This window comes from Castor canadensis, chromosome 16, assembly GCF_047511655.1.
Source record: "Castor canadensis chromosome 16, mCasCan1.hap1v2, whole genome shotgun sequence".
In the NCBI taxonomy this organism is placed as follows: domain Eukaryota; kingdom Metazoa; phylum Chordata; class Mammalia; order Rodentia; family Castoridae; genus Castor; species Castor canadensis.
In genome coordinates, this window is record NC_133401.1 from 15,930,559 (window position 1) to 15,987,822 (window position 57,264).

Genomic DNA, 57,264 nt, shown 5'->3' on the forward strand with positions numbered 1-57,264 from the left:
CGATCCTCTCAATCTCGGCCTCCTAGGTCACTGGGATTCCAGGTGTGAGCCCCTGCGCCAGGGCTTCCTGTGCTCTTCATCAAACCATTTATTCATACAATGCTTATCTCCGACTTCCTGACTGCTGGGTGGCAAGCCTCCTTCTCCTACACCGCCCTGCCTGGGTCAATTCGGTGTCAGGGTGACAGGGTGACAGTGCCCCCCCCCACGCCGGCGCCTGCGCGGAGGGAGGCCCCGCCCCGCCCTCCTTGTCACCTTCCCTTGCGGCCAAGTCACTGCGCTTCACCCGAATTTCCCCATTCCCGCCGCAGGCTCCGGACAGCATGGTCCTTGGGACATTCCTGGCCAGGTGTCGGGATTGTCACTCCCGTTAGGGACAGCGGCAGAGGCAGATCGGAGCGACGGACCGCGGAGGGACAGCATGGCCGGCGCGCTGCTGCTGCTGCTGCTGCTGCTGCTGCTCGCTCTGACCGGCGGCTCCGGTAAGTGACACCCGCCCTGTCCCCTCCCCAACCCCAAGCCCCCTCCCCAACCCCAAGCCCCCTCCCCAACCCCAAGCCCCCTCCCCAACCCCAAGCCCCCTCCCCAACCCCAAGCCCCCTCCCCAACCCAGCGGGGCCACCGGTCCCCGCGCCACCCCCAGCCCGCCCTGCGCTCGGCTGCGGACGCCTACCCCCCCACACCCTCGGTGACTCAGGGCCTGCAACCCTACTCTCATGCCACACCCTTGGGGACACCATGGCTGAAGGGGCGGGTGGAGACAGCAGCTGGCGACCCATTCATTCCAGTAGGCATCCAGCTACCATGAGACCCAAGTGTTGGGGATCCTGCCTTGAACAGAGTCAGCTTGTGGCGTCTAATGTGTGTGCGTGTGTTCAATGGGGGGGGCGGGTCTGGCAGAACGTAAGGCGATGTCCGGTCACCGCAACTAGGGACATGTGAGCAGGGCTGCGCGGTGGCTCACACCTGTAACCCCAGGGACTCAGGAGGCAGCGATCAGGAGGATCGAGGTACGAAGCCAGCCCAGGCAAATAGTTCATGAGACCCTATCTCGAAAAACCCTCCCCAAAAAAGGGCTGGTGGGTGATTCAAGGTGTAAGCCCTGAATTCAAACCCAGTACTGCAAAAAATAAATAAAAATTTAAAAAGGACAGGGAAGGAGAAAGAAAAGGAAGGGGGTGGGGGAAGCCTGAGTGTGGAACCTGGAGTTTCTTCTTATTTCAGCATTTCCTCAAAAAAAGTGAGTGGAAAACACTGTGGCAGTTTCCTAGAACAGAGAGTGTCCCCGATTGAGGAGCTCACCAAAGGCCACCACGCTGAGCTAAAGTACCTTGAAGAGATTCCCAACAAGGAACTGTTCACAGACTGGGAGGCGGAGGCAGGAAGTCTCAGAGCTCAAGAATGAGCTGACACAGTCACTTAGGCTCCACCACCAGGGTTGGGGAGCCCTGGGAATCCCAGCACTGGTCAGACCCAGCTCTGGACCCTCCCCTGCTGGGTGGGCCAGGCCAGTAACTTCACTCTGTCCTCTCACTTGTCCCAATCTGCCCAATGGAATGGACCCAGGGGTCACAGATCAGGGGAAAGGTTGGAGGAGGCTGCTGGTGGGGCCACACCTCCCACGTTCACTCCCAGGACAGTCCCTACGTTAGGGGACCTTGCATCACTTCAAGAGAAGGAATTAGGTGACAGGAGACCCCCAAAGCCACATGCAAGGCAATGGTAAAGTCAGCATTCAAACCCCAAAGCCAGCCCCCTGGCCAGCACACTCAGCATCCCACAGTCACCAGTATCCAAACTGTGCCCTCCTTCCACCTCCCTCTAGTGGTATCTGTGTCCACTGCCTTCTGGCTTCCACTTCTTCATGGCCACTAGTATTCGCCATTATAGAGGGCTGACCACATGTACTCCCACACACATATTTCATGATTTAATCTTTCCCATCCAGTCTCATTTTCACCCCTTCTGTGTTAGTCAGCAGGCTGTCACCATGCCAAATACCTGAGGTAATCAACTTATAAACAGAAAGGTTGCCAGGCTTGGTGATGCATGTCTGTAATCCCAGCTAAGCAGGAGGAAGAGATGGGAGGCTCACAGTCTGAGGCTGGCTCTGCAAAAATCCTGAGACCCTATATGAAAAATAACTAAAGCAAAAAGGGCTGGGTGGGTAGCTCAAGTGGTAGAGTGCCTACCTAGCAAGTTCAAGGACCTGAGTTCAAACCCCAGTACCACAAAAAAGGGGGAGGGGAGAGAAAGGTTTATTTTTGGAGGATGGAGTCCATGTCAATTGTCCCCATTGTTTTGGGCCTGTGACTAGGTGACATATCGTGGCATGGAGCTTGTGGTGGAGCAAAATTGCTGACCTCATAGTGACAAAGCAAAAGAGAGAAAAAAGAAGAGTCTGGGGTCGCACAAGCCCCCTTGAGGGCACTTCCTGTGTCCTAACAACCTCCTACTAGGCCCCCTTTTTTTTTAAAGACAGGATCTTGCTATGTAGCTGGAGCTGACCTGGAACTCTCAATCCTCCTGACTCAGCCTCCCTAGTGCTGGGATTATAGATGGGCCTATCATGCCCAGCTAAGCCCCACCTCTTAAGGGGCCAAGCCTTTACCATGCAAATGAGCGCAGCCATTTTGCAGGGGAGAAAACTGAGGCTCTAAGTGCAACAACCTGTACAGCGGCCCCAGCTAGTGAGGGGCAGGGCTGAACCTTTCTCCCTCCCACCTTCTTATTCTTATTCACAAGAAGGTATTGCACAAGCTGACACACACACACATTGAGGGCCTACTGTGTGCTGGGCTGAAGACAGATTTTCATGTAGGTCCTGGAGAACTGACCCCAGGTTCAAATCCCACCTTGCTTGCTTACCCCGCTGTGACCTGGAACAAACCACCGCGTAGCTCAGTCTCCCGATGTTGTGACGGCACTGGGATTTGAACTCCGGACCTTGCACTTGCAGGTGCTCAACCACTTGATTTACTCCCCCAGCCCTTTTTGCTTTATTTATTTTTCTAATAGGATCCTGGATAGCGATCCTCCTACTTATGCCTCCCACATAGCTGGGACGACAGGCACTTGCCAGCACTCCCAGTTTCTTTCCGTTGAGATGGGGTCTCGCAAATTTTTTTGCTAGGGCTCTCCTGGAACCATGATCCTCCCCATCTCAGCCTCTCACTTAGCTGGAATGACAAGCGCACCCCACTTGTATGCAACTGTTGGTTGAGATAGGGTCTTACGAACTATTTGCCTGGGATTGGCTTCGAACCGTGATCCTCTCTATCTCAGCCTCCCGAGCACCTAGGATTACAGGCATGAGCCACCACACCCGGCTTCAGTTTCCCCACTTGTAAACGGTGCTCCCGGTTTCCCCCCAGGGACCCGGCCCATGGATGTGAAGGTGCTGTCCCAGGTGATCGGCTTCGTGGGCGAGTCTGTGACGCTGCCGTGCCACCTGCAACTTGTGGAGTCCACCTTGGAAGTGACCCAGATCACGTGGATGCGGGAGGAGCCTGAGGACACAGTGGCCGTCTTCCACCCCAAGCAGGGCGCCACCTACCCGGACCCCAAGAGGACGCGGTTCGCGGCGTACAGGCAGGGCATGGATCCGCAGGATATGGATGTGTGGGATGCGTCGCTGATCCTGGCGGAGGTGCGCGCAGAGGACGAAGCCAACTACACGTGCACCTTCGCCACCTACCCCATGGGCAGCAGGAGCGCGCGCACCCAGCTGCGAGTGCTGGGTGAGCAGGCCGGGGTGGGGGAGAAGCCACTGCGGGGGGGTGGGGGACTACCAAAGATGGGGAGACCTGGGGGAAAGACAGGGCTGCCCTGCAGATTCCTGGGAACTAAAGGAAACAGCAGGCAGGGGACCTTAGTGAGCTTGGGGACCGAGGACACACTATAGGGGAGCAGGTGTTGGTGTTGGGTGGGACCTCAGAGGCTGGACTGAGGGCAGTGTTTTCATCTGGGTCCGTTTTCCTTTTCCTGAGGTTTTGGGATCTTGGGGTCCATCTGGGGGAAGCACCAAGAAGCCAGGCTCTCCCTGGGGTGACCCGGTAGCTTCTTACAGCTGCCACTTACTGCGTGTTTTGGTGACAAGCAAAGTTGCAAAAGGCCAAGGGGAGAGAGCCTAGTCCCCGCCTCCAGGGTTGTCATGGGAACGGGAGTTCATTTACCAGGCACCAGTAGAAAAAAATGACAACCCCCAAAAAAGAAAAAACAAAAAATACAAAAAAAAAGACAAACCTTTTTCTTAGAACTTGAGCCCAGTCTCTCTGTGCCTCAGTCTACCCTTCTGGGTCCCCAGCCCAGCAAGGGAGCAATCTGCCTTCCCCTAGGATGGCACGCCCCATGACAGAGCAGGGCCAGGTGGTCTTGGTCACTCCTGGGTCCCTAGCACTGCACAGGGGAATTTTTTTGAGCACTTTTTATGGGTCAGAGAACATTCTAAGAGCTTTACCTGGCTGTGATCCCTTCCTTATCCCCAGTTGACACACAAGGAAACTGAGGCCCGGACTTGCCCAAGGTCACCCAGCTGCTGAGGGGCAGACAAGGGATTTGAGCCTGACCCTTTAAATGTTCCCTCCCCCGTGCTGACAGATTTTGGGGGTGACACAAGCAGAAGGTGACCTGTCCTTCTTGTCCCCCTCGCAGCCCGGCCCCAGAGCACAGCCAAAGCCCTGGCAGTCCCGCTCAGCCCGCTCCCCTCCGAGCCTGTGCCCGTGGCCCGCTGTGTGTCCACTGGGGGACTCCCGCCCGCTGAAATTTCCTGGTTGTCACACGAGAACATCCCCACCAATGAGACCAAGGACCCAGGGGGCACGTACACGGTCACCAGCTTCTTCACCTTGGTGCCCTCGAGCCAAGACGACGGCAAGAATGTCACCTGCAAAGTGCAGCATGAGAGCTTGAAGGAGCCGGTGCTGCTGCCAGTGACCTTGGCCTTGCACTGTGAGTACATCCACGCACACATGAGGGCCAGGCTGCCTCCACCCGCTGTCTACACCCGCTCCCAAGGCCACTGTCCACATCACCTCCAGCATCTGCATGGCTCCCTCTGTCCCCTGCTACCATCTACACACCCCAGCCCATTGTCTATACTGCCTATGCCAAACTCCCTCAGGAGCATTGGACTGTCTCTACTGCATGCTGGCTCTGTTGACTTGCCCCTGTTTTTTCACTGGCTCCCCTGGGCAGTGTCTACACTGCCCTCCCGAGGTAGTCTGCACTCCCTGCAGCCCAGTGCTGTGCACACTGGTGCATCTACAGGTTGTCTACACCCACACACACACGCCGCCACACCGCCTTGACTGTGTTCTGTCTACACTGCCTGCTCTGAGTCTCCCACACAGTGTCACCTCCTCTAGCTCCCTGGAGAAATCGTCCACATTGACAGCCCTGGGGACAGAAGCAGAATGCTAGTGCCCACGTCATTTTAAATTGTCTGGTGCCCCATTTCTAAAAAAAACAAATCAATTTGTTTCTTTTTTTTTTTGTGGTACTGAGGCGTGAACTCAGGGCCTACACCTTAAACCACTCCAGCAGCCCTTTTTTTGAAGGTTTGTCAAGATAGAGTCTTGAGAACTATTTGCCCAGGGCTGGCTTCAAACTGGGATCCTCCTGATCGCTGCCTCCTGAGTAGCTGGGATTACAGGAGTGACCAACGGCACCCAGTAAGACAAAATCAATTTTGATAATAAATTTAACATGGTCCGACAGATCTGAAATATTATCATTTCAGCATGTGACAGGTTTTAAGAACTGACTCATGAGATCTTTTCTATTCTTCTGGCCATCTTTGAAATCAGGAGTGCATCTGAGACCAGCTGCTGCCAAGTGCTGCAGTCACATATGTGTCACTGGTGCCACCATATTGGACAGCTTGGATCTCAGTGTATTGATGGCTGGTGTCCACACACACAAACACACACACACAGTCAATTTCATCAGCACCTGGATCCCACTCTATGCTGATGGTACCCCTGATATTTTTGTCACAGAGTCCCCTGGAAACTGACTATTGTGATACCATCTACTCTGCTGACTCACCACCCTGTCTACACTGAGCCATCAATGACAACAACACAACCCTTCCTGTGCAGTCTCCACAGCATCCCCACAATCGTTGTCTATACTGCCTGTTCACCCAGGCAGTTGGTACACTGATTGCCCTCAACCCTGTCACTGGGTCTCAGGGAGGAAGAAATCTGTACTGACTCCCAAACAACACTGTCTTGTTGGTCTTTTTCCTAAGTACACAGAAAAATCTTCCCTGTGGATCACATTTGGGGTGGATAAGCAGTGTAGATTGAAGGAATGTTGGCTGGGACACTTGCCTGCAGGACTTGTCAGAGCCTTGAATGTGCTCTTGTATGTTAGGCCTGTCCAAGGAGCCTTTGCTCATTGAACACTCAAGGCAGAAGTGGAACTGCCAGAGAAAGGCAGGTCCTGGAAACCCTTCTGTGCCCACCCTGACGGGGGACACCCAGGCTTCTGCTCTCTGAGAGAAGCCATTGTCCTGGACTCACAGGCCTCTCTGTGTCGGGCTGCTACCCAGTCTGCTGAAGGAGGGGCCTCTGACTGTCCCCAGTCTCTGAGCCCCATGGTCCTTTCCCTCAGATCCACCTGAGGTCTCCATCACCGGCTATGATGACAACTGGTACCTCGGCCGCAGGAATGTCGCCCTGACCTGCCACGCCCACAGCAACCCCAAGTCCGAAAGCTACAACTGGAGCACGTGAGTCACAAGACTCCAAAAGTGGGTCTGAGGGAGGAGGCTGGGACCTGGACCCCTAGGTCTAAAGGAGGACTGGGGCCTGAACTGCTGGGTCTGAGGGAAGAGGGTTGGGGCCTGGATTCCTGGCTCTGAAGAAGGAAGGAATGCAGGAAGGCAAAAGGACAGAAAGGCGACACCTGCAGTGACACAACTTTCCAAGATGATTCAGTCGAGGCAGAGGGTGCACCCTCTCCTCAGTGCCCCAGCTTTGCCAAGGCCCAACCCCCTGCTGGGATCAGGCACCACACCCAGCACTGTGGCCCTCAAGGATCATGTGTTTGGGACCAGGGCTCAGTGTGCCACTCCTAGGAGGTCAAAACCAAAACAAAGACCAAACACTCTCTACAGTGCATCTGGCTCCAGAGTGGGCCTTCCTAGTCTGTGGCCGTGTCCCCTCCGCATCCCTGGGGCAGCCTGCAGTCAGATTTCCCCAAATTCAGGCAGAGGTTGAGGTTATAAGATAAGATTTCTTTTTTTTTTAATAGTGCTGGGGCTGGAACCCAGGGCCTCAGCACTTGCTGGCAAGCGCTCTACTGCTGAACCACACCCTAGCCCAAAGGTAGCCACTTCATTTCCTATTGGGCCTTTTCTCTTATTATAAAAATAACTTATGACTAACCATTAATACAGTTAGGAAAAAAGAAGAAAATACTGCCTACCATCAAGAGTAGCCAGTCACCTCCAAAAGTATCTACTGTTACCTTTTATTATACATCCTTTCCGGTTTTTTTTTTTTTTTTTTTTCTGATTCACAACAACTGAATTGTGTTTTGGGTGCAATTTTGAAACTTCCTCTGTCTCGTGAATTCCTTGTCGTGTCAGCGTGCAAAGTTCCACACCCTGTACCCGCCAACATTTTATTACAGTTTCCCAACATACAGAAAAATCTTAAGAATTTTCCAGTGAACACTCAAAAGTCCACCTTGGGGATTTTCCCACTAATGACTTATTGGATTTTAAAAATCCCATTTGTGTCCACCCATCTATGCCTGTAATCCATCAGTCAGTCCATCTTGGATTTTGTGTACTTCAAACGTAAAACCCCATGTTATCTTTTCTTTTGGTTTTGGTTTTTTGAGACAGGGTCTGGCTATGTAGCACAGGCTGGCCTTGAACTCACGATCCTCCTGCCTCACCGCCCTTTGTTAATATGACTTTACATGTGTCATCAGTCCCCAGTGTAGGAAATGGAAGTCACTTTCCATTTTTAACTAAGCAAATGTCATGATGATGACTCTACTAAATCCCCCTCCTCTGGATAGCCCCTGTCATTTACTGATTGTCAATGGAAATAATTGCTGTCAACAATTTGGCATTTTAGGACTAGGGCTGCCGCTCAGGGTGGAGCACTTGCCTAGCACGTGTCAGGCCCTAGACTCCATCCTTGGCACCACACACACACACACAAAGCCAGGTGTGGTATCTCATACCTGTAATCCCAGCCACTGGGGAGATGGAGATGGGAAGATGACAGTGCAAGTCTGGGAAAAGTGGGAGACCTTATCTGAAAAATAAACCAAAAAGAAGGCTGGGAGTGGTGGGTGCTGGTGGCTCACACCTGTAATCCCAGCTACTTAGGAGACAGAGATCAGGAGGATCACAATTCAAAACCAGCCTGGGCAAATAGTTCACGAGACCTTATCTTGAAAAACCCTTCACAAAAATAGGACTGGTGGAGTGGCTTAATGTGAAGGCCCTGAGTTCAAACCCCAGAACCACAAAAAAAAAAAAGACACTTACTGCTCTGTCTCAAAGTGCCAAGATTTAGGTTACAAGTCAGGTAGAGATTTACATCCTGGCTCTACAGAAAGCCAAAACCTGCCAGCTGCCACCTCCTCCACCTCTGTTACTTGAACTGGAGAGCTGGGCTGCGACCCTGACACAACTTGGTAAATGAGACAGGCCAAAGTCCCTTCCCTGTGAGCTGCCGTTCCAGTGGGGAAGAGGAAAATAAACAAAATGAACTTGTAAAGTATCTAGTGTGTCCAATACTGATTAAAAAAAAAAAAAAAAAGCCTTGAGAAAGAACAGAGAAGGGGTCTGGTGTAGAAACGGGTGGCCAAGGACAGTGTTGTCAACCAAGGTAACATCTGATCAGAGGCCTGGACGAGGCCAGCCAGGGTGTGCTCTGCTGGGAACAGCATTCCAGGCAAAGGGAACAGCATCAACCCTGTACATGCTCACTGCCTAGAGGTATAACTGCAGAGTTTCAGGGTCAAACAAGAGGCCACTGTGATCACAGACGGGAACAAAAGGGGATCGGGGCTGGATCACTTGGGACCTGTAAGCAGGGCGACACTGGCTTTGCTCTGAATTAGGCAGCCTCCCCCTCCATCCCTGGGGTGGGCGACCTCTGGTGGCCAGGAGGGGAACAGATGGGGTAAGGGCAGAAATTGGAGTCCCAGTGAAAGCCAGAAGGGGGAGGTGATAGGGAGCACTTAGATAAAGGGGGGAACCAACAGGAGGTGCTCCCAATACAGGGTGAGGGTGTCAGGGAAGAGCCTGGACTGCTGTCAACCTGTATCATAGGGCATCTGTGTTCCTGTCACATTCTGGATCACTCTGGCCTCCAGCAGAGGCCCCGTGCTCACCTGTCTGTCTCTCCAGGCCCACAGGTCCCCTGCCTCACTCTGCTGTGGCCCAGAACAACAAGCTCTTCATCCATACCGTGGACGAGTCTGTCAACACGACCTTCATCTGCAGTGTCACAAATGCCCTAGGAACCAGGCAGGAGGAAATGGCCATCCAAGTCAAAAGTACTGAGGAGAATGGGGAGACCCGCAGAGGGGCGGGGGGGAGGCACAGGGTCCCTTTGTGGTGCTTGATGCAGGGGAGCCCTAAATCCACTTGTGACAGGACCAACAGGGTCCACTTTGAACCATTCAGTGCTATTGGTCAGACACCTGGACACAGACCGGCCCTCCACCCACCCAGGCTGGGGCAGGTATGAGATGCCCCTTCCTTGGGGGCTCAGAAAGAGCCTGCATTATACAGAGCCCTATCCTTTGTAATTGGCAGACATGACTTAAATAACTAGGACTTCGTTGAAAATTCACCTTCAGGTTTGGTTAGATCCAGGCGCTGCACCTCTTTAGCTCTCTTTTCCTCATGCTGGTTTCTTCTCAGGCAGGCTGTGTCCTCGGGGACTCAAGGTGGCCCTCACGCTAGGACACTCACATCCCACCAGAGGCTTAGCAGCTACAGGGGAAAGAGCAGCGCTCTTTGAATAGCTCCAGCCAAAGTCCCAGGGCTGCCTCCCATTGGCCCACGTGTGAACCAATCACAGCAGCCTGGGAGAATGGGATGTTCTGATTGGCCAGGCCTGAGCCAACGCCCCCTCCTAGGACCCACAGGGTGGAGTGGAGTCCGGCTGAAGGGATGGACTGGGGGAGGTGGAAGGAAATTCGGGTGCCGCTTCACGGACAAGGGGTGGCACTTTCCAGACAGGTGAGACCCCTCAAAAGTTTCCTGACCTGCCCGTTTCCATCTCCTCCTCCAGAGACATTGTCAGGCACAGACAGGAGGACTGTCATCACCATCGCCATTGTCCTTGTGATCATCGCGGTTATCGTGGGAGGCCTAGGGTTCTGTTGTGTGAGGCAGAGGAGACATCGGGGTGAGTCCCTTCCTCAGATAATTATTTCATAAATATTTGCGATGGGGGAGATTGTGGAGCTTTTTTAGGGGCATATATTAAATTGTAGGTAATAAGGGATTTTGTCATGGCGTGCCCACCTTTATAATGTACCTTGATCTCATTCACCCCCCACCTCTCTCTCTGGCACTGGGGTTTGAACTCAGGGCCTCACGCTTGCTAGACAAGTGCTCTACCACTTAAGCCACCCACGCACCCTCAGCCCTTTTTGCATTTTTACGTTATTTTTCACCTAGGATCTTTCATTTTTTTGCCCAGGGCCAGCCTCAGACCACCATCCTCCTACCTATGCCTCCCAAGTAGTCCCAAGAAGCTGAGATTTCAGGCATGCACCACCACACCCAGCTTGTTTGTTGAGATGGGACATCAGTCCTCCTTTCTCTGCCTCCAGAGTAGCTGAGAGTACAGGTGTGAGTCATTGCACCTGACTCTATTACTCTCTTACTGTCACTCTTCCCTTCCTTTTTTCCTTTCCCTTTCTGCCACCGCAGTAGTCCTCCCTTCATTTTTGTGAACTTGGTGGTTGTTTTCCTTTGTTTTGTTTCCCCTTGGCTTTCACGAATGAGAGAAAACATGTCTTTTTGGGACTGGCTTATTTCATTTAACATAATGTTCTCCAATTCTAGCCATTTACCTACAAACAGCATAACTGCACTCCTCTTTATGGCTGAGTAATACTCCATTGTGTAAATACACCACCTTTTCTTTATGCATTCACCCATTGATGGACACCGGGGCTGACTCACAGACTGGCAACTGTGAGTGCTGCTGCTATAGACACGGGGTGCAGGTGTCTCTACTGTCAGATGACTTAGATTCTTCGGGGTGCCTATCCAGGAGTGGTATAGCTGGGCCCTACGGGAGTTCATCGTAGAGCCCTTAAAGGCCACATAAGGACTTTGGCTTTTAATTCAGGCCACATGGGAGGCCCTGAAGGATGGCTGGAGAGTGGAATGACACCCAGTACCCTTGAACCTACCCTCTAAAGGGCCTGATGCCTCCACACCTGAAGAGCTTTGTATGGGCTGTTCCCTGCCTGGAACTCCCTCAGCCGTCGTCATCACTTCTTTTCTCCTCCACTCCCCTCCCCTCTCCTTTTTCTTTTTCTTTTTTGGTGCTGGGGTTTGGATTCAGGCCCATTCATGCTCGGCAAGCGCGCTACCACTTGAGCCACATTCTTCAACCATTTTGTTTATATTTTATTTTTTGAGACAGAATCTGGCTATGTAGCCCAGGCTGGCCTTGAACTCCTGGTCCTCCTGCCTCAGCCTCTTGAGTACTGGGATTACAGATGTGTGCCACTATGCCCAGCTCACATTTTCTTCTTCATTTACTTTTACAAAGGAGAGAGAGAGAGACAGAGAGAGAGAGACTATCTCCAGGAATATCCACCAAGGAAGGAAGGGAGGGAGACAGCAAGGGAGGGAAACCAACCAAACAAAAAACCCTGTTGAATAGTTGAGAAAACAGAGGCACAGAGAGGTTAAGTCACTTAGTCCGGGGTCACACAGCTCCTAAGGACAGAGATGAGATTTCAGCCCATGAGAGATAAGTTTATTTATGCTTAATAACCAAATGCATGGCTGGATGACCAACTCCTTAAAGAGCCCCACACCAGCCCTGTTTGACAAACGTGTACCCCCACAGTGCCGATGTCCCCAGGTCAATAGCAGAGGCGAGACGGGGCTTACTCCCGTCTTCCTCCAACAGTTCCCAACATTGTTCCTTCCTGAATAATTCTCCTTCTGCTTCACCAGGTCAGCAACAGTCCAGCCCCTCGGCGAACGGGGTGAGTGTGGAGGGGGAGCTGAGGACGGGGTGGGGGCCACAGACCAATTGCCAGAACTTTCCACCGCAGGCGCCCACAGTGTGACATCTGGAGCCTGGGCCTTTTCTCCCAGTGCCTCGAGCTGCAGAAGTAGCAGGCAGAGGTCCCTGTGGAATTTTCTAGAATGCAGGCCCTTGGGAGTCGGGTCTGGTGGAGCCTGGGGATATGCATTTTGATCTGTGTCCCACACACGCACCTACGATCATCCTTGGGGACACTGCCCTGGCTTCCAGGAGAGGGGATTGGGCAGTGGGCTGCTCTTTGCTCATGGTTGGCAGGGGAAGCTTTTGTCTGATTTTCTTTGAAAGGAACCAAGACTAATGTTTAAACTGCCCTCTTCCAGGCTGTCCACTATTCACTTGTGAACACTGGTGAGGTCAACTCTCCCCAGGACCAGCCAACACGGAGCACCAGGTGACGGCCCAGGCGCCAGGTCACCCACGCATGTCTCCTTGAGTGGACAGAGAGACAGAGCTGGGGAGGCCAGGGCCTCTCTGAGTGGCCCCACCCCACGGAGGAAGCCTCCTCCAGAGGGACAGGCCACCGCCAGATGCACCCTCTGCTGCCCGGAGCAGTGGCTGGTACAAATTTAGGAGCCTCCCAGAACCCCCCCTGCCCCAGCCATTGCAAAGACTCACAGAACCAACAAAAAGATAATCAGACCAGCCAAGGAAAAGGAGCACAGGACAGGTCCAGGGGATCCAGGCGCAGCTGCCAGCTGCCACTCCCCAGGATTCATGGAGACTGCTGTTTTCCCAGCAATAATGTGTACAGCATACAAAACCATCACCGGCAAGCTGGCATGGTGCTTCATGCTTGTAATCCCAGCTACTCAGGAAGCAGGAGGATCAGGAGTTCCAAGCCCGCCTGGGCTACACAGTGAGTTCACAACCAACCAGCAAGCTCCATCCCAGACTGCAAAAGAAGAAAAAAAAAAAAAACTTTACAAAGGCCTATGAGCTTGGAGGTTGCAAAAAAAAACAGAAACAAGAAGGATTTGGGGTTTGCTCTGGGAAAAGACAGGAGAGTATAGAACAAAAAAGGATTGGGAAGAGAGGAACCAGGATGATGGGACAATTGGGTAAATTAGGAGGAGATGAGACCGGGGGGCCCACAGTATAGGGGAGACAAGAGACCATCAGTCCCTTGACCACCTGGCACTTTCACTAAAGCTTATTTATTAATTAATTTATTTTTATTTATTATATCTCCAGTAGCTATGTGGAAGGCATCTTTTGTGGGAACTAAGGAAGGGCTGAGTTTAGTGTGACAGTCACCACCTGTGACAGAAGCGGGGGTGTGAGCATTGACCCTGAAGTGAGAAAGACGTCAGGGTGACAAGTGTGATGCTACACGTCTATAATCCCTGCACTCTGGAGGTGAGGGCAGATGATCATGAGGTTGAGGCCAGCCTGGACTACATAGAGAGACACTGTCTCAAAAAAGCAAAATTGAAAATTGTGCATTTCGGTTGGGCCACAGACTTAGTAGTTTAAAAAACAAAATTAGGTCTGGGGGTATAAGGTATGGGTTTTTGCTGAGGTGAGCCTGGACCCAAAATCCTCCTATTTCTGCCTCCTGAATGGTTGGGATCTCACGTATTTGTTGAGATGGGGTCTCACTGCTTCTCCCTTCACTGGCCTTGAACTTTGACCCTCCTGACGTCCACCTCCCAAGTAGCTGTGATTACAGGAGTCAGCCTCACACCAGTCCTGTATTATACTTTTTATTGTTATTTTAAAGAACAGTCTTTGAACTTTTTTTTTTAAGTCTACTGTAAAACAGTCTGTCACGTCAGTCAGCAGCAGCCTCTGACATCTCACATTTACTGAGGCCAATAAATGTATTTTTGTTGTTTTGTTTTTTGTTTCTTGAGCCAGGGTCTCACTATGCAGCCCAGGCTGTCCTCCACCTCCCGGGTGCTGGAACTACAGGCGTGCACCACCACGCTTGTGGTTCTCCTGCTGCCTGTACTCCATGTGGGGATAGCAGGACGGCTTTAGCCAGACCCCTAAGGATGGACATTTTATTGTGTCCAGCCTTTCACTAGTACTATGCCACACACTGTCACTGGGCTCATGTTGATGCCTGGGGGTGTGACACACTCCTGGAGGTGGCATTGTTGGGTCAGAGACCCCGTGCCCTTGTCACAGTGATAGACACTGACAACTGGCCATCCTGGAAACTGGCCCCAGGGCTTTGGTAAGAGTCTCGCACAAACTTTATATAAGCTTCAGAAAGCCGTAGTATCCATCTCAGAGAAGGAGGTTCTGGTGGCAGTCCAAGGTGGGGGCAGGGATCCATCCTGTCTTATCTTGCTTTAAAGAGCTGGAAAGTTCTAGAAGCCCCTGGGTTGCAGATTGCTTGGGTGAGGATGCCTGTGCTACTGAAGTCAGACTTCTTTTAAAAGGATAAGTTGCCCAGGAATTCCACTTCTGGGTATGTGTACTTATTGAAAACATAGCCGGGCATGGTGGTACATGCCTGTAATCCCAGCAGTTGGGAGGTGGAGGCAGGAGATGACAAGTTCAGGTCAGTCTGAGCTACATGTCGAGACCCTGTCTCAAGAATCCAAAAAAGAAAGAAAAGAAAAAGAATTAAGAACACTCATTCAACCAATTTTGTATGTGTGTGTGTGTGTGTGTGTGTGTGTGTGGTACTGGAGTTTGAACTCACAAATATTTTTATATGAAGTTCACTCACAATAACCAAAAGGAGGGCACAATATGAATGTCCAACCAGCCGATGAGTGAATAAAGGCATATCATCTAATGCGCAGTGGAGTATTATTCAGCCGTAAGAAAGGAACAGAGCACTGATTCATGTTACAGTATGGGTGAACCTCAAAACCATGATGCTGAGTGAAAGAAGCCCGGCACGGAAGCCTCGCAGTGTGGTTCCAGTGTGGTTCCGGTACACAATTTGCAGTGTAGACTAAATGCACAGAGACGAAAACGGGTTAGTGGTTGCCAGGCTCTGGGGGAGGAGAAAACAGAGGAGCAGCTGCTTAAGGTTTTTGAGGCATCCTGGGAGGTGTTGAAATTGTGAGATGTCCCAAGTGCCACAGAATTGTAGTTTTAAAATCTCAAAGTGGTAACATTTTATGTGTGTTTTACAATAACAAGTAATTTTTATAGAAAAAAAATTGTTTCCTGGCTCTTTACTTACTGGAAGAATTTTCAGAGCTAATTAAACTTGGGAGGTGTAGGTAAGTGTATACAAAATGAGATGGGGGCTTCTACCCCATCCCCCTTCCCATCTGCAGGCTGGCAATGAAAACAGCCTGGGGCTGCTTCCTCTGCTTTTCTGCACACATTGGTATCAACCCAGGTGGGTGCCATGATGGCCCCTCATCCGGGACATTGCCCCCATCGCACACCCAGGGATGCAGCCCATCCCTTCCGGGGATGGAAGACCAACAGGAAGCCTGCCCCACGGCATCCTTCCGTCTCATTGGCCAGCACCATCCATGGCTCGGCCAATCCAGGCCGGAAGAATGGGGCCGCCTGGGAGGCTTTGACCAATCAGAACCTGCCCTCTGGGGGCGGGGTTAGATGCCTGGGTGAAGCCTGCCGGTGACAGGTCTAGGTAATTGGGAGGCGTTTGCGGCTTAGTCTCTTCTCTTTGATCACTGTCTAAATGTTTTGTAAAGTAAACCCTGACTTCTTTCAGTGATGCAAAAAGAATCAAAGTCAGAGAGAGGGAGAGAGAGACAGGGAGAGAGAAGAGGTGCAGCAACTGGCTAGCTTTGCTTTTATGGCTGCCTGAAAATAGTTGCTGGATTTTCAGCACGTCCTCCCTGCCAGACAGAAAGGGGACCGCGGCAAGGACCGAGGGGACCCCATCCTGAGAGCCCCTCCAGGAAACCTTCCAGACATTAGGGGAGGTGCGGGTTGCAGGCGAATCTCCTCCCTTGGAGAGGTGGGGTAGGGGCCATGGCCAGTCCAGAGTCAAGGTCAGCAGCAATAAACATGGACGCTTGCTGCTGGCCTCCGGCCAACAGCTCGGGCTACTCACCCGGTAAGGGGGCAAGGTGCGTCCCCACCGTCCAGAGGAGGAAGTGGGGGGTCACCATCCCAGCCCCCTCCCTCAGCCAAGAGGGGACAGAACTGGGCTGACAGCCAGGCTTACTGCCCAAGGCAGGGCTGCCTTGGAGCCCGCAGCTCACCTGGGCCACACTCCTCAAGATGGCACGAAGTCAAGGGTCCCGGGCTGGCAGAGTGGCTGTAGTGGTACAGCGCCTGCCTAGCAAGCGTGAGGCCCTGAGTTCAAACTCCAGTGCCACCAAAAAAAAAAAAGAGTCGAGGGCCCTGATTTGCGCCAGTGTAGGGGGTCGAAAGATGCCTGGTGACATGTCCAACACACACACACACACGTGATCTTCCCTGCTGCTCCAAAATCTCACCGCGGCAGACGATGCCTGGCACTCCCCACCATGGACCTCTACATCAACCCTCTGAACAGAAACCTCTGGAAATGTCCCTCTGTCCAGTGTGATGGCCACCAATCGCATGGGGCCTGTGAGCACTCAAGAGTGGCTGGAGTTTGAACTCAGAGCTTCACGCTTGTTAGGCAGGTGCCGTACCGCTTAAGCCATGGCCCTAGTCCATGGAACCAAATTCTTTTTAATGACTTTTTCCCTCTTTTGCTAGATACCAAAATAACGAATTGATTCCCCCAGAATCCTCCACAGGTGACCAATTAAGGAGCTAATTTTTTTAATGAAGTTTAAAATGTATATTAAAAGCCAAGTGTCAATGGTTTATGCCTGTAATCCCAGCTACTTAGAAGGCTGAGATGGGGAGGATCCAGGTTCAAGGCTAGCCGGGGCAAATAGGTCTCAAGACCCCATCTCCAAAATAACCAGAGCAAAATGGACTGGGGGAGTGGCTCAAGCATTAGAGCTCTTGCTTTGCAAGCACAAAGTCCTGAGTTCAAACCTTAGTACCCCCAAAAATATAATTAATTAATTCATTAATTAACCAGAGCAAAAAGGGTAGAGGCATGGCTCCAGGGGTAGAGCACCTGCCTCGCAAGTGGAAGCCCTCAGTTCAAACCCCGGTACCACAAAAAAGAATTATACATTAAAGTCGGGGCAAGGCTCAGTGGAAGAGTGCTTGCCTGGCGTTCGTGAGGCCCTGCATTCCATCCCAGCACTAAAAAGCAAGCAAGTAAATAAAATAAATACACTAAAATGAAACATTCATTTATATGCAAATAGAAACTTGAATTTATATTATTTAAATTTAAATAATGTATTTAAATAGCCACATGGGACTGTATAATTTATAGTTATATCTAAGTAGTCAACATGTCTGATGGCTACAATGTAAGAGAGTACAACCCTGGGCCCTTCACCACCCAACCTGTGTCCCAACAGAGCTGAAAACCACACACAGTTAGGCATGGTGATACACACCTGTAATCCCAGCTCTAGGGAGGCTGAGACAGGAGGATCACGAATTTGAGGCAACATAAGAAGAACTTTGCTCAAGAAAATTAAGTGTTCAGTGGTAGAACACTTGTCTAGCAGGCAAAAGGCCCTGGGTTCAAGTCTCAGTTCTTGAAAAAATGGAACAAGTGGCCCCTCCTACCTCTCACCATCACCGGTGCGCATGCCTCTCCCACTCAGCCCTCCACCATCTTCCCAGCCACCTCCCTTTTGTGTAAGCCCTCCCCACAGCTTGGTGCAACACACCCCACCCCACCCATCACCTGCCTCTTTCTGGAGTGATTGCAGATCTAGGCTGAGATGTCCCCTCCCCCAGGGAGCCCTCCCTGCCCCTCAGGCTAGGTGAGGTGTCCCCTTAGTTCTCCCTCCCTCACATCCCTGATCACTTTGGATGATCACTGGGAATGGATCTGACCCAGGACTGTTATCCCACTAAGAACAGAGGGCGGGCAGGGGGGTCTCAACGACTACTGTGTGACGAGGCTGGGCATGAGTACTGTGTGTTGGAGTGGATGGATGGATGGATGGATGCATGGATGGATGGACAGATGCATGGATGGATGGATGGTTGCATGAATGAATGGCTAGGCAGGTGGGAAGGATGGATGCATGGGTGCATGGATGGATGGATGGACGAATGCATTTGAAAACGCTGAGCTTAAGAGTGAGCCAACATGGGTTGAATCCCACCTCTGCCACCCACAGAGCTCCTGTCCTCCTGAGCCTCAGTTCCCTCATCCATGCAATGAGAGCAATGTCATGTGGTGGCTGCTGGTGTGAGGGCCAGCTGCAAGGGTATTGCCCAAGAGAGGCCGTTGTGCTGTGGCTGAAATTACTGCTGCTGACAGTGGTAAGACTGTGGGAAGACTGGGTGGAGGGACCAGAGGAGAAGGAGGCGGGAGAAGCCCCAGGCAGTTCCCATCACCTGGAAAACTGGTTCCACTGGTGTCTGTGCTTCCAGCTCAGGGCACACAGGTGGAGCCCGGGGAAGCTGCAGAAGGGGGTGCTGGTGCTGGGCAGCCTCACTGTGTCTTGAGGCAGCCCTGGAAAGCCCCGCTGAGCCTCCCCCTCCTTCAGACAGTTGGGACCCAGGCCTCTTGGGCATCCAGACAGTGACCCTTGGGTGTCTCCACAAGACACCAGGATGGAGATTCTCAAGGGGACCCAGGGCAGCTTCCCCAAGGTCCTCTTGCTCACAGGTAAGGAGAAAACAAACCTGAGGACTGGGGTGGGGGGGTCTTAGCCCCAGGAGGAGGGTTGGGGGGGAAGGAAGACTAAGAAATTATAAGAGTAAGCTGGGGGCGGGGCAGTAGCATCACAATTGCATCCTCCTTTCACTATGGAATTTTCTAGAACGCCAGAATCACCAGGACAGGAACTTACGTGTGTTTGTTTCCTGGATGTTAGTGAGTAGGAATTTACAGAATTTTGAGTGCACGGTGTAGAGTTGGCATGGTGGTTTATATAACCTATATGCCTGTAAGTATTGATTGAATAAATGAATGAATGAATCAGAGAGTCTGAGTGATTAGGCGTGGGCCACACAGCATCTCAGGACAGAGAAACCCGTTTTTTTTGTTGTTGTTGTTGTTGTTTTGCGGTTCTGGGGTTTGAACTCAGGGCCTCCACCTTGAGCCACTCCACCAGCCCTGTTTTGTGCAGGATTTTTTTGAGATAGGGTCTCTCAAACTGTTTGCCTGGGCTGGCTTTGAACCTCGATCCTCCTGATCTCTGTCTCCTGGGTAGCTAGGATTACAGGTGTGAGCCACTGGCGCCTGGCCAGAAAAAAATCTTCTGTGCTAGTGGGATGGCACACCTGTGGCATCTGTGCCCACATTCTGGCTCTGAACCCAGAGCACTCATCACTAACGGAACCCGACACTGAGCCCCTGCTCCGGCTGAGGGTCCCTAGCCAGGACGAAGCTGTGGTCGCAACCCCAGCCTCGCCTGACTCCCCACAGCCTCCATCCTGGCCCTCTGGCTGCCCCAAGGCTCCTGGGCCACTCTCCACATCCAGAAGATCCCAGAGAGACCTCAAAAGGACCAGGACCTCCTCCTGTCTGTCCTCGGGGTCCCCAACACCTTCCAGGACTTCACCTGGTACCTGGGGGAGGACACGGATGGAGGCACCAGGCTCTTCACCTACATTCCCGAGCTTCAACGGCCCCAGAGGGACGGCAGTGCCATGGGACAGCGTGACATCGTGGGCTTCCAGAATGGCTCCCTGCTGCTGCGCCGGGCCCAGCCCTCGGACAGTGGCACCTACCAAGTAGCCGTCACTGTCAACCCGGCCTGGACCATGAGGGCCAAGACAGAGGTCCAGGTGGCTGGTGAGAGTGAGGGGCCGGGGAAGGAAGTGGGGGGACTGATGCCCTGAGCGGGTACCAGTTCTGCGGGTACATACACTGATTGAGCGACTACTGTATACCAGGCTTTGGAGATTCTGTTCCATCTTCACACACATTAACTAACGAAATAGCCAGGCTGGTGGCTCATGCTTGTAATCCTACCTACTTGGGAGGCTGAGATTGGGAGGATCGAGGTTCCCAGGCAAAAAGTTCCTGAGACCTCATTGTAACCAACAGCGGGCCATGGTGGCTTGGGGAGGCTGAGATCAGGAGGATGGTGGTTCCAAGCCAGCCCACGGGGAACAAAATGAGACCCCATCTCCAAAATAACCACAGGAAAATGGACAGGAGGTGTGGCAATAGGACACCTGCTTTGCAATCCCAAAGCCCTGAATTCAAACCCCAGTCCCAGCAAAAGAAAAAAAGTTCTTGTAAGCCTCCCAAATTCTGGGATTACAGGGATACACCACCATGGCTGGCCCATATACATTTGTGTATGTGATACTGTGGTTTGAACTCAAGGCCTCATGCTTGCTAGGCAGGAGCTCTATGACTTGAGCCACTCCTCCAGCTGTTTCAGGGATTTTTTTTTTCCTTTAGTTATTTTTCAGATAGGCTCTCAATTTTTGCCTGGGACCAGCCTCCAACCAGGATCCTCCTGTGTACACCTCTTGCACAACTGAGATTACATAGTGGTAACACTATGCCCAGCTTGTCGGTGAAATAAGGTTTTTGCCCTGGCTAGCCTTAAACTGTGGTCCTCCCTACCTCTACCTCTGAGTAGCTGAGATTATAGGAGTGAGTCACCACCCCTGGTCTCCAAGTACAATTCTGTACACTTTCCCTAGAGCATCACTTCTCACCCATGGCACTACAGACATTTGCGGCTGGACCAGCTAATATTTTAGAGTAGAGGGACGTGTGTGGCAGAGATGACTGGCAATGCCCCCGGCCTCTGTGCTGGGATTACAGGCGCCCCCATGCAAAGTGTCAAATTTTGCAACATTTTGGGTAAGAATTTTCAGACTAGGGAGTATTCAACCAGTAACAGTAACATGAAAGCTCACAGCACACTTGCTATGTACAGATGCTCAGTCAGGGGACATTGTCCAGGGAGATGTCAGCAGCTCATTTGACAGGGACCACCATTCAGAGACCGAGGTTCAGACAGGGATGGGGGGGCTGGGGGGTTTTAAGAAGCCAGGTATGGTGGTGTACACCTGCAATCCCAGCTTCTGGGGAAGCTGAGGCAGGAGGATTGCCGTCCAAGGACAGCAGGACAAAAGCATGAGAGACCCTATCTGAAAAACCAAATAAAACAAAAGGGCAGGGGGGGCGGTGTGTGTGGCTCAGGTGGTAGAGCGCTTGCCTGGCATGCTTGAGGCGTTCCTTTTCCTTTTTGGCCGTACTGGGGTTTGAACGCAGGGCTTGCTAGGCAGGCCTCTACCACCTGAGTCACGCCCAAACCCTTTTGTTTGTAATCTGTTTTTGAGACAGGGTCTCAAACTCAAGATCCTCCTACCTTGGCCTCCAGATTATCTGGGATTACAGGCGTGCACAGACGCACCTGGTTGGGGATGCACTGAGTTTTATTTTCAGATCTAAAACCCAGGGAAGGCTCCGGATGGGAAACAGTGCACGGCACATCAGCACTGTGGGGGGTCACTGGTGCCTTGAGTGCAGGGCACCCTCAGGGACTCAACCCATCCTCTCTCACCCCCAGAAATTAACAAGCAGCCATCCACCGCACACCTGCCCTTGAACGCGTGGATGGTGGCAGCCGCCATCATTGGGCCTCTGGCCTTTGGGTTCTTCCTCATTGGCAGCATTGCGTATCTTCTGGTGACACGGGGCTGGAGGGGCCGGAGCCCCAGGTACAGGGTCCCAGTCCCACCCCCTTCTCTCTCTGCCCTCTCCCTCCTCCCCTGTCCTCTCAGCCCCATGACTGTCCTGCAGGACCCCCTGCCGGGCAGCCCACCTGGCCATGTCATTATCTTAATGGGGTCCTTCCTGTGCCCCAGGACGGCCACCACAGAGAAGCCGGAGCTGGGGCCCACGCATGATGCAGGTAAGCTGGGAGCCCCGTTCTCTCCACCACCACCCCAGTCCTTTCAGCTGCCGCCTCTCCCCCCAACTCGAGGCCTCCCAATCCTGCCTCCCACTCAGCCCTCCCGGGACCCTCAGACTCAGTGCCACCCCAAAACCTGCCTGTTGTTCTCTACTCACCTCTGACACCATTACGTGGTGAGCCCTGTTCACCCCCACAGGCTACCACAACCCAGGACCCATCTCCTGAATCCCCACATCCAGTTTCTCTGCTCCAAAGCCCTCCATGGCTCCCCAGTGCCCTTGGGTCAAAGTTCAGACTCCTTAGCGTGACTCTCAGGTGTCTTTCTCTCTCACCATGACACAATCCAGAAGGACCAAACACGGGCCCTCAAACACGGCTAGCTTCCCACAGCCCCCAACACACTGAGTTGTCATGAGCTGGGGACAGGTCTGACTCTCCCCGTGGACTGTGAGCCCCAGGAAGGCAGAGCCCGAATGTCTTAGTCACCAACCTGTCCCCAGCACACATTTGGGCAGAAGGAGTTGGTGGGAATGTTAGTTGAATAAATGAATGAATGGGAAGGGCAGGCAGGGTAGGCCTGGGGGCTCCATCTGTCAGCTGGCTCCTCCGCCTGTCCTCTACTGCAGATGACAACAATGTCTATGAAGTCATGCCATCTCCTGTCTTCCTGGTGTCCCCCATCAGTGACATGGGGCCCATGAACTCAGCCACAGTAAGTCCCATCCCCACCCTGTCCCCTAAGCTGACTTCTAACAGGCGCCCTCTGAGCCCGCCATGGTGCCTGGTGCACAGTTTGGGAGCCATGTATCTTTCTCTGTCTCTGTCTTTCTGTCTGTCTGTCTGTCTCTCTCTCTCTCTCTCTCTCTACAATGTTCCTGGGTTGTTTTGTTTTCTTTTGTTGGAGACAGGCTCTCATTGTGCAACCCAGGCCGGCCTTGAGATCCTCCCGCCTCAGCCTCCTGAGTGAAGAGGCCCCGAGGCCTCACAGTCAAAGGGGTGATGAGAACCTTGAACCCAGGCGTGTCAGAGCACCAGGATCAAAGGTTTCAGGGGAGCCGGTGCTGGTGGCTCACGCCTGTAATCCTAACTACTTGGGAGGCTGAGATAGAGATCGGGAGGATGGCAGTTTGAGGCCAGCCTGGGCAAATAGTTCGAGAGACCCCATCTCCAAAATAACCAGAGCAAAATGGGGCTGGAGGTGTGGCTCAAGCGGTAGAGCTCCTGCTTTGCAAGGACAAAGCCCTGAGTTCAAACCCCAGTCCCAGCAAAAAGCAAAATAAAACAAACAAAAAATAGGTTGCAGGTTTGGGGGCGCCTGGCTCACCTGTGCCCTTCCCTTGCAGCCCCAACTCCCAACCCAGCAGCCACAGCAAGAACCTCACCACTACCAGGTGAGGAGGGGGCGGGGGAGGGGCATTGGAGACCCCAGAGCAGGGATGGGTCTGGACAGCCCAGGATGGGGGCGTCGATCCTCACCGCTCCCGCACACTTGTCCGGGACGCCCTGAAACCCCCCACCCGCCAAGACTGCAGTGTCCTCTTCTGTTGCGTTTGCACGGGAGGAACAAGGCCCAGACAGGGAAAGGTGATGGCCCAGAGTCTCACAGCGGGTCAGGTTCTGGTGGAACCCATCCCCAGGGGCCAGTCCCAGACTGTCCCTCTCCTATTTGTCCCTGTCCCTGTATCTCTCTGCCTTCTTCTCAGCGCCTCTGTTGATAGACCTCTGTGTGCACCTTTGCCTGTCTTCTCTCTCTCTCTCTCTCTCTCTCTCTCATATTAATCCCTCTCAAACTCTTTCTCTCTATTGCGTTGCATATCTTTGATTCCCCCTCGTCACTCATTTTCTCTGTTTTCCATGTCTCTGTCCCCCCACCTTGTCTGTCACTCTCATCTCCCTCTATGGCTCCCCCAGGTCCCCTGTCTCTGGGGCTCACTTTCTTTCCCTCTTGGCCTTCCATTCTCTCTGTGGGTTTCTTGTTCATCTCTCAGTCCTGCCTGATTCCTCTCTCTGTCTCCCCCACACCCCATCATTGCTCCCCTCTGCCCTCCCCCAGGACCTGCTAAACCCCGACCTGGCCCCTTACTCCCAGCTGGTGCCAGCACCCTGAAGGGCTCTCGGTGAGGCCAGGACAAAGCCTCGTCTGTCTTCCGGGGGCCTCAAACCTGCAGAAAAGACACCTGAAACCCACAGGACAAGGTCATCAGGAACGGGCCAGCCCCACATGGGGCAGGTGTCCCAGAAAGGACAGGAGAGCACAGGCCCAGTTCCTCCCTCCCTGCCCAAGTGTCAACGCCCCCTACAGTCTGCTCCTCCCCCACCTGGCCAGGCCTGGGGAAAGGCCCCATCCAGATCCTAGCCGGGAAGGTGGGTGGTCTCCACCCACCTGGCACCTGCTTGGCCAGGCCTCCAGCCATCTGTCCTCACTGTCCCACCTCCACTCTATTAGTCACCCTCAGAGCCCCTTCCCAGGGACAAAGCAGCACCCACCACACAGGTCCCAAGGGGAGAGGCTTGTGGTCCCAGAGGACAGTCCTGGCAAGTTAAGCCTGCCCTGCCCAGGCAGCTCTGCCCCCCCAAAATCCAGCCACTCAGATCGGCTGCCAACTTCTGAAAACAGCCACCACTTTGAATGTCACCAGGTCCCTCAGTGCAGTGACTCCCTGCTCCCTGCTCCACCCAGCCTCCCTCCCATCCCCAATGTGGGCTCAGCCTGTCACCCTTTAATTTATTCATTCATTCATTCAGCAATAAATGAGCCTTTGTGTGTCTAGACCCTTACAGCTTTGACAGGGAGGGGCGCTAGCAGGGGAGACATGAAACTAAATGAATGCTAATGTCTCTCATGCCGACAAGTGTGCCAGGGAAAACAGAGGGGAGAAAGGATCGGGAGTGTTGGGAGACTGAGATTTTCAGTAGGGAGGGCAGAGAAGGTGACATCTCACTGAGAAAGTGACAAATAAACAAAACTCTGAATCTAAGGGGAGGAAGGGAGCCATGTGGGGTTCTAGAAGGAGAACATTCCAGGGAGGGGGGGGAAAACAGCTGGTGCAAAGGCCCTGAGGTAGGAATGTGCCTGGCAGGTTTAAAGAGCAGCAAGGAGGCCAGAGCCGTGGGCAGAAGGGTAAAAGATGAGGACTAAGTGTGGGGTGGATCATACAAAACCGTGCAGACACCACCAGACTGGCTTTTGCTCTGGAGTCAAGGGAGACTATGTAGGCTGAATAATAGTTCCCAAAGCCACCTACATCCCAGTCACCTGTGAATGTCACCTCCTGTGGCAAAAGACTTTACATGTGTGATTCAGTTCAGCCTCTAGAGATGGGCAGATGAGTTTGAATTACCCAGGTGGGCTTTGGTGTAATCACAAGGGGTCTGATGAGGGACACAGGAATGACAGTTGGAAGATGCTGTGACAATAGGCGGGGAGGGTCACAGCCAGGCAGTGCCTCCAATCTAGCTATTCAGTGCTTGAAAGATCCCATCAAACTGGGAACCAGTGGCTCACGCCTGTAATCCCAGCTACTCAGGAGACAGCAATCAGGAGGATCACGGTTCAAAGTCAGCCCAGGCAAATAGTTCTCGAGACCCTATCTCAAAAAAAAAAAAAATCACAAAAAATAAAACGGGGGGGGGTAGCTGATGGAATGGCTCAAGGCATAGGCCCTGAGTTCAATTCCCCCTACCACACACACACACAGATATAAATGGGTGGATTGTGTCCAAGTGTGGTGGTGCACACCTGTAATCCCAACATGTGGGAGGCTGAGGCAGGAGGATGGAGAGTTTCAGGCCAGCCTGGGTGACATCACAAGACCCTATTCCAAAACAAAATTGATTAATTAAAAATAAATAAATAAGTACATTTGGATGGCATGGGAATGACACCTCAATAAAAGCATTTTTAAGAAGAATGAGGAAGGAAAGGGAAGGAGGGAGGGAGAGAGATGGATTTCACAGGTCAGTCTTGAATCCTCCGGGCCTGTTGGAGACAGAAGGCAACTTCAGAAGACCGGGTTGGGACTGGGGACAGTGAGCCGTGAAGACCTGACACATTGTCACCCCAGAAACCTCATCTTTTATCCCTGGTTGGGGTTCCTGGCCATGACCTGTGGGGAGCGTGCATGTCCCTGCCCAGCCAGCAGGGGGCAGCAGAGGTCTGCACCGCCCAGCTTCTGCCCCCTTGTTTGCTCTCTGGACGCTGGGAGGGTGCGCCCAGGCACCCCAGCCCAAAGCATGGGCTCCTCACTCACCACCGGCTATGATGGGTGCGCCTGAGGGCTCCTGACCTCTCCCATCCTCCTTGTTGCCATCCACCCTCCATGCTGCTTCCAGACAGGGTCGTGCTGTGTAGCCCAGGTTGGCCCTGAACCTGTGATCTTCCTATCTCAGTCCCTGACTGAAATTACAGGCATACGCCACCATGCCTGACTCCCTAGGGATCTTTCTAAAGTCCAAGACCCTGCCCCTTCCTGCTCAGAACCATCTGTGGCTCCCCAGTACCCTTCAAGCCCAGGCTTCTACCACAGCCAGCAACACCTTGCAAGTCTAGACCCAGCATTGCTTCTCAGTCCCACTTTGTGGTCAGTGGTCCACAGAACTGGACTTCCTCCCGTGTCCCAGCAAATTACATCCCATCTCACTTCCAGACCCTTCCATCTTCCATCTGCCTGAAGCGAACCCTGGGCACAAAACTTTCCTCTTCTGCTCCACCATATTCCTCTTCCAGGTCTCAATTCAACACCTCCTCCTCCAGGAAGCCCTATGCCCAAACTGGGTCAGGTTCCCTATGGGCTCACGCCTGTAATCCCAGCTCCTTAGGAGGCAGAGACAGGAAGGATCAAGGTTCCACGACAGCCCAGGGAAAAAAGTTCAAGAGACCCCATCTCAACCACTAAAAGCCAGGTGTGATGAAATGTGCCTGTCATCCCAGCTAACAATGAAGCATAAACAGGAGGATGCAATCCAGGCCAGCCTGTGCACAAACATGAGACCCTGTTGCAAAAATAACTAAAGGACAAAGGGCTGGCAGAGTAGCTCAAGTGGTAGAGCACCTGCCTAGCAAGTGTGAGGCCCTGAGTTCAAACCCCAGTACTGCCAAGAAAAGAACAGGAAAGCTGCAGCCTGTGCCCACTCACAGCTTGGGTTCTGTGTCCATAGACTTCTGTGTCCTCTGCTAAATTTCATAAGGAAAACCAGACGTGGTGGTGCACACCTGTAATCCCTGCTGAGGCAGGAGGAGCACAAGTTCCAGGCCAGCCTGGGCGACATAGAGAGACCCTGTCGCAAAAAATAAAGCAGTCACAAAAGCACCCAAAGTAGGTGTCTGTGGAATTTGAAGCCCAGTTAGCAGAAGACCAATGTCCTTTGCCTGGAACCAAGCTGACCCAGACTGCAGGCCCCAACCACCAGGGGTCACTGTCCCCCAACCCCGGCCACCCTGCCTGCTCACTGCGTTCTCAGGGCTCCTGGTTTGACAAATGAGGAAGTGGTGTTGGGGGGAGGAAGTGGGCTGGGCTGTGACCCAGAGTCACCGTGATTCACGGGGAAAACCCTGCCTTTCCAATTCAGCAACTTTGTGTGCCAAAAGTCCTGCGGGCTAGGCAAGCTCCCAGGATCAGGAGCTCGCTGTGTAGACTGGCGAGCAGAGGTGTAGACACCCCCACCAGCCCTCCACCAGCTCTGCTGGCCCCCAGTCTGTTGGCAGCCCTCGGTGGGGACAAGAGCCAGCCTTGTCCTGCAGTGAGGGTCAGGGGGAGGGGACGAGTTTAAATGGAGATGCTCCTTGCCAGCTCAGGCGAGGGGCACCTGCCCAGCATGTGTGAGGCCCTGGGTTCCGTCTCCAGCACCACAAAAAATAAAAATGAAAAACCGGTTGAGGTGTTTGTACTCTGGTCTACACACTGGGGTTTGTGTAAAATGTATACTTCTTTTCTCTTGTTGGTACTGGGGAATGAATTTAGGGAGCCACACCCCCAGTAATGGCCAGGCATGGTGGTGCATGCCTGTAATCCCAGGTACTCGGAAGGTGAAGGTAGAAGGATTGCAGCCTAAGGCTGCCTCGGGCAAAAGCTTGACCCTATGGAAACAAAAAGAGCTCAAGTCGCAGACCAGCATCTGTCTAGCAAGCATGAGGCCCCTGAGTTCAAACCCCAGTGCCAGCAAAAAAAGAAAATCTTTTTTTCAGATAATTCTAAATCCAATCCAACTGGTTCCCATATTCTTGGTAGGATACACAAAGCCCAGAGGAGGAAGAACACCTAGCCAGGTCCCATCCCAGGTCCTCTGGGGTCCCCAGAAAACCCTGGCGCCCTCTCTCTTTCTCTCTCTCTCTGCTGCCTCTACCTCCCTATCTCCATGACCCTTCACATCCTCCCATAGACCCCCTTCTATCCCCACACCCTTCTCGACCCAAGCCCTGCAGACCCCCATCCCAAGCCTTCCCCCCATCCCCCTGCACCTCACTCTGTCCTTACCCCAAGCCAGGCATCCCATAGCCAAGCTCAGGGGCCATCTGGATGCCACACAGCAGGTGGCTGGTCCCTGCAGTGACCTCCTCCTCCAGCTGCCCCTCCCCTCACTCAGACTCATTAAAGACTGCAGCCTCGGGCGCACTTGACACCTGCTATGAAAACACTCTCCCCCCTGGGTCCCTGTCACTTCCTGCCAGGTCTCAGCTCACCTCCTCAGAAAGGTCCTGGTGACCTACCTGGTTAAAAGGACAACTCAAGACAGGTGCTGCTGGTGGATCACACCTGTAGTCCTAACTACTCAAGAGGCAGAGATGGTGGTTCAAAGCCAGCCTGAGGAAATGTTTGCAAAACCCTAGCTTGAAAAAAACCCTTCACAAAAAGAGCAGGTGAAGTGGCTGAAGGTGAGGGCCCTGAGTTCAAGCCTCAGTACCTAGAAAAAAAAAAAAATAGAACGACCCCTAATTTGCCCGTCCTTTTACCCAATTTTATTTTTTCATAGCACTTTCCTCTATCTGACATTTTATGCTATATCATTTTTTTTTATTATTCCCCAAGAGGGAAGAGATATGTCTGTGGTCTGTGTCCCCAACACAACCTGAAATGGAGTCAGCGCTCAATAAATATTTGCTCAATGACTGAATGACTTGGAAAACCCCAGCCATTGAGGTGAGGGTGGAGGGCAGGCAAAGGGGCAGCCTCGGCAGAGGTCCGAGGCTAGACCTGACCTCCTGCAGGTAGCAGGTTGCTTCTCTCCAGCAGGAGGGATTAAGGGAATAGGGTCCTGTCCCCCTTCCATATCCTTGCCAGGTCCGACAGGGTCCAACCTGACCTTGCCAGGCCGGCCCACCCAGGGAAGTCACACCCCCCAAGGTCAAGTTCACCGGCAAACACTGCCACACCCTCAGCTCCTCAGGTGATAAGAGGAGGAGAGGAGGGGCCCAGAATCTGCTTGGGTGTTGAGCACAGGGGACAAGGGTCCTGCCACATGGCCACACATTTCCAGGACAAATATTGATGAAGTCTGTGGTAGGCAGAGCCTTGGAAAGGAGCAGATATGAGGCCTGGCGCTCCCTGCTCCCCAGGGAACGGGTCAGGGGTCACGTGGCTGGTGAGCTAAGGGAGCTGGGGGCCAGGGAGGGATGGAAACAAGGTCACAGAGCCGTGCCCCCACATGGCCAGGCAGAGAAAATACCTGCTGCCACCTCATGAGGCAGTGACCTTGACCCTAAGTCCTCTCTCTGCAGAATGGGTTCTCTGAGCAGGGCGGGGAGGCTGGAGGACATAATAGGAAAAGCCAAAGTCCTGGGTGCCACCACCCCTGTGCTGCCAGAAGATGGGTCAGGAAGATCGCTGGAGAGAGAGAGAGAGAGAGAGAGAGAGAGAGAGAGATGCACACCTATAACTTCAGCTAATCAGGAGGCAGAGGGAAAAGGATCAGAGTTTGAGGCCAGCCCTGACAAAACTAGGGAGACCCTTGCCTCAAAAACAAACTCAAAGCAAAAAGGCTGAGGGAGTGACTCAATGGTAGAGCGCTTGCCTAGCATGACGAGGTCCTGGGTTCAAATCCTGGGCACAGCAGAAAAGAAAAGGAAGGAGCAGGCAGGGCCGGGGGAGGAGAGGAGGGTGCTCACAGAAGAGGCAGTGGAGGGCTGGCAGAGCCCGCGGGCTCCTTGGTCCCGGCGATGGGGCGAAGTGGCACCTTCCCTGATGAGAAGCAGGAACAGAGCACAGACGGGGCTGGGACGATGCCCAGGGCATTTGGGGACGAGGTGAGTCAGAGGAGTCCAGGGACATCCTGAATAACACTGGACTGGGTCCCAGGACTCAGGGGTGGAGGCAGGAAGGCCAGGACAGAGCAGGTAAAGAGAGGACACAGGTGGGGGCAGGAGCCCCCTCCCCATCTCCCCAGCTCCTGTCCCTCTCCGCAGAGCCCGAGCCTGAGAGGGCAGCCCAGGACATGGTGTCAGAGGAGCGAAGCAGGACAGGTGAGCTGCAGGTATCGGTCCCTGCCTGGAAGCCAGCTGCCTACCGGGGCCCAAAAGCCAGATCACGGCAGGTGCCTGTAATCCCAGCTTCTCAGGAGGATCTCCGTTCAAAGCCAGCCCTGGGCAAACAGATCTCGAGACCCTATCCCAAAAAACCATCACAAATAAAGGCTGGCGGAGTGGCTCACAGTGTAGGTCCTGAGTTCAAGCCCCAATGCCACAAAAAAAAAAAAAAAAACAAGATCATGGAACCTTCAAAAAAGGCCCAAGGCCTCTGCCACATCACTGAGGCCCCTTCCTCGAGTCCCTTCCTCCACCCCGACATAAGGGGCAAACCTCCTTTCCACCATTTTTTTTTTTAACTTTTTATTTTTTGTAGCACGGATGCTGGAACCCAGGGCTGCCACCTGTTGGCTGGCGCTCTTCCACTCGTGTCACATCCCAAGCCCTTCTGTTCCTGCTTTGCTTCTAAGACAGGGTCTCTAACTTCGCCTGGGCCAGCCTCAAACCCACCATCTTCCTACCTCCACCTCCTGAGTTGCTGGGATTACAGACAGGAACCACCACACCTGGCCACCTTTCCCTTATTGATCCCTACCAAGGAAAGAAATTTGTTTCATCCATCTTCTTCACTGGGGTCTCCCCAGTGCCTCAAACAGAGCCAGCACACAGTAGGTGCTCATTAAGTGTTTGTGGACTGAATGTGTGTGATTTGCTAAGCACTTATGCTGTGCCAGGCAGGGCCTAAGTATTTCACAAGTCTACTGGCTTCTCTCACAAAAGTCCAATAAGGTCAGAACAGCTGTCCCTGACTCCCTGGGGACACCAAAATCCACAGGTGGTGACACCCTTATATAAATGACACAGCATTTGCATAAAACCTGTACATACTTTCCTGTGTACTTTGAATCATCTCTGGGTGACTTGTAATACTTAATACTATGTAAATAGTTGTTACGATACAATATTTAAGCAATAAACACAATGAAAAAAACCTGTCAAGCAGAGCACAGTGGTGCACGCCTATAATCCCAGTACTCAGGAAGCTGAAGGAGGAGGACTGAGAGTTTCAGGACAGCCTGGGCTACATAGTGACATCCTTTCTCAAAAAAAAACCCGCCCTCCCATCTCAAAATAAAACCCTACACACAAAAAAAAAGATTTCAGACCCTAGAGCCTCCACATGGGCCCACAGGACAGATAGGGAAACTGAGGCCACGGAAAGGAGGACAGAAAATGAGGATTTCTTGACCCTCTGCAGGAAACCAACAGGAAGCTGAGCTCCACAGAGGTGTGCGGCATCCAGCTCGTCTGGTTTTGGGTACAGAGCAGTGCTCGAGTCCTCTCTCCCTGTAGCAAATTAGGCAAACTAGAATCCATGCCTGGTGCCTCAGTTTCCCCAGCTGCAAATGCCAGCCTTAAAGGCCAACCTCACAGGATCCTTCTGACGTCCACTGAGATGACACCTGTAATGACCGAAGGGTCCCGCTCTGAGAACTAGCACTCAGGGCTTCCGAGCTCATTCCTCTGTGACCGTGACCGTGACCCCCCATGCCCAGGGAGGCTGCGGTGTGGGGTGGTCAGGAAGAAAACCCTGGAATCTTCCTCTGTCCCTCCTCCCTCCTCCCCGGTGACCTGGCTCTCCTGACAGCACCAAATCAGGGACTTTGGCACAAAGAAGGTTAGGCAGCTGCCCCTGGAGGCCTGACCGGGTCGTGGCCCTTGGCCGGTGCCCGCCACACCCACCCTGGTGCCCAAATGTGGCCCCAGATCCTGGGTGACTCGATCCCTCCCAAATTCAGGTGATCTCCCCGGCTCCAAATTGCCGAACCCTCTCCGGTCCAGCGGCAGACGGAGCCAAGCCCCAACCAGAAAGGGACATCAACGACCATCTCCTAGAACGGCCTGGCGTGAAAGATGGCGCTGACCCGGTGCGGCTGGCTCCTCATCAGCGGTGAGCAAGACCCCCACCCCAGCTCCTCGGCCCCCAGGGGGCCTCAGGGAGGGACAGGAGGGACCCCAGCTTGGGAGAAGGAAGGTGTGAGCCACAAATCCAGCATGCCCAGGAGGGAGAGCAGCTCTGCCCCACACTGATACAGTTTCCCCTCCGAGAGACACCAGTGGGGACAGGATGGGGACAGTCACCCAGAGAGGCCAGGAGGGTGGACTTTGGAGACACCTACGGCCAGGCAAGGAAGCCACTGTGGCCCTGGGACAAACAATTACGGAGCTAGAGAAGCCTTGGGCAGCATCAAGTCTGCCCAGGATGGAGCCACTATTCAATTCTCGGGTTCAGCTGACTTGTCTATGAAACAGGCCTAACTGACAAGGTCATTTGAAGGTCCAATAAGCAGCACTGATTAGTGCTTACTGTGTACCTTAACATCCATCCTAGGTGGGAAGCTCACTCGTGATCCCACTTCACAGACAGGAAAACCAAGGCTCAGAGAGGTGAAGTCACCAACCAGGGAGACACAGCAAAAAAAAAAAAAAAAAAAGTGGCAGACTCACACCTCCTCACTGCCAGCCACATTCTTTCAGCCTGGAAAACACGGGAAACCAGGCCAGGCCTAGAAATTCTTCCTACAGAACAGGTGCCACAGCCACCCATCCCAGACAACCACATACAATTCAAACCCGAGCAGCCCAGACCAGCTCTGTGGGTTTGGGGCTTTTTTGCTCATTGGAGAAGGAAAGGGGTGGAGTGACGACTCACGTCCCTGCTTTCTGCCTTGGTGGCACTTGGAGAGGCAAAGGCAGAATCCTGGCTTTGGTGTCAGGACCTGGAGCTGGTCCTAAAGTTAACATGGGGTCATAGGACCAGGCATAGTGGGGCACGTTTGTAATCCCAGCACTGAGGAGGCTGAATCAGGAGGAGCATGAGTTCTAGGCCAGCCTAGGCTACACAGTCAGTCCCTGTGTGGGAAAAAACAAAAAGATGGGGGTCACAGAATAACCCCATCCATGGCTGGATGAACTGAGTAATCTCTGTAAGCCTCGGCCTGCTGCCTCTCCAAGGGAACCCCCTCGGTCCTACTCTGTTCCGTTGAGCACTTGCTATGCACCTGCTGTGTGCAAAGCAGTAGCCACGGTCCATCCAGTCCACCTCTGCAGAACACCTGCCCGCATGGCTTGACCGACAGATAGGCTCCAAGAAAGACGAGGTGGCTGAGACGCCGGGGGCTCTGAGGGCTGCCTGACCTGGTGGACACTGAGGTCCTCGGGCAGGGGAAGTCCCCTCTGAGCACGAGTCCGTTCCTCTTGGCACATGGGGGATGGGTCGAGTCCTCCCTGTCCAACCCCTGGCTCCTCTTTCTCAGCTCTGATGCTGAACGCGAGGGCAGAAATCTCCATCACCCCCCAGCCCGCCAAGCCAGCAGAGGGGGACAATGTCACCCTGATGGTCCACGGGCTTTCGGGGGATCTCCTGGCCTACAACTGGTACGCGGGACCCACGCTCAGCCTGACCTACCTGGTGGTCAGCTATATCGTGAGCACAGGGGACGAGACCCCCGGCCCCGCTCACACAGGGCGGGAGGCTGTGCGCCCTGACGGCAGCCTGGACATCCGGGGTGCCCTGCTGGGGCACTCGGGCACCTACATCCTGCAGACCCTCAACAGGCAGTTTCAGACCGAGGTGGGCTACGGACACATGCAGGTCTATGGTGAGACACCCCTGACGTCCCCTCTGCCCTGGTAGGACCTCCCCATCTCCCTCTAGATCCTTCTTTAAAGAAAAAAAAAAAATCTAATAAAAGATATTTTAACTCAAAAAAAGAAAAGCCTAAAATAACAGTAAGATACTCACCTCCTTCAGGATGGCTTCCAGGATTGCACCTGCCTCCTATACCCATTCTTTATCCCCCACCCCAGCCTTGTCCCACCATCAAGATCTTGCCTAAGGATGGGAGGCCCTCCCAGCAGGTGGTGCCCGGCCCCCGCCCCGTGTCTCTCACTCCCACAGAGATCCTGACCCAGCCCACGGTCACAGCCAACAACACGGAGCTGGTGGAGCGTAGAGACACCCTGCGCCTCACGTGTAGCAGCGCCAGCCCGGCCGAGGTCCGCTGGTTCTTCAATGGCGATGCCTTGCCCGTCCCTGTCCGCCTTGGCCTGTCCCCCGACGGCCGGAGGGTGACCCGGCACGGCGTTCGCAGGGAGGAGGCGGGAGCCTACCAGTGCGAGGTGTGGAACCCTGTCAGCGTCAGCCGCAGTGAACCCGTCAACTTGACCGTGTACTGTGAGTCCTCCTGGCGCTGCCAGAGACACCGGGCACCCAAACTGGGGAAACTGAGGCTGGGAGCGGGAAGCCCGTGGGCACAGCGGGCAGGCTGGGGTTAGGAACACTTGACCTGTTTCCTAAAAGAACCACAGAGCACACTTGACATTGAGTAGTCCCTCAATCAGAAGCAAATTCTGCAGCCGGGCGTGGCACTGCACGCCTGTAATCTCAGCACTTGGGAGGCAGAGGCAGGAGGATCGGGAGTTCCAGGCCAGCCTGGGCTACATAGCAAGATCCTGTCTCAAAACAAAACAAACAAACAAACAAACAAACAAAAGCCAAGCAATTCCGGCAGAGAAAGGACACAGGAGTGGATGGCTTCGGGAGGGAACGGGAAAGGGGGCGGGGGAGTGATGGGTGTGAGAGAGAACGCCAAGTGATAAACCACAACCACGGCACAGACTCGCGGTGTGGAATCCTGAGAAAATGAATCCCCTGGGTACCAAGGGTCAATGGTGTAGGAAAAACAGATCCCACAACCCCCCAGAATCCTGCAGCCAGAGACTCTAGGACTCAGGAACAATCTTAGAATCTAGAGTTTTAGACACCTGTAGAATCTTAGAACCAAAAAGAAAGAAAGAAAGAATCTTCAAATCCTGGCACCTAGAAGCACTGACTTATTTTTTTCCTTTAGTGGGACGGGGGTTTGAACTCAGGGCTTTGCACTTGCAAAGCAAGTGCTGTCCCGCTGGAGCCACATCTCCAGTCCACTTTGCTCTGGTTCTTTTGGAGATGGGGCCTCATGAACTATTTTCCCAGTCTGGCCTCAAACCTCAGTCCTCCTGATCTCAGCCTCCCAGGTAGCTGGGATTACGGGCACGAGGCACCACGGCATTGACTCTTAAAGCCCTAGAATCCTAGACTCTTAGAATGGCTTGTCCGAAAAAAACAAAAAAAATCACTTTTCCTTTAACCTAAATAGCCATAGATGTCATTCCTACCTTGAAAAGTCACCTGGCCCCACACACTGTTTTCACAGATGAGAAAAGGAGGGCGGGGAGGGGAGTGTCGAGATCCTAGAGCAACTTAGAGACCAAGGTGGACGTGGGAGGCCCAGCGCCTCCCCCCTGGAATGTCCCAGGGACGCAGGCTGGTGGTGGGCAGGCCAGGGGACCCCGCCTCTGCTTCCTGTCCCTCTACTGCCCCGCGTCTCTCCCTCCTGCCCCCACAGTTGGGCCAGAACGCGTGGCCATCCTCCAAGACTCCACGGTGCGCACGGGGTGCACCATCAAGGTTGACTTCAACGCGTCCTTCACCCTGTGGTGCGTGTCGCGGTCCTGCCCAGAGCCCGAGTACGTGTGGACCTTTAATGGTCGGGCCCTGAAGAACGGTGGAGACCACCTGAACATCAGCGGAATGACGGCGGCCCAAGAGGGGACATACACGTGTATTTCAAAGAACCCCAAGACGCTGCTGTCGGGATCAGCCTCTGTGGTGGTCAAGCTGTCTGGTGAGTCACCCCAGCCTGACCCCCACCCTCCTGTCTGTGACAGACAGCTAGACCACCCCTTGCCCAGCAGATGAGTGCTGGTGGCTTCCCAGCCCATTCACTGGCCAAGTGACAAAGTGACATCGCAGCTTGTCCCCTCTTCATCCAGGTGCAAAAGGAGATGGTTGATGCCTGTCACCTAGAAAACAAATGGAGAATCCGACACCTCTTCCTTGAGGGAAGAGAAATGGGTCACATGTCCCCATGGTGGGGTGGCAGAGTTGAAAAGCATACAGAAATCCTCTCCCCGCCCCGCCATGTCCCCTGTCCTACATCCAGCCACCAGCTGGTCAGGGCTTTGCACAGCCACCTCCTGCCTCACAGACAGCTGACTCTCTCTGCTGCCAAGTAGATTACACGGTCATCTGGCCCAGATGGTGACAGACACCAGTGGGAAATCACAGGCGATTGTTGGGGAACAGAAAAACACAGCCTGAGGCATCTTCCTGCCTCTGCCCTAAAATGACCCGGGCGCTGGGGGCACTGCAGACAGCTGGGTTGTCAGAGCCATTGAGTGTCCTCGGGGGACACTGATTGTCCCCCTGGAAGTGGCTTTGAGCATGAAGGCCCTATTAGTTCCAACTAAGCTCCTTCCCAAGGGGACTTGGTCCCCAGGGGACAGTGGAAATGTCCCTCCCTCCTTCCCTCCACTCACAGGCTGGGTCTCATCCCAAGGGGGGAAAGTCTTTCACTCAGAGCAGAGATGGCGGCCACAGAGGTAAGTGTGCCTTCCACCACCTACCTGGGCCTCGGCAGGAGACGGGGTAGACCAGATGTCCTCAGGGGCCACTCCGAGCCCCAGCTGTGTGAGTCACCATGGGGGTGTCCAAGGTGTGCAGGTACGTACAGAGGGCAGAGACGACACCCCGAGGGCCTCTCCAACTGTCAGCAAGCTGTGGCCTCTGTCCCTGGGGAGAAGGTTCTGGCACAGGAAACACCCTCTCCGCCTTACTCAAGGAGCTTCCAGTCAAAGAGAAGAGGCTTCTAGGAAGTGATGGGTGGGACGTGAGACCCACCCTCAGTGACAGTCCAGTCAGAGAGAGGAGACCCAGCCGGGAGAATGCCATCCAGATGGGGAGCCAAGGTCTTGAGGAAATGTGACTGCGCCTAGTCTGATGGGGGAGACACGGTTGTCACCTTCTCGGTGACTGTACTCCCAGTCTGATGGGGAGTACCGGCCCCTCCCACTGTCTAGGAATTTCTAATCCATTGAGTCAGAAATGTCCTCTTCCCCCACCCCGGCTTCTGGGGTCCCCAATCTGCTTAGAGAGATCCACTCCAAAACTCTGCAGTTTCCAATTCTGATGGAGGAGACTGGGGTCCCCCACCTTGTAGGGGTGCTTAATCTAAGTTCTTTCGATCTGACCGGGGAGCTGGAGACCCCACATTCTGGGGTCAGTTGACCTGAGAGAGAGGCGTGATGGGATCTGATGGGGGAGACACGGCCCCCATGTTCTGGAATTTCCAATCTGATGGGGGAGACACGGCCTGTGACCCTCTAGGGTCAAACTTTTAGTTTGACAAGCGAGACACCCCCAAAGATTCCTAGCCTATAGGGGCAGGCAGGGTTGAGCCACAGATCAAGATCCAAGCACCACAGAGTCGCCACCATCCTGGGTCTCCCCCCCCCCCAGCACCCGCACAGGGAGCGCCAGTCCAGCTGGGTGAGGCACCAGTGAACTGGGGACAGAAGGGGACTTCATGCTCGGACAGCCCCAGCTCACCTGGCCCCTCGCTGTCTCCCCAGCGGCAGCTGTCACCACGATGATTGTGCCTGTGCCGGCCAAGCCCATGGAGGGCCAGGATGTGACCTTGACGGTCCAGGGCTACCCTAAGGACCTGCTGGTGTATGCCTGGTACCGCGGGCCTGTGTCTGAGCCCAACCGGCTGCTCAGCCAGCTGCCATCGGGGACCTGGATCGCGGGCCCCGCGCACACGGGCCGGGAGGTGGGCTTCGCCAACTGCTCGCTGCTTGTGCAGAAGCTGAACCTCACAGACGCCGGCCGCTACACGCTCAAGACCGTCACGCTGCAGGGCAAGACCGACACGCTGGAGCTGGAGCTGCAGGTGGCCCGTGAGTGTGCGGGCCAGGCCAAGGGATGGGGGCTCTTCAGACAGGGGCGTCCAAAGGGGGTCTTCTCCCCCTCCACAGGCACGGGAGACACAGGGCGTGTGTCTCTTCCGCCTGACTGGACTGGAGGGTCCCCACATGGGGCTCTTCTTCCCTCAAACTGATGACCTAAGCCAGGGTCAAGAGGCCTCCTCCATCAGACTGCTAGAGGGGTGTCCTCACCCATATAAGAGGCACCCCAGATTGAAGGCTGGCAAAGAGGGCATCACCTGAGAGCGGGCACCTTTTCTCCTGCAGGCTAGTGGACCCCAAAACCTAGGAACCATTGCCTCTTCCACCACATTGGGAGGGACGGGGGTAGGGGGGGCGGGGATGGTGGGTGTTTGCCTCCCCTAGCAGGCTGACGTGCAGCGTGAGGCTGAGAGTGTGGCGGGCCACTGCTCAGGGTCAGGTCCTAGGCAACGGGACCATGTGGCCTCTTTGTACTGGAGTGACAGTGAGGATGGACTTTCTGCCATCACACAGTGGGGTCACTCTCTACAGAAACAAGAATGAACTCCGTTAAAGATGGAGGCTTCTAGCTGTGGAGTTTGTGTCTTCTCCACCAGACTGGGAGCTCCCAGAGTCAGGAACCATGTCTCCTCCATCAGACTGGGAGCCCCCAGAAACTCAGGGACCGTGTCTCCTCCATCAGACTGGGAGCCCCCAGAAACTCAGGGACCGTGTCTCCTCCATCAGACTGGGAGCCCCCAGAAACTCAGGGACCGTGTCTCCTCCATCAGACTGGGAGCCCCCAGAAACTCAGGGACCGTGTCTCCTCCATCAGACTGGGAGCCCCCAGAAACTCAGGGACCGTGTCTCCTCCATCAGACTGGGAGCCCCCAGAAACTCAGGGACCGTGTCTCCTCCATCAGACTGGGGGTTCCCACAGTCAGCCATGTCTCCCTCATTGTGCAGGGCATTGCCAGAGATCTGACAGGCCAGGTCACCCGGCAGGTGCATTAGATGAACCAGGTCATTTCCCACGGCTGGAGTCCCCTCCCCAAACAGTTGGGCACTCACAAGTCATGTGCCTGACTGGAAGCTTCCAGGTTCAGGGACTGGGGTACTGCCAGAGTCCCCTAGCCACACTTCCTGATCCACTCACTGATGAAACACTCTGGTCCCCACCAAGAGTGGACTCCTTGTCACCCTGTCTCTCTCCTCACAGTCTGGCTCCCTCCCTCGCTCCAGGACCACCGCTTCCAACCTGAACCTGAACCTGACACAGGCTGAGGCGTGGAGGGCGGGTGGGGCTGGGAGAGGTGGGGCGGGGAGGGCAGCAAGGGGTGGGGACAGTGGGACAGGTTTTCCACCGGATTGACAGGCCTTCTCTGTCCCCCGTCCCATCCTCCCTCCCACAGCCCTGAAGTAGCAGCCTGTGGCCTCGGAGACCACCAGAGAAGAGGAGCTCTTCCTGCCATCTGTTCCCAAGTCCCCTCAGGGACACAGGATCCTGGACTTCACAAGGAATCGCGCTGTGGCCCCGCTGTCCTGCCTCCTCTAGACTTAGAGCCAGCAGGGACCCACTGTCCCGAGCTGTCAGAGGGCCACACAGGCTATAAACTTCCTGGTTAATGCACGTGTGTGTCGTGTCTCCTTCCACTCCCCAAGATGGCCACCCTGGCTTCCTTCCCCCCCCCAACGTGATTCCCACTCTGGGTGCTTGGCGTGGGCAAGGACTCGCAGGTCACAGTGCTCCAGGTCCCACTGCTGGGTGGTGAGGGCCCAGGGCCTTCCCGTGGCTCCCCAGGTCACATCTGGGGAAAGACAGGCCAAAGAGGCTCCCCAGCCAGGGCCCCGAAGCAGAGCATCTCGTGCTCAGATACTAACCACATTTCTCCAGAGTTCCAGAACTCTGTTCAAAATCAAAGATGCTGTAGTCTGTCCCATTGCCCTGGAGTCTCCCACAAAATTACCTGTGCCGCCTCCCTCCTCCTCTAGCCACACACACACACAGGCTGTAGGGGGATAAACTGAATGGAAAAGGGGAAGCATGGAGAGCCAAGGTGTAGAGGCCGGAGTGAGTGTGTCCTTAACAGCAGGGTCTAAGTCACAGGCCCCACCCAGCCCAGATGCCTCACTAGGGAATGCTGTTCTTTATTTTTAGGTTTTTGGGATATGGTCACATAGGCCAGGCTGGCCTGGAACTCTCTTTTTTTTTTTTTGGTACTGGGGTTTAAACTGAGCAACTTCACCTTGAGCCACTCCGCCAGCCCTTTTTTGTGATAGAGTCTTGTGAACTATTTGCCTGGGCTGGCTTCGAACCACAATCCTCCTGATCTCTGCCTCCTGAGTAGCTAGGATCACAGGTGTGAGCCACCTGCACCTGGCTGGAACTCTCTGTGTATCCCAGTCCAGTCTCAAACTCACCATCCTCCTCCCTTCACCTCCTGAATACTGGGATTACAGGTGTGTACCACCATGCCTGGCTAAGAGACTTTCTTGGTACCAGTCAGCCGCGTATGGCCGAGTCTAGGCTTGGGGTGGAAAAAGAGGTTTGGGCAGGGCTAGCAGTGCATTTTGAGGGACGGGCAGGTTGAGTTGGAGCGATGGGTGGTGATGACCTCCAGAATGAGGCCTCTGAAATCCAGATTCTAATCCTACATTTGCATGGATTCCCTTGGGACTCAATTTACCTGTCTGTAACAACCTGTGACCGTGGGGATTTCCAAACCTTTTTCAAAGCCTCAAAACCCTTTCTCACATGCACAGGTTACATGGCACGCCAGTACATTATTTACTAGCATGCAACAAATGAAGATCTCTGCTTCACAAACACAAGGCCCTGAGTTCAAAACCCGGTGCCGCCAAACAAATAAACAAACGCAGGGTTTGATTCAAAACCTGTAGATCCCTCTCTCCTCCCAAATTTACATACACTTGAAAAAATCCTTAAAGTCTACATAAAACTTGGATCACAGATCCAAGTAAAATGCTGGAGATCAGAGCCAGGTGCAGTGAGTCAAGCCTGTAATCCCAGCACTCAAGAGGCTGAATAAGGAGGATTGAGAGTTACAGGCCAGCCTGGACTACATAGTGAGACCCTGTCTCAAAAGGAGAAGCCTGTTGATTTGCTCCCTAAGAACCATTCTTCTCCCCTGTTCCAAGACACAGGCACTGCCTTCCCCAGAAGAAAATGTCAGGAACTCACTTTCCCAGAATGCCTTGCAGCTATATGTGGCCATGTGACCAATTTGGACCAATGGGAAAAGGGGAGGCTTAGGCCTTGTCCACTGACTCCGCCCACCTAAGGAATCACTACAGAGCTCTAGGGAGTTTGAAAGATGATACCTAAATCAAAGTGTGGGGTTTCCAGGCCTTGGGTTCAATTCTTCCCAGCACCACAAAAATTTTTTTAAAAGACTGGGAGGGCTGAAGGCATGGCTCAGGTAGTAGAGGGCCTGCCTACCTTCAAACCCCAGGGCCACAATAATTAATAATAACATAAAATGTAGAATTTTTTAAAAGCCAGGCATGGTGGTGCACACATGTAATTCCGGCACTTGGGAGACTGAGGCAGGAGGTTTCAGAGTTCGAGACCAGCCTTGTCTACATATTGATACCTTTCTCAAAAAAACAAAAACAAAAAAAGTGGGAAAGAGGAGAGAGAAGCTGGTACTTGAAGAAGCTTCCGTGGACCCAGGATTATTTTTCTCACACATGAAACATGCTGAAAGCAGATTTCTCAGAGATGGAGTCAGGACCCCGTGTGTCATCAGACAAAGCTCTTTCTGCTTCATCATCCCTAGCTTGGGCTTCTAGTCTCTCATCACCTCATGGCCCAAAATGGCTGTTGCAGTTGCAGCTGCCTCACCCATGCCCCTTCTTTCTAGAAGGGGAAAAAGGCAAAAACAGGCCCGTAACTCAATTTATAGACTGTTGCCCCTTTTGTTAGTGTATATTTATTGTACAAAATAAAAGATTTCTTTATGTCATTTTCATACGTGTATATGATGTATTTTAATCATATTAACACCCACACACCACTATCGTGACTACCGTGTCTTGTTTCCCTCCCTCTGATCCCTTTTCTCTTCCCAAATGGGATTGGACCTCTTTTAAAAGGAACTTTCCCCAAAGGCCCATCCAATTCCTGCTTACATCTGATTGGCCAGCTCTTAGTCACATGGCCACCTTAGCTGCAAGGGAGCCTGGGAGTTGTAGTCTTTCCCCTTGAGTTCCTTGCTGCCCTGAATAACATCAGTGTTCTGGATATTATGTTGGACAGAGGAACTGGGTCGCGGGTGAGCAGCTGACAGCTCTGCCATGCCAAGCCTTGGAACTCCCACCTCTCAGCAGGACAAAAAGGCCTTTCTCCCCCCACCCCAGGGTGGCCTGGCCCCAGCTCTGGGGTTGTGTGCCATTGATCCAGAATGAGGCCAGCAGCGGGGCGGCAGGGGGAGCAGAGAGGAGGCGGCTCACGTTTCTAGGTCAAGCAGATCCCATGTCCTCAGGGTGTGGAGGCTCAGGTGTCCCCAGGACCAAGTCACCTGCCCCTCTGGGGCATCTCTGGGCCGCTACTGAATAATCCTCCCAAGCTGATCAGCCCGTTTTTGACAGTCCAGGAAAGAGCCCGAAAACCACAAAAACAGGCTCTGTGCTAGAGGAGCGCTTGGTCCGGCAATGACAAAATAATGGCAATAATTAATAATAATAATAGAAATGATAATAATAAAACGAGGCCCCATCCTCGACATCAGCTTGGTTTTGTTGTTGTTCTTTGTTTTTTGAGGCAAGGCCTCTCTACGTGCTGGTCTTGACTTTGCAACTCTCCTGCCCCTGCCTCTGCCTCTGCAGTGCTGGGGTTACAGGCGTGCGCCATCACGCCTGGATAGTTTTGTCCTTTTTCAATCAATTCCTACAACCCTTATGAGTAGGCATTCACAGTTTCCCCTATTTTACAGACGAGGAAACTGAGGCACGGAGCGCTGACAATCTTACGGCAGCTCCCGCAGTTCCCACGGCCGCCGGCAGGGGGCGCTGGGTGGACAGATCAAAGGCATTTTTCTGGGGCTGGGTTGTGGCTCAGTGGAAGACCGCTTGCCTGGCATGTGCGAGGTCGTGGGTTCAATCCCCCAGCCCTAAAAGAAAGAGAAGGAGGAGGAGAGGGTAGAGGAAGAGGAGGATGAGGAGAAAGAGGAGGAAGAAGAAGAAGATTTCACAGGCTTGCCCTATTTTTGTGTGATCCATAACACACTCAACATTGTAATTAGTGAGCATGGCTCACAAGAAAAAATAATCACAGCACGTGTGAGTTTTCTGATGTTATCCCAGCAGGTTCTGGGAAAAGTGACCTTAAAGCTTCCCTTTGAAATAAGGCCAAAATTTCTAGATGTTGACTAAAAACACGCATCTCTGAGCCAGGTGTGGTGGTGCACGTCTGTAATCCCAGCAGTCATGAAGCTAAGGCAGGAGGATCTTGAGTTTGAGGCCAGCCTGGGCTACATTAGTGAGACCCTGTCTCAGAAAACCAAAAAGAAAAGGAAAGAAGTACAAAGAAGACGAGGCAAGGCGTATAAAGTCACTCAGTCAGGATTTGGCCTAGAGCGGGCCAGGCACCAAGCCAGGATCACACAGCGGGTTCCAGGCTGAGGGCTGAGGCTGGAGCCCTCCTCTGCCCAGGGAAGATGCATGGCTCCCCTGGCCCCCACGAAGCCACAAAGCCCAGATAGTGGCCAGGGATTCCACCAGCTCAGGAGGGGAGGCAGGCCTCACCTCCATGACCTCTGCCTCCCCTCAACCCCATTCCTTCCCCTGCCACTGCAGTGGGGAGGACAGGGCTGGGCTGGGCCGGGAATGACCTTGAGGCCAGTACACAATGGTCCAGTCCCGCTCTGGAGCCCTGCCGAGGAGAGGAAGGAAGTCTGCCTGCTCTTCTCCGTTGACTGGAATGGTGATTCAGGACGGAGAGAGGGGAGGAGCGAGGAGGAGGGAGGAGGAGAAGAGAAGGGGGAAAAGAGAAAACTAAGGGAGAAGGAAGGAGGAGGGAGGGGAGGGAGGGGGTGCCTGGCATTGGAGGATCACGACCAGACTTTGGGAACCAGGAAGAAATCTAGTGAGCTGTATCCCATCCTGACACACAGTTCAGAGACCAGAGAGGGCATCCATCCCCCAAAGCCTGCACAGGAACAGGGCGGCCAAAGGGCTTCACCAGGTGCTCCCCAAGTCCCTACAGCAAACTTCAGAGGCAGATGCCAGTCTACCCATTCCATTCCTCAGAAGGGGAAACTGAGTCTCCAGCGGTCAGTTTCATTTCCTAGCTTCTGGTTCTTTAGCATAATAGTCCAGTCTTTTTTTTTTTTTTGCAGTACTGGGGTTTGAACTCAGGGCCTACACCTTGAATCACCTACCAGCCCATTTTGTGATGGGTTTTTCGAGATAGGGTCTCGTGCTCTATTTGCCTGGTCTGGCTTTAAACCACAATCCTCCTGATCTCTGCCTCCTGAGTAGCTGGGATTACAGGCATGAGCCACCAGTGCCTGGCTCTAGTTCAGACCTTTTTTGAGACAGGGTCTTACTCTGTAGCCCAGGCTGGCCTCAAACTTGAGATCCTCCTGCCTCTGCCTCCCAGGAGCTGGAATTACCTTTGGTCTTCACAGCATTTATTGCACACACACCCCAAGTTTACATTCTATGTTTCTTTCTTCACTTGTTCATTTTTGTGCCTTGTCCACCAGCCTGAGAGCTTCCTGAGGTAGGAGTTCAGTCTCTGTCCACTCTGGTATGTCTACTCCCTTTCCCAATGCTTGGCACACAGCAGGTGCCTAATAAATGCTAATGGCAGTAGTAGTGATGATAAGAAGTCTCCCTTGTCCCAGTAATAAAACCCTTCAGGTAGGCGTGGTGACACACGCCTGTAATCCCAACACTGGGGAGACCGAGGTCAAGGCCAGCTTAGGGCTACATAGTGAGACCCTGTCTCATAAAAGGAGTGGCTCAGGTAGTAGAGCCCCTGCCTCCCAAGCTCAAGACCCTGAGTTCAAACCCCAGCACCACCAAAAAAAAAAGCTATGTCAGTTTTTTGCAGCTGTTGAATGAAAGAATTAGCACAAACCTAGTGCTTAGAATCAGTCTCGATTGGCTAAAATCAAGGTTTCCTTCTGGTCGCTGCAGGAAAGAATCCATTATTTGCCATTTCTGGTGGCCACCAGTAGCCCTCGGCCTGGGGCCTCTATAAGCTCCGGGAAGAGCATTTCAGACACAGGGCACCACATGTGCAAAGGCCCGGAGGCAGGAAAGCAGTCGAGGCCATTGTGCCCAAGGGGAATATGAAGGAGGTGAAGACGGCCCTGGGGTGGTGGATGGGGGAAGCGAGGATGGCAGAGCCATGAGCGCCAGAGTGAGGACTGCAGCACCACCCAGGGGAGGTGGGAGCCATAGAGGATTCTGAGAGGGGCTGGACTGGCTCTGAGTCAGTTTCTAACAGGACCCTCGGGCCAAAGTGGGCGGGGGCAGAACTTGGTACAGTGGAGGAAAAGAGTCAGGGGTCTGCACATCGGGGCCCATCAGCGTCAAGGTCAGGCAGGAAGGCTGTAAGCGGGGTGGGACAGGAGGACATCTCTGAGAGGCCAAGGGAGCAGCAGACCTCGCCTGGACCCCAAGGGAAGTTGGTGACAAGTTGCGGACTGTGGTTTTCACCCATCTCGTGGGACACCTCATTCGCTCCCCAACTTCCCCTTGGCCAGGCAGAGGCCAGGTCTGTCCCCCACCATCACGCTAGAGAAAGCTGGGTTTCCCCTAACCCGGCAGACACCTCTTCCCTCTGCCCGGCCTGACCCTCCCACCACCTCGGGAAGCCCCGTGCAGCCTCCTCCTCCCATGTCCCTGCAGGATGGAGCCACCGCTGCCTGCTCATCCAGCCGGGCGGTCCCCCAAAGGGGAAGTGGGTCACCCAAAGTCATCCGGCCATCGGCCGCCAACTCAGGACATCAGGGGCTCTGGGAGGCTGGGTACATATCACACACGAGAAAATGCAGGTCCCACGCTCACCCAGGACACTCCACAGATGGGGAGTCAGGATTCGAGCCCAGGTCTCCCAAGGATGACTTTGTTTTAAGCTCAAAGGGAAAAACACAGGGTGAGCAGAACTGGGCTCCCCCAGGCCCACTGAGGAAACAGACTTGTCCCCAGATGGTCACAGCCCTGCCCAAGAGGGAGCCCAGGGGGCTGTGGGAGCTTAGGGGAGTCACAGGGGCGTCCTGGAGAAGACAATGGCTGGCTCATCAGGGACCAGAAGATAAATGGGGTTGGTGAGTCCAAATGCTCCCCTGCAGAGGGAACAGTATGTGCAAAGGCCCAGCGTTAAGAGGGAAGCTGAGGGACTTCTAAATCTGACCGGGGTCCCTCTCCTGACTAAATCCTGGGAAACTGTTTAGCATGGAATTAGTTCATTCACTCACTCATTTCTTTTATTCACTCAACAAACAGTAAGCACTGGGGCCTGCTAGGACAAAGCAGTGACCACTGCGGCCCCGCTGGACTGTGACCCTGACCTGGGACTCATGGAAGGCTCTCGAAGAAGGCATTTACTCCAAGATCTACAGAAGTAGGAAGACAAATCCATGGAAGAGGTGGGGAAGGGTGTTTCTGGCGTAAACAACCTGCTCATGGCTCTGCTGAAGCCCAGGGTGGTTCAGGAGCAGCCATGGCCCTGTGGTGCCATGGAAAACTAGTGGGCACAGGAGAGGCAGGAGTTGGCTTTAACTTCAGAGAGACCCCCTGCACTTTGCAGAGGGTGAGGCCTGAACCCCCAGTTGCGGGGCTGGGCTGGGATTTGCACCCAGGTCGGGGGTCAGGGCAGGGACCCCTCTCTGGCATTGCAGGACACCTGCAAGATGGGCGCCTGGCACACGGCAGCCACTAGGTGGCGCCAGTGCGTCACCAGCCAGCTCTTAAGGCCAGGTGAGCCGAGCCGCCTGGACAGACAGGTGAGCTGCCCTTGGGTGTGGACCGCAGACCCTCCCCGTCTTTGACTCTGGCCCCTGGCTAAGTGACCATGGGCTGCTCAACCCCCGCGCCCACCCCTCAACTCACACATCAAGATGGTTCCCTTTTGCCAACCCTTTTTATTTAGGGGAGGGGGTCCTGCCTCCCTGTGAGACTGGGGACCTTGACTCCCCCATCAGATTAAGAACCTCGAGCTGCCACCCTGAGAGCACTGGAGACGGCTCTTCCACACCCCATCCCTCTGCAATACTTTCTGGGTCCTTCCCTGGAAGGAACCAAGCCCATTTTACCAAGAGGGAAACTGAGGCAGAGCCTCACTGTTCCGTGGGGCTGCAGACCCTCCGTCCCTTCCCCTTGGTCTCTCCTGTGTACCTGTCCCCAACTCCTCCTCCTCCAGCCCCACGCCCTGGTAACTCCCCTGGCACAGGGACGAGGGGAATTCTGCCCAGACGGCCTTATCGGCGCCAGTGGTGGCTAGGGTCAAAGTCCAGAGCCCAGCCTGGGGCTCCAGAGTGGATAGGGAGGTGGGGAGCCCAACCCCAGCTGGGGACTCCCCCGAGGGCCAGCCCTGCGGCTGGGAGGCGAAGGGATGGCTGTAGGCCCCGTTGCTTCTTTTCCAGTTCCCGCTGGGTGGCCTTGGACCTGGAGCTTTGCTGTCTCCTCCAGTCTCAGTTTCCCCAGCTGTATCCCCAAAAGGTTTTTCACCCCTCCCTCATCCCTCCATGTCCTACCTCCTAATCCAGGCCGCCTGATCTCCTGGTGCACAGCTGTCCTTCTTGCCTTGTGGACTCTACCACTCCTACAGCCTGAGGGGTCTTTCCAAAATCCAAGGCTGCCTCCTGCTCAGAACCTGCTATGGCTCCCCAGTACCCTCAGGAGAATGCCCCAGTCCTGCGCCCAGCGACAGGCCTACTAGATGCCTTGGCACCTGACCCCTGCCGGCCTCCATCCTCCTTTCTTAACCTCTTTGGTTACTGTTACTTGTTTTGTTTTTTGGAGACAGGGTCTCGCTATATAGTCCAGGCTGGCCTTGAACTTGAGATCCTCCACCTCCCAAGGGCTGGGATGACAGGCCCAGCCCCCTTTCTGTATTCCTAACCCATTATTTTGCCCAATCCCCTTAGGACTCAGCCTTCCCTGGTCACACACCGGCCCACTGTGGCCTCTGCCCTGTCTCCTGGGTACCTCTCACAAGTCCCGTCACAGACAAAAGTAAATGTGCGTTTAATGTCTTCGCTAGTTGGACAATGAGCCCCGGCTGACTTGTCTGACTTATTTGAAAGCCCCATCTTTTTTTTTTTTTTTTCCAACAGTACTGAGGTTGAGCCACTCCACCAGCCCTTTTTTTGTGATGGGTTTTTTTCAGATAGGGTCTTTTTGAACCATTTGCTGGGGCTGGCTTTGAACCAAGATCCTCCTGATCTCTGCATCCCGAGTAGCTGGGATTACAGGTGTGAGCTACAGACACACAGGTGGCCCCACCTTTAAACCTCTCCCTCTCCCTTTCCAAGAGCCCTTACCCTGACTCAGCCACTGTCACCAGCAGCCTGGACCTGGACCAAGCAGTGACCTCCTCCCTGGGCTCCTCGACCTCCATAGTCTGCTCCCCACCTGCAGAAAAAACAACCCTGTTAGAAACTAAATCACATCACATTCCTCCCCTGCTCAGAGCTCTCCATGGCTCCCACCGCCCTCTGAGCACAGTCAGTCCTCCACATCCACGGTTCTGCCTTAGAGAATTCAATCAACCTTCAACTGAAAACACTCAGGATGGGCGGGAGGTGTGGCTCCAGCAACAGAGCACCTGCCTAGTAAGGGGAGGCCCCGAGTTCAAATCCTACTACAGCCAAAAAAAGAGCCAGGCACCCGTGTCTCACATCTATAATCCTAGCTCCTTGGGAGACTGAAATCAGGAGGACCAAGGTTTGAGCCCACCCAAGCAAATACTTTGAGAGACCCCGTGTCCCAAATAACCAGAGCAAAATGGACTGGAGGAGTGGCTCAAGCAGTAGAGCACCTGCTTTGCAAGTAGGAAGCCCTGAGTTCAAACCCCAGTCCCACCAAATAAATAAATAAATACAATTCACCCCAAAAAAATTGGTTCTGTACTGACCTGGTATACACTGTTTTCCTTACAATTACTCCATAATAATACAGTATAACAGTAATTTAGATACATTGCATTGTATTGGGTATGAGAAATCACCTAGAGCCAGGAGTCAGTGGCTCACGCCTGTAATCCCAGCTACTCAGAAGACAGAGATCGGGAGGATCTCAGTTCAAGGCCAGCCAGGGCAAATAGTTCGAGAGACCCTGTCATGAAACCCATCACTAAAAAAGGACTGGTGGAGTGGCTCAAGGTGAAGGCCCTGAGTTCAAACCCCAGTACCACAAAAAAATAAATAAATTGATCAACCATCTAGAGTATCAGGGAAGATATGCAGAGGTTATATGCAAATGCCATGCCTTTTATTATGGGGCGTTGTTTTGAAACAGGGTCTTACTGTGCAGCCCAGGCTGGCCTCTAACAAAGCTGGTGGCTGCCAGCTGTGTCAGTGTCTCACAGGCAGTCCTGGGCCAGCACCCAGGTCAGCACAGCCAGGGCTCTGTCTGGTCCCTTTGAATCACCGGTGATCCTTTGCTGAGCTAGAAAAATGGCACAGTGATCCCTGGGTGACAGCTGGAGTGCTATAAGGAAACTTGACCGCCTTGGTCCCCGAGGTCTCAGCCGTGTGGGATGGTGTTGGATGAACAGCCTCAGGCCTGCCCTCACAGGCTTGCACATGGGACACACAGGCTTGTGGCATCCCTGAATGGTTGGTTCTGGGGTCGGGGAAGCTAGAGAGGGCTTTGGATCCAGCCTGGAGAAGAGAAATCAGGGAGGGCTCCCTGGACCAAAGGCTTTTTTTTCCCTCTTTTTTTTTGTGTGTGATGGTTTTTTCCACAATAGGATCTCAAATAACTATTTGCCCAGGCTGGCTTCGAACCGTGATCCTCCTGATCTCTGCCTTCTGAGTAGCTAAGATTACAGCATGAGCCACTGGCACCTGGCTCTTTTTCTTTTTTGAGGTCAGACTGGCCTCAAACCCATGACTTTCTACCTCTGCTTCCTGAGTGCTGGGATTACAGGCATACCCCACCATGCCTAACAAGGCTGTCTTTGATTGAACACTTACTGGACGCCTGTATGTGGATATCTGAGGAGGCCTGGTTTCAAGGCTGGAGCTTCTGGGTGGGAACCTGGACTTTTTCCTGGGCTGCCACAGACCTCATCACGTGTTCAGGAGATCTGGGCAGGTGAAAGAGGCCAAGAGAGGGCAGAGGCCAGAGGCCAGGAGTGGGCCGAGGCTCCAAGAGGGAGAAGAAGCATAAGAGCCACCAGGAGGAGAGGAGACCCCTGTGTTCTATCTTCTCAGGTCCCAGGAGTCCTGGAGCGGGGCCCCTTCCCTGTTTCTCAAGTTCAAGGTTGTGAGTCTGAGGTGTGTCCACAACGCCTTCTGGTCACCCCTTCCCTCCCAGGACTGTTTTGTCACATTTCTGCGGTGCTGGGGGTGGAATCCAGGTTAGCCATGAGCCAGCGTCCTATCACAGAGCCACGTCCCAGGCCCCCTTCCCACGCTTAGGGTCTGAGCATTCTTTTGGAGGGGAGGGGATTGGAATAGGATTTCACTATGTGGTCCAGGCTGCTATGGAACTCTGGATCCTTTTGCCTCAGACTTCCAAGTGCTGGGATTACAGGCGTGCCCCACCACACCTGGCTCTGATCATTTTTAATTCCTTTGCTTTTTTTGGCAGTACTGGGGTTTGAACTCAGGGTTTTGCACTTGCTAGGCAAGTGCTCTACCACATGAGTCACACTCCCCAGGCCCTTTTGCTTTACTTATGTTTCAGGTAGGGTCTCACAGTTTTTGCCCAGTCAGCCTGGCCCACCGTCCTCCTATTTATGCCTCCTGTTTAGCTGAGATGACAGGTTTGAGCCATGACACCCAGTTTTTTGTTGTTGTTGAGATGGGGTCTTGCTATTTTCACCCAAGCTGACCTTGAATCATGATTCTCCTTGAATCTCCACCTCCTGAGTAGCTGGGATTACAGGCATGAGCCACCTCACCCTGCCTTGGGTCTAATTATTCTTTTTTTTTTTTGCAGTACTGGGACTTGAACTCAGGGCCTTCACCTTGAGACCCTCCACCAGCCCTTTTTTTGTGATGGACTTTTCAAGATAGAGACTCATGAATTATTTGTCTCAGGCTGGCTTGTGATCCTCCTGATCTCTGCCTCCTGAGCAGCTAGGATTACAGGCGTGAGCCACTGGTGCCCCAGTGTATTCTTAATTTCTTAAATTCTATTTATCTTTGCTCCTACAGTTCTGTAATGGCAGGTTTCTTTTGTCCTTGCTTCTAGAATTCACTTGTTCACTCTCTGTTCTCTCCTAGGTGCTGAGTACACGATGGACCAAGTCCTTGCCCTCAGGGAGGACACATTTAGGGAGGGCCCCAGCCGGGCCAGGCTCCCTTCTGGGTGTCCACTTCTGGCATCACCACCTAGAGAGGATCCCCCTCGCACCAATGAAGAGATGGGGAAGGGGATTCCAGAGTCTCTTGTCCCTTAACAGTCTGGGGCTCCTCGGATTCTTTGTCCGTATGATTCTCTTAGGCTCGGATTCAAGTGGACTGTGGATATAGGAAAAAATGCTCAATGTCACTATTGATCCAGAAAAAGCAAATAAACATCTGATGGGATTCACACACACACACACTCACCAGGATGATTCATGCTATATTTAAAAGCCTAGAAGAAGGCGAAGCCGGACACCCTATCATCCGACACCCTATCAATCATCCCACAACCCACTCTTGGGTGACGCAGAAAATGTGTGCTGCTGGGCACCAGGAGACAATGCAGCACTGCTCAGAAGAGTCGGAGACCGGAAACAACACGCAAACCCGCAAACAATGAACGAACAATAAGTTGCGGTGTGTGCATACAGGCAAACACGATACAGCAATGAAAAACGAGCACATTGCAACAGGCATGAGAAAGCACAGAACCTCGCCGGCAGAAAATTCCGTCCGAAAAGCAAGAGCCAAGAGTGCCCTTTGTTGGATGGAACTGGAAATCGCTGTTAAGGGAAATATGGCCGACTTGGAAAAACAGACATCACGGGTTCCCCTCACATGTAGAAGCCAACCTAAAAACTGCGTTGACATGAGTGTAGTGAGGGTGCTGCTGGGGTGGGAGCCACGGCGGGGCAGGGTGAAGGGAGAGGGGGAGGGAGTGAAATGATCTAAGTATACATGTGTGCAAAAATAGAATAAAGAAACCCTTTAAAATTCTGTTTAAAAAAAGAAATAAAGGTGGATGAATTTGATCAAAGTATTGTTTCATGCATGAAAATATCAAAATGAAACCCCTTTTACACTTAATATACAACTAATAAACAAAAGAGAGGGAAAAATAAAGTCTACTTTTTGGGTTTTTTGGCAGTACTGGGGTTTGAACTCAGGGCCTCACGCTTGCTTGGCAGGTCCTTTACCACTTGAGTCACTCCTCCAGCTCTTTTTTGTGCTGGGCTTTTTCAGATTGGGTCTCATGAACTGTTTGCCTCGGCTGGCTTTGAACCTGGATCCTCCTGATCTCTGCCTCCCGAGTGGCTGGGATTACAGGGGTGAGCCACCAGCACCGAGCTAAACTCTACTTATTGAACAGGAAAAAAAATTAGTCCCAAAATTGGGACTGGAGGTGTGGCTCAATCAGTAGAGTGCCTGCTTTGCAAGCCTGAAGCCCTGAATTCAATCCCAGTCCCATCAAAAAAAAAATCCAAAACTAGGCTACACACAGTAGCTCACACCTGTAATTCCTGCTACTCGGGAGGTAGACATCAGAAAGATCTCAGTTTGAGACCAGCCTCCACAAAAAGTTAGTGAGGCCCATCTTGATCAATAAGCCAGATGTGGTGGTGTGTTCCTGTCATCCCAGCTATCTTAGAGGCATAAGCAGGAGGATCACAGTCTGAGGCTGCCCCAGGCAAAAACTTAAGGCCTTATCTGAAAAATAACTAAAAGCAAAAAAGTGTGGGTGTGCATGACTCAAGCAGTACAGTGCATGACTGACAAGTGCAAGGCCCTGAGTTCAGACTCTAGTACCACCAAAAAAAAGAAAAACCTCAAACTGGGTTGAGCATGGTGGCAAACACCTATAATCCCAGCTACTCAGGAGGCTGAGGTAGAAAGATAGCGAGTTGGAGGCCTGCATATTGAATTCAAGGCCAGCCTGAACTTGCTTGTGTCACAAAAAAGAAAGAAAAAATCCAAAACTGTGGTGTTCAGGTGTACATTCATAGATAGTAAAAATAGAAAGAAAAACAAGGAAATTATACCCTAAAGTAAGGATACAGGTTGTGGGGAGGGGGAGTTGATATCGGAAGATGCAGAGAGAACGGGCAAAAAGCCAGGCACAAAAGGTGGCTCATGCCTGTAATCCTAGCTACTTAGGAGGCTGAGATCAGGATCAGGAGGATTGTGGTTCGAAGCCAGCCTGGGTTAAAATAGTTTGTGAGATCTTATCTAAAGCCAAAACCCATCACAAAAATAGGACTGGTGGAGTGGCTCAAGGTGTAGGCCATGAGTTCAAACCCCCGAACCACACACACAAAAAAAGTACCACTATGTCTTAGCCTAACTATTGTTTTTACAATAGTTTGTGACATGGAACATTGTATTTTAATTTCGTGCAATCTTCTGAGTCATAGTTCATTTTATTTTTGTGGGGTTCTTTTTTGGGTTTGGGGGGTAGGTTTTTTTTGCCATGCTTGGGATGGAACCCAGGGCTCTGAGCATACCAGGCAAGCACTCTGCCACAAAAGATTTTTTTTTTTTTTTGGCAGTAGTGGAGTTTGAATTTAGGACCTTGCACTTGCTAGGCAGGCGCTCTCCCACTTGACCTCCTCTGCCCTTTTTTAAACAGGGTCTCATTTTATGCCTGGGCAGCCTGGACCGAAAGCCCATGTAACTAGAATGACACCACACCCAGCTTTTATTGGTTGAGATGGGGTCTCACAAACTTTTTGTCCAGACTGGCTTCCAACCATGGTCCTCCTGATCTCTGCCTCCTGAGTAGCTGGGATGACAGGTGTGAGCCAGCACACCTGGCCCAAGAGATTATTTTTTTCAGTTCCATGGTTCCAAAACTCTGTTCCTCAGACTTCCCGACTTGCAAGGAGCAATGTCTCTGAGCCCCGGCGTGAACACAGGGGGAGCCAGGGAGCACATGAGAAGAGAATGTGGGGTTTAAAACGCATAACAAGATTTGATTTTCCCAGAAGCAAGCAGATGTGCTGTGACTCTGTGACGGTGGAGGATTGAAGTGACAAAAGTTCACGGGTGAGTGAAGTGTAAAGCCAAAGCCACAAACCAACCACCCCCACCTCCTGCAGAGCAAGACAACAACACAAGCTCCTGAGCCGGGTCAGTTCCTTTTCTCACCTGCCAGCCCAGTGCCAGGCACACGGGGGAGGGGGGGAGGCCGTCTAGAATGTCACCAAAGCTGGCACCTGCAGGGGACCCACTTTGGTTGATACAGAAACTCAATCTGTCCTGGGTGGCTTGTCAGGGACATTGTGACGCAGGGATTTGCTCCCAGCCTGAGTTTAAGATCACCTGATTCCCTGGGGACCAGGAAGTGGAGACACATCTGCCACACACATCCATGGGGATGTGTTGGAGGGTAGGGGTAGCCCCACTTGGGCTGTGGCTGGGGACAGGGGAGGTGACTCTGCCATGGCTCCAGCTCAAATGAGGAAGGACTTGGTGTCACCTTGGCTTTCCCAGGAGCCTGAGGGACTTTTTTGTCTGTATTTTTAGGCCAAATGACCCAAGGGGAGGTTGTGGCCTTGGGTGGGAGAGGCACCAACATCCAGGAAAAAGACCAGAGGCCCCCCAGAAAGGTACTGTCCCTTCCTCCTGAAAGGGCTCCATGCTCAGCCCTGCAGGGATGGGATTGGGAAAGGAGGCTCCTAGTCCAATGACAGAGGCTTGTCCCCACTTAGGGAATGGCTAGGCTGATGGCAGAGCCCATGCTTTCACAACTCAGGGCTCAAGAAGAAGCAACTAGGGCCGGGAATGGTGGCTTTCAAGTATAATCCCAGCTACTCAGCAGGCAGAGGTAGGAGAATCATGAAAGTTATCGAGACCATATGTGACAACAAACTAAAAGCAAAAGGTCTGTGGAGTGGCTCAGGTGCTAGAGCGCCTGCCTAGCAAAGGTGAGGCCCTGAGTTCAAACCCCAGTGCCATCAAATAAATAAATAAATAAATGACCACTGATCTGGTGGGGATGGCACCCCTGCTCCCTCCTGGGGAACCAAACCTCACTCCCACAGTGTTCCTTGTCAGGTGGAGGATTCAAACCCTACAACTCAGCGAGCTCTAGTCTAAGGGAGGCGTGACGATCCCGCTCAGACCCAGGTCCGGAAGCTCTGGTAGGATGGGGGAGGCACCGCCTGTCATCTGGAAGTCAAGGCTGATGCTCCCCCAGAAGCCTGCCCGCCCAGGGAGACGACTGAGAACCTCAGCCCGGGCCAGTGAGGAAGGCATGTGGTCCACTAAGCTAACAGAGGAGGGGGCATGCCCCCCGCATCTGGGGAAGTTCCCAGTCTGATAGGGGAGGCATCCCCCACTCTCTGCCTCTTGGATAGTTCTAGTCCAATGAAGGAGTCTGAAGGAGTCAAACCTTTTCTTTTTTGAGACAGGATCTCCCTATGCAGTCTAGGCTGGCCTTGAACTCTCCATCCTCCTACCTCAGCCTCCTGAGTGCTAGGATTAGAGGTGTGCACCACCACACCTGGCTCCGAACCTTCTCCCTCCCTGTCTGGCCGACTGAATGAGCAGGGCCGGTGGGGGGGGGGTTCCCCTCCCCACCTTCATGGTAGATCCTAGAAGCAGGGGACTTCTGTGGGAGCACACCACATGTCCCCAGCCTGGGACTTCCCTTTTGTCAGCTCAACCCCATGCCTCACTGGGGGCAGACAGGCCAGCCAGGCAGACCCATGCCCACCGTCATCCGGGTGCCATGACCCCAGCTGTGTCACGGAGGGCGTGCCAGGCTCCTCGGGGATTTCCGTGTCTGATTTCACCATGCCCTACCCTACAAGGAGGCACTCATCCCATTTAACAAACAAGGTGGAAGAGCAAGGACCTCGGAGACCACAGGCAGAGTCAGAGGACAGGACCCAGCAGGGTGACAATGAGGATGCTGCTGGAGGCCTTGCTCTGCCAGGCAACTGTGCCAGACACTTTATTAATGACTCACTGAATCTTCCCAGTTGTCACATTTGTAACTCTCCATGTCATTATGCCATGACTAATGGGGGGAAACTGAGGCCCAGAAAGCAGATGAGTAGGAGACAGAGCTGAGACTCCAAAGCCCTCAACGGCAGGTTGGCACCTCAGGAAAGCTTATATGGCTAACAAAAGATGGATGAGAAGAAAAGAAAGAAGGCCACATTAGGGGTGGGAGGGTGTCACAGGCTGCGGGTGACAGTCCAGCCTGTTGCCTCCTCCCCAGAGAAGTCTCACTGGAAGCCGAAATGGACAGACACTTCTGTCCCCACCTGGTCCTGTCATGGCCTGAGGCTGAGCAGGAGACTGTCACCAACTGGCAAACTGAGGTGGACCTTGCAGAAGCCATGGTTGGAGGCCATCAGGGATCCCCATGCCGGGCCACACGTCCCTTCTTGAAAGGAAATGGGAGTGGCACACCCATTGTCCGCCACTCCCAAACTCTGGTAATAATTACACTCATTTTCAAATGGTATCTTCTTTTGTTTTATTTGAGACAAAGTCTCACTATGTAG

The 57,264-nt window shown here is 53.3% G+C and overlaps 3 protein-coding genes across 6 annotated transcripts; all 3 read left to right on the forward strand.

Annotated features, from left to right (window-relative positions):
- The first annotated feature begins 234 nt into the window (after positions 1-234).
- LOC109692409 (poliovirus receptor homolog) lies at positions 235-15,030 on the forward strand. Its single transcript, XM_020172991.2, has 8 exons — positions 235-482; positions 3,375-3,740; positions 4,654-4,950; positions 6,619-6,736; positions 9,383-9,531; positions 10,275-10,391; positions 12,188-12,219; positions 12,602-15,030. The coding sequence occupies exons 1-8, from the start codon at positions 422-424 to the stop codon at positions 12,674-12,676; spliced, it is 1,215 nt and encodes a 404-aa protein (XP_020028580.2). The 5' UTR covers positions 235-421; the 3' UTR covers positions 12,677-15,030.
- A 3,022-nt stretch (positions 15,031-18,052) lies between these two features.
- Ceacam19 (CEA cell adhesion molecule 19) lies at positions 18,053-25,960 on the forward strand. Of its 4 annotated transcripts, none has more exons than XM_074057590.1 (8): positions 18,053-18,909; positions 19,457-20,040; positions 21,782-21,932; positions 22,080-22,126; positions 22,756-22,841; positions 23,038-23,172; positions 23,473-23,520; positions 24,183-25,960. In XM_074057590.1, the coding sequence occupies exons 2-8, from the start codon at positions 19,896-19,898 to the stop codon at positions 24,234-24,236; spliced, it is 666 nt and encodes a 221-aa protein (XP_073913691.1). In that variant the 5' UTR covers positions 18,053-18,909; positions 19,457-19,895; the 3' UTR covers positions 24,237-25,960. The 4 variants fall into 4 exon arrangements, with proteins under 4 accessions (XP_073913691.1, XP_073913689.1, XP_073913690.1 ...); XM_074057588.1 differs by having other exon boundaries at positions 18,137-18,909; positions 19,672-20,040; positions 24,183-25,956; XM_020172920.2 differs by lacking the exon at positions 23,038-23,172 and having other exon boundaries at positions 18,146-18,909; positions 19,672-20,040; positions 24,183-25,955.
- A 6,448-nt stretch (positions 25,961-32,408) lies between these two features.
- Ceacam16 (CEA cell adhesion molecule 16, tectorial membrane component) lies at positions 32,409-38,750 on the forward strand. Its single transcript, XM_020172919.2, has 5 exons — positions 32,409-32,538; positions 33,905-34,249; positions 34,549-34,824; positions 36,038-36,316; positions 38,103-38,750. Exons 1-5 carry the CDS (start codon positions 32,502-32,504, stop codon positions 38,588-38,590), a joined length of 1,425 nt encoding a protein of 474 aa, XP_020028508.2. The 5' UTR covers positions 32,409-32,501; the 3' UTR covers positions 38,591-38,750.
- Positions 38,751-57,264: the final 18,514 nt, after the last annotated feature.

Bases quoted from the DNA above. Each gene is read 5' to 3' on its own strand.
- Ceacam19 (XM_074057588.1), top strand. From the start codon at position 18,855: ATGGAGATTCTCAAGGGGACCCAGGGCAGCTTCCCCAAGGTCCTCTTG. The intron at 22,127-22,755 runs GTAAGCTGGGAG...CCTCTACTGCAG, and splicing joins GGGGCCCACGCATGATGCAG to ATGACAACAATGTCTATGAA. The intron at 23,173-23,472 runs GTTTCAGGGGAG...CTTCCCTTGCAG, and splicing joins TCAGAGCACCAGGATCAAAG to CCCCAACTCCCAACCCAGCA.
- Ceacam16 (XM_020172919.2), top strand. From the start codon at position 32,502: ATGGCGCTGACCCGGTGCGGCTGGCTCCTCATCAGCG. The intron at 32,539-33,904 runs GTGAGCAAGACC...CCTCTTTCTCAG, and splicing joins CGGCTGGCTCCTCATCAGCG to CTCTGATGCTGAACGCGAGG. The intron at 34,825-36,037 runs GTGAGTCCTCCT...CTGCCCCCACAG, and splicing joins CGTCAACTTGACCGTGTACT to TTGGGCCAGAACGCGTGGCC.
- LOC109692409 (XM_020172991.2), top strand. From the start codon at position 422: ATGGCCGGCGCGCTGCTGCTGCTGCTGCTGCTGCTGCTGCTCGCTCTG. The intron at 3,741-4,653 runs GTGAGCAGGCCG...TCCCCCTCGCAG, and splicing joins CACCCAGCTGCGAGTGCTGG to CCCGGCCCCAGAGCACAGCC. The intron at 9,532-10,274 runs GTACTGAGGAGA...CTCCTCCTCCAG, and splicing joins AATGGCCATCCAAGTCAAAA to AGACATTGTCAGGCACAGAC.